The sequence below is a fragment of the Lepidochelys kempii genome, chromosome 7 (assembly GCF_965140285.1).
Source record: "Lepidochelys kempii isolate rLepKem1 chromosome 7, rLepKem1.hap1, whole genome shotgun sequence".
NCBI lineage: Eukaryota > Metazoa > Chordata > Testudines > Cheloniidae > Lepidochelys > Lepidochelys kempii.
Window position 1 is genome coordinate 105,994,478 of NC_136386.1, and position 60,948 is coordinate 106,055,425.

Sequence of the window (60,948 nt, forward strand, 5' to 3'; positions counted from 1 at the left end):
ATCTAAGGCACAGGTAGGTTAGAATGGTGGACAACACAATAAACTCAGAGGAAAGGTCTCCTCTACCTCTTAAAGAAGCAGCAGAAAAAAAGAAAGATTACTTTGCTCTTAAAGAGGCAGAGCTTCACCTTAATAAATTGACAATTTGAATTGTTGTTCAAACCGCCCACCAAGTTTTGCCAATATTTACAATCTTCATGTAGTCACAATGCAATTTTAAAGCAGTAGTAAATTACAATGGTGCAAGCCACAGCTTGTAGTGTTTTTTGCCTGTCCACATTAGGGGTGTGCTCTCAGGCAACTATACCAGTGGCTGAAATCCCCAGAGTAGATAAGGCTTTAGAAGCCTACCTTTCATGCACATACACTGAACCTGATCCTGGAAGGTACTAAGTGCCCTTTAACTCCCAGTGACTTGAATAGGAGTTGAAAAGCTGAATACCTTGCGGGATCAGTCCCATAGAGGGAGAATAGCTGTGCATGTCCCTTCATTTGGATGCATACAGAAAGTGCTGTAATGCAGATTGTGAAAAATAAAATTTTTGCTGCAGCCACCTACTGTTGTCATTGTAACTCTTGTGAAAAACCTAGATTTGTGAATGGAAAATCTATTACTGTTCATTGTCTGTGATAAAGTTCAGAATCTTTTCTCTTGTTCTCCATCTTATACATAATATTTTGCTAATTTACATTGTATAATATGATCTCCTAGTGTAAGAGACCGATCAGATTTTTCTCAGGTGCAGGGTTACAGATGAGCTAGACTAGGTATTACAGGACAGAGTACAGAGTATTGTTGACATACATCAACAGTGCACTAAAACATACTATAGATCAGAAGGGCAGGATACTTATATGCAATGAGTGGGAACAGAGAAAAATTAATAATTTTTGTGGTGGTTTCTCTGCCCTGTCTTAGTGCACTAAAAAAACCTCCTAAATGTCATTATGTATAAAACAATCCCATAAAATTGCATTTTGCTATCTGAGGCCTCTGTATATTTTTAAATGTCTTTAATATCTTTAAAAAAAGAAAAGGAGGACTTGTGGCACCTTAGAGACTAACCAATTTATTTGAGCATAAGCTTTCGTGAGCTACAGCTCACTTCATGCATCCGATGAAGTGAGCTGTAGCTCACGAAAGCTTATGCTCAAATAAATTGGTTAGTCTCTAAGGTACCACAAGTACTCCTTTTCTTTTTGTGGATACAGACTAACATGGCTGCTACTCTGAAACCTTTAATATCTTTAATAACCTTATCATAAAGCACAGGTTTGACACTTCTTGTTCCAGTGCTGGGTGAGGCTCAGCTCCCGAACCACATAAGAGAAGCTCACAGCCTTGTTTTTTTTTTTTTTTTTTTTTATCCTTTAGCCTTGTAACAAATCTATGGCTTTTTGAGAACTTCACAGATGCCGTGGCCACTTAGGACTGTATAGTGACAGTGGGGACATAATTCAAATTGTCATCTTCCAAAAGCACAAGCCTTTACCACTTGAACCAAACAAAAATCTCTTTCAGCTGCTAACAGTAAGAGGGGGCCCCGTCAGCACACAGCTGAAGAGTTCTGATTCTATACCATAGAGGGCAGTGGTAAACATATACAGCCCATCAATCCACTGACTACAACATATGGGGCTGAGCTGGCAAACCAATTCTCAGAAGACTAGGTTTTACTCAGGTCAGTAGTCCGATTGACTGAGGGATCATCCCTGGGACTGTACACAGGAGTAAGGATGCACAGGGTTGGGTTAGTTATGGAACTTGCTTCTTGACACTATGCAATGTCTGCCTAATGATTTTACCTGAAAAATACTGCAAAATAAGATCAGTCTATCTGTCTGTTGTCATATTCACATTGTAAGATCTTTTGGGGAAGGAACAGTCTTTTTGTTCTGTTTTTGTACAGCACCTAGTACAATAGGGTCACGGCCCATGACTGCCAGCAGGGCCGCCGACAGTGCAGATGGGGGGTGACAAAAGGGGCAGCTGACATGGAGCCCAGTGATTTAAAAGGGCCCGGGTCTTCCAGCCGCTGCCACTACCGCAGCAGCAGCTGGAGCCCCAGGCACTTTTAAATCACCACCGGAGCCCCAGGAGGTGCGGGCCAGGCAGCGCGGACGGGCTGGCTGGAGGAGGCTGACTCCCAGCCCCGCCCCTTGTGCCCAAGACCCCGCCCCTTCTGGGGGCCCGGAGCCAGGCCCCCATACCGGTAAGTCTTCTATGTTACTTTCACCCTGGTCCAGGAGTAGGGCTCCTAGGTGGCACAGTTATACAAATGTCATGTTTTAAAGGATGACATTTAATAGTTTAATGAAATAATTCAGTTAATACACTCAATATTCTATTGATGAATATATGCTGGTTCCAAAACTTGACTTTACTGGCTTTCAATGTCTGGTTCATGGAATAAATTCTGATTTTGACTGGGTTAGTATCTATTAATGGAATGTTTTTTGTCTGAAATAATTAATTACATTAATTTTGGAAATGGTCTTCTTTAGAAAAATAAGAGCATACTAGAAATAGTCATGAAAACATATCAGTCCTGAGAAGCCAGAAGAACGTTAGGTTAGGAAGCATGATCATCATACTCAGATGTTTATGTGGAGAATATATATTTTAGAATACACTGACAAAATAATTGAATTATGCATGCACAATTCAGACTTTCAGATAGCAAGGTGCTTTCTGGCTCCTGATTTCTACAGAAAAGTCAGATTTTTTTGTTCATTATTCCTTAAGAGCGTGTACTACTTATTTACATATGAAAAGATAAGTTTATAAAAGAGCTTTCCTATTTTACTACATCTAATAGTTAATAATTTAAATCTGTAGCCATTATCATATAGATTGACACAAATGGCATATGGATCATTCAGGAGATGAGGGTTAGAGTCTTTTAAGAGAGAATTGTTTTAGTTTTTGCAGGAAATTAATCAGGGGAATGGGTTTTGTGGAGCATGTAGCAAATCTAATCTGTTCTTTGTTCAAATTTGCCTTGCTCCAATTCCTAGCAATTGTAGACAACATGCTCTTTTGTTCAGGAGCCACTTGTTACATGCATAATTAGAGACTGCAGTAGTGTGTTTAAAGAAAAACTGTTTTCCAATGTAATGTGTGATCTTGATAATAGTATTTTCATCAAAGGTAGCAATTACATTCATTAAGCTGAGACTGGCATGGCAGCAAGGAAATTAAGTGGAAGGTGAATAAAAAGCTCCCCATTTCTTTTAAAAATCTCTCTCTCTAAGTTGAAATGCACCATGTTGAGCTGTAACTGGAAAATACATACTGCATATAAAAAAATTAAGTCCTTCTTAACCTTTCTGAATAATGATCCAGAAGATATCCTAGGGACAGCTACTATAGATGCACTTTTCAAATTAAAAGGCTTTATTCTACATTAATTTCTTATGCAAGTTTTAAACGAGCCTAACATATGATTCAGGGCTTTAAAGGCTCCAGGGCTCTCTAGGATTAATTCATTGTTCTTTTCACACATTAATTAAATTGTTTTGTATTCTCAAAAACGGCAAACAGCCATAAATCAACCTGTTTAGAAGAGAGACAAGACCAATACCTTCTTTAAAAAAGTTACTCCTTAAGTTATCTACTTATACTTTATTATAATGTAATTTATTGTAAGGAACAGATATAAAAGTAGGCCAGATAATTTATTAATTATAAACAGACTTCTTGAGTATATAAGTAGACATGAGAAATTTAGTTCTGTGAAAGGTAAATTCTGGAGCTCTGAAAAATCTCTCTCCCAGTACTCTTCATTAGATTATACCCAGTTAATAGTTAGATTAAATGACAAACATTTTCAAACAAGTTGGTTTGTAAACCATGAAAAATAGTATTTTTTTTTTTTAAAAAAAAGAAATTATTGAAAGAATGTGAATGGCAGATGGAAAAATTACAAAAATATTTAGATTTTGTACACTGTTGAATGTGCAGTTAAGTATAGGTGGATTGTTATTAATGTCCATAATACTTCAGTATCTGGATCCAGAGTTTAGGAGCCTGATTCTTAGGTGTTACACTTTCAATAATGCTCTTAAGGGTTTCCTACTAGGTGGTAAATTTCATAGGCTTATCATAATCTGACAAAAAATGCTGGAAATAGGATTGAAATTGAAAATTAACTTTTAAAAATTGTAAAAAATGCAGTTTTGGGAACATACTTAGCTGTCTACAGCAAATCCCTTCCTCTACCCCACCCATCACCTTACTCCCAAAGGAAAAAAAAACTGCAGATCCACAGTAAAGTAGAAAACACATGCTGAATGAACCTTGCAAGTTTGAAAAGTCACTCTAATCATCTAAACCAATCTAAGCCAAAGAAAAATTATTGTGAAACTTAAATGCCAACTCAGACATGGAATTCATTTGTGTGTATATTGGTAAAAGAAAGGTTTCCTGAAATTTTTAAAATTAGTATTTGTGTGATTTCTTGTGAGCATAATTTACTTTGTAGGCTTATATGAATGTGTACCTCTGCCCTCTACTGTACAGAATCAGATGTGCTCAGTTTGGGAATGGCTTGCCCTCTAGTGGCTGGCTTGGAATGGGAATAAAAATCCTATTGGAAAGTAAAACTGTGTGAACTGTAACTAATTAACTAACTAGATCTGAATTGCTTGACTTTTCAAATTAATTTGCTTTGGCCATGTTTATGCCTCTTTTGTATTTGCTTTTCACAAATATTCAAGCAAGTTTTACCAGCAAAAATGTTTAGCCACGCATGTCTTCCCATATTTGCAGAAAGTGAATTTCAAAAGGTGGAAAGTGAGTATTCATGCCAGAAGTGCTTAGGTTCATCACACTGAAGAGAGAGAGAAAAAAAATAACCTACCTAAGTAACATAGCTTGAATTCAGAATATTGAGGATTGAATATATGCAGCAAATTATTAAAGGTTCCAAAGGAGAAGGAGGAGAGAAGTATCACAAAAGTCGTCTAAATTCACCGACAAATAAATTTAAGGAAATTGTGAAATTGCCATGGATATTCCATGAAAAGAAAGGATACATTCATCCAATAAATTGTTCATTACAAATCATTTGCTCAACTCTGACAACTAACAGAGATTTTGTTAGTTTATTTAGTAGAGGCTTATGATTTTTAAATCAAAGATTGTGAATTGTTTTCTCAGGATGCATGAATTGTATTTCCATCCCATATGTTTATCTGGGAAGAATGTCATCTGTATGCACGTGACTGTATAGTCAGATGGCATCCCAGTTACTGGGCTGAACTCCTTTAAATCCAAAAGCTCAGCCTTAATTTCCGGATGAGGACAGAGAACATCTAAAGCTAGCCTGTTGTAGGTGTATTATGGCACTTTGGTCTTCAACTATGAAAGAAAGAGTAGTCTTCAACCCATGTACAATGTATACTGTAATAATAATCTGATCTATGAGTGATGAAAGCAAGATCAAGGAATGGTCACCCACTCTAAACCTCTGGGTCACCTCAGAGAGAACAGAATGGAGCCAATCAAGAGAAATTCCTGCCCAAGTCTGCAGATGTTCACATCTCTCCATCTGACATCTCTCTCGAAAGCAGTTGACACTTGTTTGGGCAGGTTTTATTTTTAATGGTTTTATAACAGAGAATGTTCCCTCCACTCCATTAATAAATAGGGATGGAAGGGCCTAGGATTCTGATTTGCAAGAGTAAAAAAAAATACTGATATAAGATGCCACATTGACTTGGCATCAGTGGCCAGTATGACATTTCAAAGCAATTAATGTTAACAGACCCTCAATTTTGTTGGGTGGAGAAGCACGGCATTCACTTTTCCGCCCATAAATACCAATTTCCTGGGCAGATGGCCCCGCTTATTTGCCAACATGGATAAGGATTTTTATTGTCATATTGCAGGTTTTCCTATTGATGAGTTTTATCTTTTTCTTGTCTCATAGCACTAAGGAAAACCAATAATTGTTCTTTCTTCAGTGTGATCCAAGCCCCTTTTAGATGTTCTTGGCCTGTTGTTCAAGTGCTCAGCAGGCAGCAACTCCCCTTCTTTCAATGGGAGAGTGAACCTTCATGGTTTTCACTGGGAGCTGCTGGTGCTAAGAACTTGATAATTGGATCCCTATTTAGTTACTGTAACAGGGTGGCTTTTCCTTCCGGGCTGAAGAGCCTAGAGCTAGCCAACACTGATTATACGAAAGCCACACCAAGGTAGGATCCGGTGGTTCCACTCTAAGAAGAGGAAGCTGCAGCGAACAGGGCTGGGCTGGGCTGTGTTGGGTTGGGTCGGGTCAGGTGAAGTGAAGTGTGGTGCTGAAACCGCCAGAGGCAGGAGGCCTTGTAGTAGGCTGTGGAAGAGTTACCTTGAGGACAGAGCTCAGGACCACCATAGTAATTGCTCTGTTTTCACTTTTGGCTTGCTGTACTGGGAAAATTAAAAAGAAGAGCCTGTGAGATTGTTAGTTTGGTGTGCATGCAGTAAGGGAGCCCTGAAGAGGGAACGAATTGTCAGCAGGGCACTGAAGAGGCAACCCTTGCCATGAGGGGGTGCAGATGATCCCACTGGGGGTACTTACACTTTTTGAAAAAAATGATTCATTGGCTATTGAGGGTTTATTTATTGGGCAGACCTAACTCAATATTTTCTGAAGTCACTTTGAGATTAGATACCTGTTTAGCTAGTAGAGCACTCACATGAGGGCCAGTTTCAGAGACCCAACAAGTCTACAACTAATCCATGTACAGATTTTAAATTCAAAACCTTTAAGATTTTATATTTTTTTTTTAAATCTTCATGTAATAATGGAATGTTAGACTTACGATGTTCCATTAAACTCTTATATTTTAACAAAAAAAGTTGAGTCATTAGATTGGTTGGACGTTCGTAATTTTTTTTTATATCATCTGCTATATATTAAGTAGAGTAGATCAAGTAACATGACAGGTTCCCTATCCCTGAATCTTTTATTTGCCACTGGGTTGCACTGACTCAGTGGCAATTTGGCTGGTATTCGTGACATACTTGTTACTACAGAGTTAATGTATGTGGTCAGAATAGTGTTTAGCTTAGAGAAATGCTGCTTCTCATTGCTAAGGCTAATATAATGCCAAGATTTTAAAGCAGCCTAATATTACATCTATTATCAAATAGCGAAGTCCTGAGTCAGACATATAGTCACATTAAGCATTTTTATACTGGATAATTTTAGAATTGGCACATTTCTATTGAAATAGATATTCCAATTCCTTTTTGCTATCTATGTTAGAATGAGACTTCATGTTAGCTTGGCACTGAGCTTCAAAATGTTGTGTGCAGTGTTGTTTTAGCCACGTTGGTCCATGGATATTAGTGAGACAGGGTGGATGAGGTAATGTCTTCTATTGAGCCAACTTCTGCTGGGGAAAGAGACAAGCTTTCAACTACATACAAGATGCAACAGATTGTTTAGCATAAATAGTTAACACATATTCTAAGTGGCCAATTAGTACCTCTGTAGTCCTCGGACAAAAAAAGGGGGCTAACGGGTTATAGATTGTTGTAATAAGCCATAAATCTAGTGTCTCTATTCAGTCCATGATTTTTAGAGTCTGGCAAAGTTATGAATTTAAGCTCCCAGGCTTGTCTTTTGAACTCATTGTGCAGGCTTCCTTTCAGAATGAGGACTGATAATTTTGTAAAAATGGTTCACCCAGGGGTGATATAGTGTTTATGTCCTATTTTTGTGTGTGAATTCATCTGAGAGTGTACTGATTGTCTGGTTTCCCTCACATAGTTGTTACTGGGGCATTTAGTGCACTGGATGAGGAATGACACATATTGGGATGTGTACGACCCGTGGATCTTGAAAGGTGTGTTGGGCTGGGGGGGGGGGGGGGTGGAGAAGAATGATTATCATAGCAGTGGAGATATGTCTGCAGTTTTTGCATCTGCTGTTGTGGCAGGTCTGGTGCTGCTTCAAGTTGGTGTCCTGGTCTGCGAGGAGCTTGCTGCTGATAAGCTTGGTGAGATTGCGGTGTTTTTGACAGGCAGAAGAGAGGGTTTGGGAAAGATTTCTTTTAGGATGTGGTCCCCATCAAATATGGGTTGTAATTTCTTAGTTATACCCCATATGGGTTCTAGTGTGGGGTGGTAGGTGACAAATAGGTGGGTGCGGTCAGAAGGGTGTGGTATTGAAACAGGTTCCCTCAGGGTATTTGGGTGGCCCTTTTCATGTGATCTACTTCTGTGCTGGAGTGTCTTTGTTTTAAGTATGTTAAGGTGTGTATCCCTGACACTCTCCTCAGAGCATATTCTATGGTATTTGAGGGCCTGGTTGTAGTTAGTGTGTTTGGAGTGATTACTGGATCTTGGACAGTAACTGTGGTGATCGGGGGTTCTTGTTTATAGTTGACTATGGGTTTTCATTGTTGAAGCTGATCATGATGTCCCAGGAAGTTGATGCTGGTTTGGGAGTGTTCTAGAGAAAGTTTAATGGATGGGTAGTGGTTGTTGAAGTTTTGGTGGAGATCTGAGGGAGTTTAGGTAGTCTGTCCAAAGGATGAAAATATCATTGATGTATCTCAGGTATATCATCGGGGGTTTTGAAGTGCATTTGTCCAGAAATTCTTCCTCAAGGTGGCCCATCAAGAGGCTTGCATATTGGGGAGCCATCCTGAGGGATGCTGTTGTATAGGGAAGAGACATCCATTGTGGCAAACATGGTGTTCTGAGGGAGGCTGTTAATGCTGTGGAGTTTCTGGAGGAAGTCGACTTTGTCCTGGAAGAAGCTGGCCCCTTGTGCTGTGAGTGGTTTTAGGATGATTTCTGTGTCCAGATATTCCTTCAGTAAGAATGCCATGGCCAGATATATGTCTGGCTGGTTTCCCTTGTTTGTGTATCTTGGGAAGCATACAAAAGTGTCCCTGGGGTGGGTTCATGGGAGATAAGGTTGTACAGTTTCTCTTGGAATTGTTTGGGGAAGGATTTGATATTCTTAAATTCCTGAGTGTATTGTGGTGTGGGGTCATCTTTGAGTTCTTTATAATAGGTGGTGTCAGAGAGTAGTCAATTGGTCTCATTGACATAGTCGTCATGGTTGAGAACAATGATGGCACTCCCTTTGTATGCTGGTTTGATCACTATCTGGTGGTTGGATTACAGCGACTATATAGCTGTCCTATATAGCTGTCCTCTCGCAGTGGAGAGATTGTGATGTTTGTTTTGCTTTTTTTTTGAAAAGCAATCAATGTAATGATCAAGTGCGTGGTTTCGTCCACTGTGCGGTGGCCATTCAGATAATTCTTTTTTTCTTATGACTGTCGATAGTGAGATGATAATTGTGGGTGGTTCAATGACAGAATTCTCCTAGTTCTCCACATTAATATATCAGGTTCTGTAATGAGGCAGAAGTTCAGGCCCCTGGAGGCACATGGAGCCTACACATGAATATCCCAACATGTGGTGTACATCATCTAGTGCAATAAATGCCCCAATAACAAATACGTAGGTGAAACCGGACAATCGCTACACTCTCATATAAATTTATACAGAAGAATAAGACAAAAACACCATATTATCCCTGGGTGAACACTTTTCACAAAACAATCACTCCATATACGATCTCTGAGGCCTCCTCCTCAAAGGAAACCTTCACAACACATTCAAAAAATGAACCTGGGAGCTTTGCTAAAAATCATGGTCTAAATAAAGCCACCATTGTAAATCTAATCTGTAACTCACTAACCACCCTTTGTAACTTGCCACTTCACTTTGAATGGTTTGTTCCTCTCTGCAACAAAAGTAAACAGGACTTAGTTATTTAAATAAGATTCAGGCATAAACTTGTGAAAAACTAAACATTCATAAATTTGTATATAATGTTTGAACCAACTATTAGAGTTAGCACTATGTTTATCTCAATATAATCTGGATAGTTCATGAATAGGCTTTACAGTATTGGAAACAAGGTCTGTGGTTAGTCACTTACCTTTTGTAAATCCCTCACCCCGACATGCAGACAACTTGCAAACTAGTCACACAATATTAATATTTCATGAAATCTTAGACAAACTCAATATAGTCATGGACCTCTGCCATGCCACATCACCTTACTAAATCCAATACAAGGAATTAGTCCTACGAGGGAACTGCCTAACTCCATCTCTGTAAAATGCTCTGCAGCTACTGTACTTAATCTGATAGATGGGGGAAATGTTACATAATACTTAAGTTATAGAACACTTGAGACTTCTCATAAGCATCTTAAAAAAATACACACTTGTCCCCTTCAATTCTTACTCTTACTGACACTTGATGTGCATCTACTTCAGTTATTCATATCTGACAACTGAAGAAAAGGGATCACAGTGGAGAACTTTTAGGTATTTGTGCTGGTTGTTAAATTCAGCTTTTTTCGTGAAAAGAATACCAGATTAATATTGCAAATATGCCCTGGATTTGAGTAAATACGTACAAACTGAAGAAACATTTTAACAGATAAAGTCAAAAAGCCATAGTTAGCTGCTGTAAAACCAGATATTCCATATCTGGAACATTATCATGAGGTGACAGGTTTAATAGCTTTGATGTCAGTTGAAACAAGACTTTTACCAAAGGACTGTAATATGGAAATTTCATGTGTATTTTACATTGTAACTATAAAAACTATAACAGTCAATATCCTACCACTGAACAATGAGCTCTTCTGTACGAACAATTTTCTAGAAAATACATACATCAGAAAATTAAATTTCAGCTTTGCACTTCTATTGTATCTTCCAACTGAGGATATCAAATCCACACTTTCTCAATGCACAGTTGATTACTACAGTACATTCTCAAGCCCTTTATTCATTTAAATGTAATATTATTCAAATAATGGGGCTTCTACTTTAACTAGGAGATTATTCCACAATCTAATAGAACTTACTGGTGAAAATTTCCATCATATCAAACCAATTTTTCCTTTTCTTAATTTCATTCCAATACTCTCTTGCTGCACCTCTTGGACAGAATTAAAAGCTATCTAGGTATTTCAAACACATCCAAATCAGATAGCTGAATGCCAGTTCCTCTCTCTATTTGGTGATCAAACTCTACAAATACTTGTAAATTGTTCAGTAATTATTTGGTCAAGTTAAAGATTCCATCTATTTTCAAGAGCAAGTTTCTTTTTAAAATTAATTACTTTGTATTTCACACCAGATTCCTTTAAGACAGTGGATCAAATATTTATTTTTGTTCCTTTTTGTGAAGTTCAAGAGGTCATTTTGCAGAAGCAGTACAGAGTCTTGACATTTGAAGAAAAATATGACTGAGAACAAGAGCACAGAACACATCACATAAAATAGCATATTTTAATATTTTTCCATGCAGAAACCATGCCCTAAACTTGATATCTGCCTCAGAGCTTTAACAAGAATGAGTAATTAGTGCACAAAAATCTGACCAAAATTTTTCTGCTCAGTCTCAATAAATTACAAAATTCATAGTTCCAATGCCTTATTAAAAATGAGATTGTTAGAGACTCTACAACAGATACAAAATATAGGTATTATATTTAAAAAAATACAGGCACTTTTTAAGAACAACCCCAATATTTTTAATCTAGGAAAGCACAGGTGCAACATTCCTGTTACTGAAGATGTGATTTCAGTGCAGTTGTTCAGCTGGGTTGACTGAAGACACAAGGGGGAATTCATAGGAGCACTGAAGCCACTTTACAACAACATAACAAAGCTAAAAAGCAGCTGTAAGTCCCATCCTCAGCATGGCAGACTTTCTTGAAGAGGTACAAAGGCAGCGCTGCAACCCATCAAAAGATCCCTGTTGCGGGAGACAGGAGGGCCAATCCTATGCCCAGGTTATTTTGCAGTGCTAACAGCAGAGGTGCAACTTAGGGAAGTCCTGATGGGTTGCCCTAACCCTGCACCGGGGGTCAACTCAGTTCCCTGAAGACTCAGGCAAGAAGGCACAACCCACTCAGTTGCCAAACCAGAGTCTGCACTGGTGCAGCAATGGAATCTAACTCAAGGAGATTAAATAATTTGGCCCAACATGACACTGTCCGTTTCTTGGGAGACTAGTGTTTAGGACAGTGGTATGTCATTTTTTGCCACAGCAAAGGCTTTAATGGCATCTTGCCAGAAACTCAATAACTGCAATTAATTTGCACACAAATTTGTTTAGGTGTTTATAGATAAATACACATTTATGTAGTGTTTCTCTTGGAAAGTGCTCTGTACTTACTTATATAACTGCACACAGCACTGTAGACAAACATGTTCTGTGTCTCAGTGTTAATGGAAAGACTGGCACTAATTCTCTAAAATCAACTATCTGATGGCTAGCTGAATTTTCAAGATGACCACATGGATAACAGAATGCAGATTTGAGGCTGTTAGGCACATTGCAATATTCTGATTTTTCCAAATCACTTTAAGCGGATCTTTACCAATATGACATACTTCCAGGGAGGTCATACAAAGAGTAGCCCTCTTATACAACCCTTGATATCTGTTCCACAGCAGGTCTTAATAGAAATTCAATATTTTTCCTCACAAAATTTGGATCAAGGCACTTAGGGGCTTGCCTTCACCGCAGTGTTAGCTTCAGGTACTCCTGTCAACATACAAATCTCTAGCTTAAGTTCAGTGGTGCTTTAAACTTCAACTAGCTGGCCCATCAGGGAGTGCAGGTTGAAGCTCAAACACTGCTGATGCTCAAGCTAGTAATAAAGTGGGGATGCAGCTATAGGGTATAGTTCACCATGTTAGCACAACTCATCAGTTGCTAAGCCAATCAATCTGTGTAGCTCAAGTGTTTCACAGTGTGGCTGCTCTCACTCAAGCTAGGCTAGCTGGAGTGGGGTACTTGAGCTAACTGTTGCTGTGAAGACAAGCCCTAAAATAATCAATTCTAATTGAACTGTACCCTCAGCTTCTTTTAGTTTAGCTGGAAGTATGTCTGCAAACAATTTGAAATTTTTTCTCTTGAAAGTCACCAAGGCATTGATCAAATGAATCTTGAAACTTGTTCTCTTCAGCAAAGGGACAACTGTCACCCTAATCTAAGCATTTGTTGGAAGAGTCACTCTACTAAAGCAGTCACATTAAAACTGAAGCTTCAACCAAGGGAGGAATGGTGCAGGGTTGAAGCACAAGCGTTGCAATAATGAAGCCCCAAATTCTAATCCCTACACTGATTCCCTTGGTGGCCTTGGGCAAGTCACAATAGTGACCTACAAATAACTTTTATAAAAATGGCACTATGCTTTTCGCTTCTTTCTGATCATGCACAAGTCTGCTTGTTTTACCTCATAAATATCAAGAATGTTAAGTCTGGGGGGTGGGGGAGGGTAATAAACATGGGGAAATAGTTTTACTTTGTGTAATGACCCAGCCACTCCCAGTCTCTATTCAAGCCTAAGTTAATTGTATCCAGTTTGCAAATTAATTCCAATTCAGCAGTCTCTTGTTGGAGTCTGTTTTTGATGTTTTTTTGTTGAAGAATTGCCACTTTTAGGTCTGTAATCGAGTGACCAAAGAGATTCAAGTGTTCTCCAACTGGTTTTTGAATGTTATCATTCTTGAGATCTGATTTGTGTCCATTTATTTTTTTACGTAGAGACTGTCCAGTTTGACCAATGCACCTTTCAAGATCCCCAATCCAGGGACTGCCAAGGGCCAAGCTGCCAGATATAATTTAGAATAGGCTAAGACTGCTCTAAGTAACCTCAACTGTAGCGGCCCCAAAGGAATCGCTCACCGGAGAAAGGTAGCAAGGATGGCTGAACTATCCAAGTCTACCCATTCTCACCACACCAGACGGCATATAGCTGGCTTTACACCAGCCAATGATACCTCTGCCCTGGGGGAAATCAGCTGTCCCTTCAGGTGTCTTTGTGCCCTTTTGTGCCAGTAGAGCAGGTTGAGGATTTATCTCCTGTTTCTTTGTTTACTTTTGTCGATCTGTACAGTCTGAAACAACCCAATCACTTAAATCATTGCACTGTTTTAGAAGTGTTTTAGGGATAAAATTCCACCATTAGGGTTTTTTTTTTTTAAAAACAAACACACAATTTGGAATAAATATGTAACCCTTGATTTCACCAATGAGGCATGCTGATTCTAAATTTCAGTGTGAACAGTCACAACGTCCTTGCCGTTTTCAGTATTCTTGAGCTATGCATTTTGCAATTGTATTCAGCTGGATATTTGAAGTTCCTTCATATATTGTACCTGAAACAAACCAAAGGAAATAAAACTAAACTAAGCATATTAACAGTAATTTAAATCCTTGTTCTAAAGATCCAATTAAAGCTCTAAGACAATAAAGCAAAGATTCATATTAACAACCAGAAGCAGAGCTGATATTCACATAAAATATTACAGTATTTTACTGTTGACTATAGTGAAGCAAACTTTCTTGTTGGTATATAATATCAATAGTTGACTTATTTTGGGGGGTAAGAAATTTCCATGAACAGCAATTCCCACATTTCAAGTCAAATTTTAAAGTATTTACAGCTGACATCAGCCATTAAAGCCAGAAGTCAGACTAAAACTGTCAAAACTATCAAAGTGACTTAGTACAGGACTTAGAAGCGTAAATAGCCAAGTAACTTTTGAAAGTGAGACTTGTACTCCTAAGTCACTTTGACACTTTTTAACCCAAACTCTCTCCTCCCTCTTGTGGTTTCAATTTAATTTTTAAGTACCTTTGATAGTAATTTGAACTGAAATTTGGATTGAACAGTAACATTCACACTAAAGCAATACACACACACACACACTATTTTTTTAACTCTGAATTAAATACAATAGACAGACTGACTCATATATCTAGATATTTATGACCCTTATCAGTGTCATATCTCAGTGTTTATTTGTTGAAAGGAAAATACCTCTGACAAATTGGTATCCAAGTAATTGAAACACAAGGGAGGATACAATAGAGGTATATAAAATCAGGAGTGGTGTGGAGAAAGTAAATAAGGAAAAGTTATTTACTTGTTCCCATAATATAAGAACTAGGGGCCACCAAATGAAATTAATGGGTAGCAGGTTTAAAACAAATAAAAGGAAGTTCTTCTTCACTCAGCGCACAGTCACCCTGTGGAACTCCTTGCCTGAGGAGGTTGTGAAGGCTACGACTATAACAGGGTTTAAAAGAGAACTGATAAATTCATGGAGGTTAAGTCTATTAATGGCTATTAGCCAGGATCGGTAAGGAATGGTGTCCCTAGAACTCTGTTTGTCAGAGGGTGGAGATGGATGGCAGGAGAGAGATCACTTGATCATTACCTGTTAGGTTCACTCCCTCTGGGGCACCTGGCATTGGCCACTGTCAGTAGACAGGATACTGGGCTGGATGGACCTTTGGTCTGACCAAGTAAGGCCGTTCTTATGTTAACCTTGAAACAATACCAAACCCACGTCTATATTATATATTCGTAAGTAATTGCTGCTTACCAATTTTGCAGTCTCGATAGTATTTTTCAATTGGATAATCTTTTGTGAATCCAACTCCACCCATCCATTCAATACATTTACTAGTCGTCTGTGTTGCAACCTAAGGAAAATTAGATTCACAATTACCATCCCAGGACACATCTTTGCCAAGAAGTCAGTCAATGTCATTTGTTCCATCTAATTTCAGAAAAGCAAAGCAATAATTAAAGCAGCAATTGGACGGAAAGGGAAAGAATGGAGATTTGAGTCACCTATTCTATGCAAACTTTATAAGAATGTTGTTTGTGCACCAATTTAAGGTTCATTCCCACTTCACCCACCTGATGACATGAAGAAGTCAGAATAGTTATTTGCAATAGTCCCTTCCCTACCAAGAAAGAAACTTTAATTGCTGTTTTGGCTACCATTGCAAGTGAAAAGGAAGTGATTCTATGCCCATAGACATTTCTGGATTTTATATCCAGAATTATCATCATGACTGGGAGAGGCGTTCTTGACCACAGATTAATTCCCCCCTATCTTACCATAGCAGTGAATTCTGAGGTGATGGAATCTTTCAGAGCATCTCCTTGAGGGTGAATGCTAGTATTTGAGGTTTTATTGAGTGCATAAATAATACTACACTTCCTTTCTTTAATTCTGCTGTTTGAGGGTTTTTTGTCCTCTATTTAAGAGGGTTATTCTGTTTATCCCTCAGTTGTCCTACTTTCATCCTGTCTGAAAACTATGCTTAATTTACAAAGAAAACAAGGAACATATTTAGCAAAAATAAGGCTTTAAAACAAAAAGCAAGTGAACTAAGAGTACCAAATAAGGCAAATATTGGTTACCTCGGCAGCATAATACTTGGCCATGCTTGCTTCTTTTCTGAATGGCCTTCCTGCTTCTACGAGTCTGGCTGCATTATAGGTCAGCAACCGTGCAGCTTCCAGCTGGGTGGCCACTTGAGCTATCTGATGTTGCATTCCCTGTAATAAGCAGGCCTGATGTTAGACAGAACTTACAACACATCTAATATTCTTTAAAGTATTATCCAGCTGCCTAACTTCAATATGCAGCAAAATGTGTATTGCTTTTCAAAGATTTAAACCTGCATTCTGAAATAAAATATGATCGTGGATTATTAAAATGTTTTCCCCCGCTCCTTTCTGCACTTTCAGAGGTGGTAAGACTTCATCTGGGCCAGCAGGAGAAAGAAAATCTGAGCCACCTGAAAAATTGCACCTGTCTTTTTTCTTCCCTTCCTCCTGGATACTCAGCTTCATGTAATTGAGGAGGGAGAGCTCCTTGGCTGATTGGTTAGACAGAAGGTTGCACTATAAGGCTGTTGGCTTCTGAGTATTCACGACTGGGCTGATAAGCTTTTTTCCTCATTCTGCATCCTGATCAAAACTTCCCTCCCCTCACAATTGGAGCAGAACTGGATTTTGGGGCCCTGCTGTGGGTATCACACTAACAGACTTCTGGGAGCAAGGAATGAATATTTCCCTCGCTGCCTGATTGATCTGAACATTCGCTTCCTCCCCTCCCCACCCCCAGCCAATCTTCCGCACAGCAACACAGGGACCCAATGGGCACATTAGGTTGTAAAATTTGTTACAACTTGGTAAGTTGAAGTCTAAATATTAAGATGAATGAACTTGAGTGCGTAGTATTAAATGAGGATTTGATACAATAAGCATCACAGAAACTTGGTGTACCAATGATAATCATTGTGACACAGTAATATCAGGATACAAACTAAAGAGGAATAAGAGTAGGTTACGCTGGCGGGAAAGTGGCACTATATATACAAGAAAGCATAAAGTCAAATATAATCAAACTGTACTACAGAATCTGTATGGATAAAAATTCCATGCTTGAATAGTAAGAGTATAGCAGTAAGAATATACTACTGACCATCTGATCCAGATAGTGATGGTGATTGTGAAATGCTCAGGGAGATTAGAGGGGTTACAAAAATAGAAAACCCAACAACAATAGGAGATTTCAACTATTGCCCTATTGACTGGGTACTTATTGCCTCAGGACAGGATGCAAACATAAAATTTCTAGGTACCATTAATGACTGCTTGTTGGAGCAGCTAGTCCTGGAACCCACAAGGGGAGGCAATTCTTGATTTACTCCTACGTAGAGCAAAGGATCTGGTCCAGGAGGTGAATATGGCTGAACCATTCAGTAATAGTGACTCCAACTCCATTCCCCACCTTAAGAAGATGACGTCTTCTAATGTACTTCCAATTCGAGAATAGCAGTGAATCATGCCCCCGCCGAATGAGTACTTGAACTATGCACTTAAGAACATAAGAATGACTACACTGGGTCAGACCAATGGTCCATCTAGTCCAGTGTCCTGTCAGGTTTTAATTATTGTATGAAATAGATGCACAAACAGATGCACAAAAACCATTAGATCTGCAGATCATATATGCCAAATTCAGGTTTATCTGAATTTCTTTTCAATTTGCCATTTACAGACATTGAGAAGGGGAGACATTAAATAACACAACAGCACTATAGTTATTCAATCAAATGACTCATTCCTGACATTTTCTATTATGTTTACGACTCTTTTAAGTAGACAGCTTTTAATATATACACTGATGAATACCTGAAAATCAAATATGCTTTTCCCAAACTGGACTCTCTCCTTTACATATGGAATTGTGTGGTCAAAACATCCCTGTGCCAATCCCAACATCTGTGAATGAACAGAGAAACAAAGATTACACTGAGTAAACAATTTGTACATTTAATGTACCCAACGGAGGTAATAATTACAGTAATTCTTTTTCTGGGCAGATGGTGTGCCTTTTTAATTTTTCAGCATTCAAGGAGATGAGCTTAGTTTTTCTCTGTAAAAAGAAATATGCTGTGTGTAGTATCAGGAATAATGAAACCAAAGATGATGTAAATACAAAATATAATAAAACAATTCTAACCAGAACCTTAGCTGAGGTTTTACTACTGTTAGAATTCTTGTCCAGGTGAGTCATGATAAAGAGTCTGCATGAAGAACAAGCCTATTCCATAACCATCTGGATACACAGTGAAGCCCTATAAATCAAGGCAAGACATTAGCGAAAATGATGTGGTGAACTTTTCTGTAAAATTCAGAGGAATCAAAAGATGGCCCAAGCAGTCTTTTCTAATCTCAGTGTACGATCCTGTGAAAAGCCCTAATTGGTATACAGTGATTTTCCTGTCTAAAGCAAACAGTGAATAAATATAAATATATATAGTACCTATAGAAACTCAATTATAATCAAATTATTTTGCTGTTATGAAGGTGCCAGATTGACAGCATAAAAAATTAGAGTAATTTATCTACAGAACTGGTACAAAGGAGGTGGCAGTAGCACAGTTCCCCCATAATGTTCTGGAGAGACTACCTTTAGAGGACAGTTTTAAGGGACTGATGCCTATTCAACCTTTAGCAGCTCTACCGAAGCTACCAAAAGGGCAGCTAGTTGTGATCTGGACACCTGCTTATTAACAACTGGAGTAATAGTAACAATTAACTTCATATAGGCCGCCAAAGAGACATCAGACAGCAAAACTTTGACTCATCACCAATCTAGCTGAGATGGATGAAAATAAGTGACCTAGAAATTGAAAGTATTGCAATACAAATCCCCTGAGCCTTTGACTCCCTGAACATGCTGTCTCAGATATCCAACATGTTAGATGAACCCATTTAAACTCTTACTCCTACCTAATGACTCAAAACTGACGTCATAGGAAACAAGTACAAGTTTTTCTTTAACACCAGCTCGGACCACAAATTGAATATAAGCTAACAATGTGACAAAGCTGCAAAAAAGGAGAAGGAAAAAAAAGCTAATATTCTGGGGTGTGTTAACAGGAGTGTTTTACATAAGATGTGGAAAGTAATTTTTCTGCTCTACTCAGCACTGGTGAGGCTTTAGCTGGAGTATTGTGTCCAGTTTTGGGCACCACATTTCAAGAAGGATGTGGATAAAGTCCAAAGGAGAGATATAAAAATGATAAAAGATTTAGAAAACCTGACCTATGAGGAAAGGTTAAAAAACGGCCTTTAGTCTTGAGAAAAAAAGACAACTGGGGGGGGGGGGGGAGGGGGGTGACCTGAGAAGTCTTCAAATACATCAATGGCTTTTATAAACATGATGGTGATCAGTTGTTCTCCATGTCCACTGAAAGCCGGACAAGTAGTAATCAGCTTAATCTACAGCAAGGGAGATTTATGTTAGACATTAGGAAAAAAGATAGTTAAGTATTGGAATAGGTTACCAAGAGAGGTTGTGGAATCAGTCATTGGACGTTTTTAAGAACTGGTTAGACAAACACCTATCAAGGATGGTCTAGGTATACCTTTGTCACGCCTCAGCATGGAGGGAATTGATCTCTTGAGGTTCCTTCCAGCCCTACATTTCTGTCATTCCACAGCCTTCTATTAATGCTAACGGGAGTTAAACAAGCATCAGAAATAGAATATACTTGTAATTGGCGAATGTGACGTATTGAGCTCTGGGGCCAGTTGTGTCTGACATACCACAAGGCTGCCACATATCATGACCCCTATTTACTATTTGGGGGGGAAATTAAAATCTCCTATAAAAAAAACACACTTTTAAAAACAGCATTTATGCCAGCTTCTGACAGACTGGTCTGAGCAAAGATGATCAAGCAAAGATTTTCAGATCTGGATAGAAGATTAATACTCATGAAGAATACTTTACTGCAAAGAAAATCATGAAGAAAAGATCCCACAAGCTCTCATAACTCTTCTTACAAGAGAGGGACTATTAGAGAATCCATTAATAATAGTGAGACAATATGGGTGAAATAATATCTTTCACTGGACCAACTTCTGTTGGTGGGAGAAACAAGCTTTTGAGCTACACAGAGCTCTTCTTCTGCTATGTGAAAGGTACTCAGAGCATCACAGTTAAATACAAGGTCAAACAGTTAGTTTAGCATAAGTAGTTAGCACATATTCTAAGGGGACATTCAAGGTGAAGTGGCCCATTAACATCACTGTAGTCATAGGACAAAAATGGAAGTTAGTGAGGTATAGATTGTTGTAAAAGCCATAAATTCAGTGTCTTTATTAAGGCCATGATTTTTAACGTCTAGCAAAGTTATGAATTTACTAGTAAGAGTCAGATGCTCAATTAAACCAATTAGGATCCTAGCTGGTTTCATTCTGTATTCAGCTACACATATAGAAGTTTCCTAACAGGAGCAAAGAAAAAGACAGAAAATGAAACAAACAAGAGGCACGTGCAACAAAAAATAGAGATGGAAAGGGAGACAGACAAGGGACATGAACAGCTGGTAAGAAAGCAGAATTAACAGTGATGATCCTGAAACTGGAATCTCACAAAAATAAAACAACCCCCCCAAAAAAACAACCAAACAAAAAACAATACCTTTTCCACTGAGAATGATCTGGGCCACTAGAGTATAAAGATGGGCTACTAACATTTGGTAACCAACTATTTGATCAGTTGAACTACGTTACTTTATTTTTATATGGTGCCCCAACGTGTGTTATTTTACAGATCCTTAGGAAGACAGGTCTTTGACTGAAAGCCAAGTGTCCCAATCAGAGAAGACAAGCGCCTTTCCAGTAATTAAAGTGGGGGGGAGGGGAGAGGTGCAGAGTTTTTATTTTTCAAACATGAATTCAAGGGGGCGGGGAAAGATTGTACACATAGGCCAGAGCTACATAGGAGAAATTACAAGGGTTATGTTATCCCAGATTCCATAGATGCTTCCTCCAGAGCCACTGGAACTCAAACAGTATTTATCCTCTACTCGCTCTTAAAATTCTGGAGGAACACAGTACAAAATAAAATAAAAATAGATAAAGGGAAGAAGAAAATATAGTTGTAGTACATTCTTAATTAGCTATACTATATGCTACTCTTTTCCACTGCACTGAAGACAAACAAATGAGCACATGTAACATCACAAATAACTCTTTTACATTAAAATTATTTGAAACTGTTTTCATAGAAACAATCACATTTATAAGAAATTCATTTCCTTCTAAACTATTACTGCTGCAAAACTAAACTCAATTCTACAGGGTTTTTAGAATTGCTGTTCTTCATTCAGGCACATATCTCTTCATTTGAAGGTGCCAAAAACAAGTATTAGCTAAGATATAACAAATACCTACCTTAACTTTTAATTAGGTTACAAGGGTAACTCGCAGTAATTAGATTAAGACCTTGACAGTGTACTTTACTGCCAGAAGAGCTATGTTATTTATATCTCTGAGAACAATCCGAGCCAGTGATCTAGATTTTTTTTAAGGCCATACCTGACAAAGTCTAATCACAGATAATCTTCAGAAATGATGGAAAAGCCAACCCTATTTAGTGTCATGCTACATTACCATGTGGAAAGCATGCATTTAAGCACGACCTATTACTCCTGGTCTGTCTGCCAGCAGCTGGAAAAGGAATAAGGAAGAATAACAGCCTTCAAAATGATAGGGACAGACACACCACCTCTACTGCATAACAAAAATAATATTTTTTGCATTAATTATATTTCCCTTTAAAAGCAAAGGTTGAATGATAAAAACAGCCACAAAACCAAATCAACTTTTATAGGGCTGGACTCTGTTCCCAGTTAAAACAATTAGAATTTATGGATCTGAATCTGACTCTCAACTAAATAGCACATATTTTAAATAATCCAGAAACTTAATTGACATTTTGGTCTAAGGTGCCCTAATGTACATTTTTTAAAGTACAACACCACAAACTTAGCAGACTTCCATTATAACATATCAATTTTGTTCTGGGACCTTTTCATGATTAAGATAAAAAGCTAATATCAAATGTCATTTGCTAAGTATGCAACCAATTTTGTAAGCACTAAATATTATACTTTATTCTTACACCATTAATATCAACTGCAGTATCTGTCAAATAGTTGAATTTGTTTTTTGAAAAATTAACACACATGATGGAAGATATGCACTGTTATTGTAGCCATGTCGGTCCCAGGATATTAGAAAAACAAGGCAGGTAAGGTAATATCTTTTATTGGACCAACTTCTGTTGGTGAGAGAGAGGCCTGGTCTACACTAAGAGTTAGGTCAACGCCAGGCAGCTTATGTCAACCTAACTATGTAAGTACTTACACTAAAAGGCCTAATCAACGCGGAGTGCAGCAAAAGAATTACCTCTTGTGTCTTGCTTACAACACTCCTGCTAATATACCCCAGAATGCTTGGGGTATATGTTTGCTTTTTTTGCAACAGTGTTACATTGTTGACTCATATTTAGCTTGTGGTCCACAATGACCCCCAGATCCCTTTCGGCAGTACTCCTTCCTTCACAGTCATTTCACATTTTGTGTGTGTGCAACTGCTTGTTCCTTCCTAAATGGAATACTCTGCATTTTTCCTTATTGAATTTCATCCTATTTACTTCAGACCATTTCTCCAGTTTGTCCAGATCATTTTGAATTTAAATCCTATCCTCCAAAGCACTTGCAACCCCTCCCTGCTTGATATCGTCCTCAAACTTTACAAGTGTACTCTCTATGCCATTACCTAAACCAGACCCAGAACTGATCCCTGCAGTACCCCATTCATTATGCCCTTCCAGCATGACTGTGAACCACTGAAACTGCTCTCTGGGAAGGTTTTCCAACCAGTTTTGCACCCAGCTTATAGTAGCTCCATCTAGCTTGCATTTCTTTTTTTATGAGAAGGTCATGCGAGACAGTATCAAAAGCTTTACTAAAGTCAAGATATACCAGGTCTACAGCTTCTCCTCTATCCACAAGGCTTGTTACCCTGTCAAAGAAAGCTATCAGGTTGGTTTGACACAATTTGTTCTTTAAAAATCCATGCTGTTACTTATCACCTTATTATCTTCTAGATGTTTGAAACTGATTGCTTAATTATTTGCTCCATTATCTTTCCGGGTACAGAAGTTAAGCTGACTGGTCTGTAATTCCCCAGGTTGTCCTTATTTCCCTTGTTATAGATGGGCAAATATAGTGCCATTTTCCAGTCTTCTGGAATCTCTCCAGTCTTCCATGACTTTTCAAAGATAATTGCTAATGGCTCAGATATCTCCTCAGTCAGCTCCTGGAGTATTCTAGGATGCACTTCATCAGGCCCTGATGACTTGAAGACATCTAATTTGTCTAAGTAATTTTTAACTTGTTCTTTTCCTATTTTAGCCTCTGATCCTACCTTATTTTCACTGACATTCACTGTGTTAGACGTCCAATCACCTCCAACCTTCTTGATGAAAATGAAACAAAGAAGTCATTAAGCACCTCTGCCATTTCTGTTATTATTTCCCCCCCTCATTGAGTAACGGGCCTACCCTGTCCTTGGCCTTCCGCTTGCTTCTAATGTATTTGTAGAATGTTTTCTTTTTACCCTTTATGTCTCTAGCTAGTTTGATCTCGTTTTGTGCCTTGGCCTTTCAAATTTTGTACCTACCTACTTATTTGTTTATATTCATCCTTTGCAATTTGACCTAATTTCCACTTTTTCTAGAACTCTTTTTTGATTTTTAGATCATTGAAGATCTCCTGGTTAAGCCAGGGTGGTCTCTTGTCATACCTCCTATCTTTCCTACGCAGTGGGGTAGTTTGCTCTTGTGCCCCTTAATAATGTCTCTTTGAAAAACGGCCAACTGTCTTCAGTTGTTTTTCACCTTAGATTTGCTTCCCATGGGATCTTACCTACCAACTCCCTAAGTTTGCTAAATTCTGTCTTCTTGAAATCTATTGTCTTTATTTTGCTGTTCTCCCTCCTACCATTCCTTAGAATCATGAACTCTACCATTTCATGATCACTTTCACCCAAGCTACCTTCCACTTCCAAATTCTCAACCAGTTCCTCCCTATTTGTGAAAATCAAATCTAGAGCAGCCTTTCCCTTAGTAGCTGTCTCCACCTTCTGAAATAAAAGATTGTCTCCAATACATTCCAAGAAATTGTTGGATAATCTGTGTCCTGCTGTACTATTTTCCCCAACAGATGTCTGAGTAGTTGAAGTCCCCGATCACCACCAAGTCCTGTGCTTTGGATGATTTTGTTAGTTGTTTAAAAAAAAAAAAAAAAAGCCTTATCCACCTCTTCTTCCCAGTTAGGTGGTCTGTAGTAGACCCCCTACCATGACATCACCCTTGTTTTTTACCCCTTTTATCTTTATCCACAGACTTTCAACAAGTCAGTCTCCTATTTCCATCTCAACCTCAGTTCAAGTGCATACATTTTTAATGTACAAGGCAACACCTCCTTGATTTTTTTTCCCTGCCTGTGTTTCCTAAGCAAGCTGTACCCTTCTATATAAATATTCCAGTCATGCGTATTATCCCACCAAGTCTCTGTGATGCCAACTATGTCATAGTTGTGTTTATTTACTAGCATTTTGAGTTCTTCCTGCTTATTCCCCATACTTCTCGTATTAGTATACAGACATCTAAGATACTGATTTGATTTCCCCCCTGGTTCTGTCTTCTCTCTCCTTTATTCCTGCTATAACAGACCATACTCTCCCCAAATTCTGACCCTTCTCCCAGGTGTCCATGTTTTTGACTTACCTGTGGGTTCCCCCTTCAAACTAGCTTAAAGCCCTCCTCACTAGATTAGCCAGTCTGTATCCAAATATGCTTTTCCCCTTCCTCGATAGGTGGGCCCCATCTCTGTTTAGCAGTCCTTCTTCCTGGAACAGCATCCCGTGGTCAAGGAAGCCCTCCTGGCGACACCATCTTCGCAGCCAGGTGTGCACCTCTAGGATGCATCTGTCTCTGCCTGGGCCCCTACCCTTGACCAGAAGGATCTAAGAGACTACCACATGTGCTCCCAACTCCTTCACCCTTACTCCCAGAGCCCTGTAGTCACTTCTGATCTGCTGAGGGTCACACCTCACAGTATCATTAGTGCCCACATGGATGAGTAGCATAGGGTAGCAGTCAGAGGGCCGGATGATCCTCGACAATCCCTCCATAACATCTCAGATATTGTCCCCTGGCACGTAGCATACCTCCCAGGATGCCATGTCAGGGCGACAGATGGGTGCCTCCATCCCCCTCAGAAGAGAGTCATCAACCACCACTACCTTACGTTTCCTCCTGGGAGTGGTGACTGCAAACCTCCCAGCCTTGGGGGTACATGGTTTCTCCTCCTCCCCCTTTGGGGGTGATTCCTCATCAGTTATTGCCCATCGGTTTTCCATCACCGTGGTAGATGGGTTCAGAGCAGGGTTGAAGCACTGCCTGCTGCCAGAAGCAACCAGCAGCCAGTGTCCTCCCTGTGACAGAACCATATCCTCCTCCCCTGGCGTGACAGCAGTCCTCTCTAGCTGGATAGCTTCCTCGGCCTTGCATGTCTCCATATGAATACTTTCGAGGAATTCCTCATGGGCATGGATGCGCCTCAGCCTAGCCACCTCCTCCTGTAGCTCTCCCACCTGCTTCCTGAGAGTTTCCACCAGCAGGCATCTTTCACACTGGATATGCTAACTACTTACGCTAAACTATCTGTTTGATCTTGTATTTAGCTGTGACACTCTGAGTACCTTTCCCAGACCTGAAGAAGAGCTCTGTGTAGCTTGAAAGCTTGTCTCACTCAGCAACAGAACTTGGTCCTATAAAAGATATTATCTCACCCACCTTGTCTCTCTAATGATGATGACATTTTAGATATATTTGAAAATTAATAAATTAAGCATTGGAGATTAACTGCTGTTTGTTCTCAACATAGACTATTACAATGGAAACAGAATTTTGCATTATTAAAAGCAATACTATGTACAATAATCAGTGTAATGTATAGTCCTATACCAAACATTATTTCATCTTACAAAAAAGAAGAGTGACATCTAGTGGCAACACGGATTCTTTTCATAAGGTATTTTCTTAATTTTCCCTTACCAACCTCTTTCTTTAATATTTTAAATGTTTCAATCCAAATTCAAACTACAGAATTATCACATTCAATATTAAACAATGTTACTCACCTGTGCAGCAATACCTATTCTGCCCACATTTAGCATTCCAATTGCATACTTATAGCCTTGTCCAAGCTGTCCCAGGATATTGGTCTTAGGAACCTAAAGAATAAAACCACTCAATTATTTTTTCTTTTCTGTTCTGTAACTGCTAGTACCGCTCACAGCTGAATCAGCGTGAATGTTTTATTTAACATGTCTCATAACTGAAGGCAGCAATATAAAATGGGCACCCGATTCCCATAATACTTTTGTTGAACCCTCCCCAACACACACAGGATTATAAGAAGGATGACAGAGAAAATTACTCAGAATTGGACCACTAATGAAAACCTGTATCACTGAGGTGCCAAGTGAGTAATCTAAGTCCCTTAAGTCCTGATTTTCAGGGATGCCGGGCAGCCACAGCTACCCCCAAAAATTTAGCATCTGTGAAAATCAAGTGCTTACCAAGTCTTCTTTCCTAATCCTGTATCATACTCAAGATGTATGCAAGTTACACTTAACAAGGTTACTAAATTTCCGCCTAAACCTCCAGAACACTTACTGTACCTTAACATTTTCAAACGTTACGGGGCACGTAGAAGTTGCTCTGATTCCCAATTTATCTTCCTTTTTCTCTACATGTAGGCCCTCTGTGCCACGATCTACTATGAAGCATGTAATTCCCTTGTATCCCTAAGCAATGAATAAAAAACAAAGAACTGACTTTTAAGATAAAACCAAATGGGCTTTGAATATTTGATTTCTATATTGCAGTATAAACCTATTAAATACTATATTAATGTACAAAATGTGGAACCATCATCTATTTTATTTTCCCCAGCTATATCTTTTGCAATTGCAAAAATTTAACAAAGGCTAAGTCATCTCTTTCTGTAGAAAAATAATAGAGAAAAAAGCACATTTAGAACAGTCTGAGTGGCTCTCTTGGCCATATCAACCATATGGTGAGGAGAGAGAGCTTCAAATAAAGGGGGAAGGATAGGGTCTGTAATACCTATATAGAATGCAAAGCAGTTAGAAATTCTGGCTCAATCCTGCAGGCCTCATGCAACTGAAGTTCCTGCTCTGCGCTCCTTTGAGCTCACTTTACCCGACAGCAAATCCCGTTTTTGCGCTGTGCTCCCATTGGCTCTCCTACTAAAACCGCCTACTTCTACTCGGAGGTGGAAGAATTAGCATTGCTCTCTGAAGCATCACACCATCTTACCAGAGAAATCCTGAGGCCTTTCCCATGAAATCAGGATTTTCAGAGTGGCTGTGTCCTGCGCTTCACCCCATTTCCAGCAACCAGAACCCAATTTCAGCAGAGCCCCAAAGGCCTGATCCTTTGAAGTACCATCAATTCCCATTGATATTAGAGGGACCAGGGGAGTTTAGCACCTTCACAAGCCTTAATAGGAGGCATTCATGTGGTGAGGCTGCAGACAGCGATTATGTATATGACCGTTGGGGATGTACATGGTGTTAGGCACCATTCTTTTGCCCATTTTCACGTACAATTTTCTCCTTCTATGCTGTAAAATAGAGTCTTACTCCTGGGAGAATTCTGTGCCACTGCGCACATGAAGAATTCATGTCCAGCACAGAAATTTTTTTCCTGCCCAAGAAGTGCTGCGGTTCTGCATTTTGCCCACCAGAGACTGCTGTGATGCCAGAACATACAGCAGCAGCTGGCCAGCAGTAACACCCTGCAGCCTGCTGCGTTAGAATCATAGAATACCAGGGTTGGAAGGGACCTCAGGAGGTCATCTAGTCCAACCCCCTGCTCAAAGCAGGACCAACCCCCAATTTTCGCCCCAGATCCCAAATGGCCCCCTCAAGGATTGAACTCACAACTCTGGGTTTAGCAGGCCAATGCTCAAACCACTGAGCTATCCCTCCCCCCGTTCATCACAGCATCCGGCCTGTAGAGCCAGGTTAGGAGGCATGGGATCTGGGCAGAGGACAGACAGAGTGGGGCACACAGGGAACTTGCTGGGGGGTCATGGACTGGGGTCCAGAAGGGCTAGTTGGGGGGGGGCAGACTAGGGCAGGACTCAGGAACTAGTGGGGTGACAGCATTGAGCCAGGTGCTGAATGGGAAGGGGTGCAGGGCCACACGGGCATGGGAGCAAATGTGCCTGACTGAATGGGAGAGGCTAGGGGTCAGTCAGGGCCTGCATGGTGGAGGCTCCCCAACTCCCTATCCCTCCCCCCAAAAACTGTTCCATACTTCTGCCACTCACATGCAACAATCCTCCAGGTTCACTCCCAGGCTCCTTCCCTCTCCCTCAGCTTCTCCGTTAGCCAGGACTCCCCCAAGCCTTTGCATTGCTTCTGAGAGATGCGGGAAATACGTTTCTGTATTGTAGTTTAAATGAATTACTCAAAGTTCTGTATTAATTTGCCTAGTAAGGAATCAATTTGTCAAAAAAAAAAATTCTGAATTTTTGTCGTCTATATTATTACAGACATACTTGCTGACAGGTATTTTGAAATAAATTAACAAAATAATTGAAACTGATGTGATTATACTGTGTTATTTTGACATAAAATATGCAGAATTTTAAAATATCATGCACAGAATTTTTAATTTTTTTGTGCAGAATTCCCCTAAGACTAAATAGAGGGGAGCATCTAGTTGAATATTAACATGAAGTCTAAGTTAATAACTATATCCTTCCATAATGGTTTAATTTTTACTTCTCTATGTTAATTTTAAAATGTAAATAATTTAAAGGTTTCTTTCACAGAAACAGGATTAAAAAATAGATGTCTATTGTCACATAATGCTTATTTAATATTAATCACAATGATCAAAAATTAATATTAATCAAGACTGTAAAAGAGAAAAAAATATGTAACTAGGTTCTTGAGTCTTTTCAGTGTTCATTTGTAAATAGCGTTCCTGCAACATCATTGAAAGATATTTCCCAATTTCTGTAATGTTATTTTCTATTTCATATTATGTAACATTGTTTAATTTATGTCATTCTCCAATCCCCGGGTCCACTGATTTGTTTACATTTTCTTCATACTGATAAAATCCACTAGAAAAAGTCTGAAGTATTGAATTTGATAATTTATCAATTTATTATTACTGATAGCTCTTACTAGTATGTCTGGTATTTTATGCCATTTCTAAATCTGGTTAAACATGTATTTCCTAACACAGAAGTTACCTTAAATACTTGAACCCAACATATGCAGAGTTTTCTAGAAAACAAAAAAAAGTTAGTATGCCTTTTTTAGTATTACATCTAAAGCATCTAGGTGAGTCACGAGACTTATTATATGTGGAGATGGTAGTGGTGCTAATAATTAAGGTTTTCGGACACATCCCTTTAGAAGACCCTCTTTTCAATTGTTTATAACAGCTTTGCCAAACTTTAACTGTTCAGGCTAAAATTTTCCATGCTGGCTGTTAACCTCATGGGGGTAGAGGGAAGCAGCGGAATTTCAGCAAACATGTTTCAGCCATTTTCAAGATTAGAGAAAATACATTTCCCCCCGGTAAAATACTTCTTAGCACCACTTCATTGAGACTCCCTAAGCCTCCAGGCTTTGGTGCAGGGATTTCAAATTTAGCATGGCAGTAGCTTTTCTTGTTCCCATGAAAAACTGCCCAAATTATAAGCCTTTGAAAGATCTCAGTTCACACATGTTCAGTACAGATTTGTTAGTTTGGCACCTAAATTCTCTAAAGATTCCACCCCCACTGAGGATGCTTCATTCCCAGATTGCACTTGCTCCTCCCATCTGCCAGGTGCTGCTGTGACAGTGGACACAGGGAAGGAGAGCAGGAAAAACATCTCTTTTGTGCTCCCAGTGCTTGTCCTGCTGCAGCCCAGGCAGTGTGGAGATGGAGGAATCAGCCTGGCTGGAATGCAGTAGAATGAGGAATCAGGCCTGAAGGGCGGGGCGGAAGCGACAGAGAGGAAGACTGGGACTGAAAAATAATGGGACTGTCTAGCAAAGAGAGTGGGATCGGTGGGATACAGACTGAGATTGCATTAAGAGCCTGGGGAGACTGGAGCAGAGAGGCATTGTGGGGACTGAGATGGTAAGGAGCCTGGGAGAGAGTGTGACGGGAGAGATTGGATGGTGGAGGGAAGACTTGGACTTAGACAAGGAGACCAGAGGGAAAGATTTAGATTTCTTTTCTCTTTATCCGCCACACATCCTCAGGTGCATAGGGCATCCACCCAGTTTCCACCATTTATTTAGGTCTTGTGCTCTGTGCAGGCTTCTGAGTCCTGTTGACGGATTTAGCTTCTTTCTTTATTGCTCTGCATCATGTTTCCTTAGGTCACCCTTTTTTTTCCTCTTCCCAGGTGGTGTCCATGTTATCTCTTGACGTGGAAGTCATGTTGGTGGCATCATTAATAGCGTGCCCTAAATATGTCCATCATTGTCTTCTTATCATGTTTGATGCTTTAGGTTGGTTTGCTCTACATAGAATTTCTGATGTTGCAAGAAACTTTTTTCCAATGGACTTTGAAGACATTCCACAGGCATTTACTTTGGAATGAGTTGATCTTCTTACAATTTCTGTTGTAGATTTCCATGACTCTGCTCCATAAAGGAGGACAGACATGATGCTGGTGTTAAAAATTCATATTTTCATGAGTGGCAATCATACTACTATTTCAAATCTTTTCAAGCTTATGAAAGCTGTTTGCTGTTTTTTATATTTATTGCTTGACATGTAGCATGGTGTCACCATCACTGCACGCCTGACTCCTTAAACAGGTAAAATTATTTCTTCCTAGTGTTTCTGAGTCTACGCTAATGGTTGCTTTTGGGACACCAATAGCCATATATTGTCCTCCCCTTGTTTATCAACAAACCAACGTGTTTTGCTGTGTCTGCCAAAAGCTGGATTTTTTTTCTATTAAATAATGTGTCAAACTAAGCAGGAAAATGCCATCAGCAAAAACAAGGTCACCCAATTGTGCTTTATCCACTTAGACTGGCTAGGCAAAAAGACTGGAATTGGATTAGAAGCCTGGGTAAGGGAGTGGAGACTGTGATTGATTAGGCAAGGAAACAGACTGGGACAAGGAGCCAGAGAAAAGGCAGAGACTGGTATATAGAGTTGGAAGTGGCGAGAAGCAAGACTATCATAGAGACAGTCTGTCTGAGGGGACAAAGGCAGAATGGGTCAGGTCTTGTGGATGCAGAAAGAGGGACAGAAGAGTATGACCACTTAGAGCACACCCCCAGGAGAACCTAGAAACGAACCTAAGATTCCTCTGCTGTCAGCGACTATTTGTGAAACCCAATGACAAAGTGTTTCTCTCATCCACCTCTAATGGCTAGTCCCCATAAAGGATGACAAGCTACGACTGTTATCAGTTACCAAGTTAGCTCAAGAAGGTCTATGAAGAGGATCTAAAGGTTCCAACACTGTGGATGATGCACACAGAGGTCAGTATAATTCCATATGAGGGAATTCCTATTTTTCAGTTTGCAACCTTGACATTTATAATTTCCTAGTTTTTTTTAAAGAAAGCAATCAAAAGTTAGGATAAACTCAAATTAGGATTGCCCGTTAATACTATTTTTTCAACAGCACACACCTAACTTTTTCAGTATGCAGAATGGACTTGGCATGGGATAAATCAGGACTGTGCAGTGAAAGAGAGTGGTCTGTAGGATAAGTGCTTCGTTTGCTGCAGAAGCTGAAAGGTGTGTACTGAATGCAGGGGGTTGGAAGAAGAGAAAGTGTGGTCTCATGGTTAAGGCAGCTGAGCACTATCCTGGAGAATTGGTTTCTAACCCTACCTCTATCACAGAGTTTCTATGTGATGCAAGGCAAATCACAAACTAAACTTTGCACAGACGTCCACTAAATTGTGTATTCCTCATTTTATGAATGTCAAAATAAGACCCCCGGAGCTGAGCACTCACATCTGCAACTGAAGTTACTAGAAACTGTGTTTTGAACATTTAAAGGGCTATATAAAATACCAAGTATTCTGAAAAAATCAGGTCCTAGGTGACTCAAATTGGGGCACCCAAAATTAGTGGACACTTTTGACCTTAGTCACTCTGTGCTTCAGTTCCCCATCTATAAAATGGTGGTAATACTACTACCTCACAGCACAGTGGAATTGGGAAAATAAATTAGTTAACATTAGTGAAGCACTCAATTGCTACAGTATCATAGAAAAGTCCAAGAGGAAATTAATTTTGTATTCAGATCACAGTTTTAATAGTGTGCAGTAAATAAGGCATGGGACAATATACATGGATTGCATAAGCAACCTTAATTCTGGAATTTACTAATTTTTGGCTACTTCACTTTGCAACCTTAATATTCTCTTAGCATAATTACTGGCTGCAATATTTATAAGCTTTGTGTAAAATACAGGCTACATGATATTTCAGTATATAATCCTATATTGATCTATTCTCACATAGCACATATGTAATTCCCATTTACACTAATGGCAGCTGCACACAAATGGCATTTAACTGAAATTATATTTTGTGTTCATGTGAGAGTTATCCCATTCATTAACTACTGCACTTCAATTTATAGTTTGAAATTGTCTGTTTGTTGACAAAGAAACACATTGCTTCCTTGAATTAATAACTTGCCTCTAAATTTCAGTGTTCATGGAGGAGATTAAAAATAGACTTAGTTGAACTTCAGTGTATCTAATATTGTGGAACTTTTTCTTAATTTAGGTTGCCTACCTATTTACGATTGAAGAAATTAAATAAATAAATAAACAGAATCAATCAATAAATACAGACCTGGATTGGAAATGACATGATTTTCAACTAAAAAGTCAGCTCTTCACTGATGGAACTAAAAGACCCTTTTGATCAGTTGAAACATAAACTTCAATAACTACGTTTTATAAATATTTTCAAGTTAGGCTTTTTTTTTTTTTTTAAATGGGTCACTCCAAAACAATGCTAATAAATAAACAAAACACTTTTTCTTATAATTTAGTTTTGCAGCTCCTCAGTTTTCACCTTTCAATTGCACCATCTTTTTCAGTTAACTAGTGGAAATGTTTTTACATTTTAAACTATGCAGTTTAGGATTTTTTATCTTTACCTTACTTATACCTAAACTGATAAATGAAAAAACATGGCATGTCTCTTTTCAAATGTGCTTTGTCACATGGGCATGTTTTAATATTGTACTAACTTTTCCTTTCCACTGCATATAGGCCTAGTTCTATTGCACTTTTAATCACAGTATCCTGCCAATACCAAACCATTAAAAGATAAGACAACAGAAGTGCCATTAAGATTCAGAATGTCTATTCTTTGATGACACATGATATGTCAATATTTGCTGGTCCCTCATTTGAGCAGTTACTGTTTTGACATTTTTATTTTCCCAGGTGTGTGAAGAAATTTTTTAAAATACTCACCAGGTTCTCCATTTTTTTCATATAGATGATTCAGGGAAAATATGACTAATTTTTAAAAATCAGTTTTTAGTGGGAGCAAGATGCAAAGAATTTACACCACATTACATCAGTATCATATTATCAACAGCCACAACTGTTCCTTAGCAACTTACCAAAGAAGTATTTGCATTTGCCAACACGAAAAACACTCCTGCCTGTTCTGCAAAGCTTATCCACATCTTTGAGCCATTGATAATATAGTAGTCTCCCTTCTTATCAGCATGAGTCTTCAAAGAAAATGCATCACTGCCAGATCCAACCTCAGAAAGGCAGAAACTGCCTGTCTATCAATTGAAGGGAAAACTACATTATAGGTTTTATTTAAAATATATGCATAGCATGCAACATTAATATAAGACTTGAAAGGAAAAAAAGTATAAAGTTGTTAAATATTTCAACCATCTTAACCTACATATTGCGGGTAGTATCAGTTAGGTTTATAGGTGTGAAGACATGGTTGTCTAGAGGTTAGAGCTAGGGAGAACGAAGTCATGACTTTTGCAACATCTTCCCTGCTCTCCCAGACTTACTTACTACCTTATAAGGTTTTGTGAGGATTAATATTGGTATAGTACTGATCCTTGGATAAAAGCATGTCCTCTGGTATGGTGGCTGAAGCATGAAGGGGCATATGAATGTCTAGCATATCTGGCACGTAAATACCTTGCAACGCTGGCGACAAAAGTGCCATGCGAATTCCCATTCTCACTTTCAGGTGACACTGTAAATAAGAAGCAGTCAGCAGTATCTCCCATAAATTTAAACAAACTTGTCTGTCTTAGCAATTGGCTGAACAAGGAATAGGACTGAGTAGACTTGTAGACTCTAAAGTTTTAGACGGTTGTGTTTTTGAGTGCAGTTATATAACAAAAAAAGGTTTACACTTTCACGATAAAGAGAGACTGCACTACAGCACTTGTATGAGGTGAATTGAAAAATACTATTTTTAAAATCATTCTTACAGTGCAAATATTTGTAATAAAAAATAATAATATAAAGTGAGCACTGTTTAATAAATTTCAATTGGTATTCTACTGTTTACCAAAGCTATTAATCACAATTAATTTTTTTTAATCGCAGTTAATTTTTTTGAGCTAATCGCGTGAGTTAACTGCAATTAATCAACAGCCCTAGTACTAACTAGCTAACTGTATTTCAGGGTTTGACCTACCAAGTAAGCTGTCTTAGTGGTTCTGCTGGAATGATGTGTTCTGCCAAAAAGAAAAAAAAACCCAGAGTATGGCAACTGTTCTGGGACCTCAGTTAAGGAGACAGGGCAGATTACAGACTGATACCAATTTCTGTAACTCATGCTGAGTAGTTCCTTACAATTTGTCCCACTGAAATCTATGGGTAACAGAGTAGATACTAAATACAAGTACAGGTTATAGAATCTAGGTCCTAAGCACTAGAACATTTATGCAATACTGTAAATAACATGATTTACATACTTGAAAAAGTCTAATATTCTAAATACCTTTTTCTAACAAACAAGCAGAAAAATCTCACATTTCTGCCTGACGTCTTGATGTTAGAATACTGTCAAACTGACCTCGATGTGTTGTCACAACCCAATCTTACATGAGCTGCATTCAGATTTAATTTTGGTACTCCCGAGTTGCAAGAACAGCATGAGTATGCACCACAACTCACTACATTCACAGAGACACTTATCTGGGCTTCCTACTATTCTACAGCACCACAGTATTGCTTTCTGCATATTACAGTGTATTACTGAGTGATTACATGGATACATATCCCTCAAGTCCACTGCTTTTAAGTTCTTCTCCACAGCAAGTCAAGATTCTTATCAAACTCTATTTAGGATTCCTAATAAAAATATATATATATTTAAGAGTATTCATGATGATTCCATATAGAACAACCTTTTTTGCTTTGCTGATGTTAATGTACACATAATAATCATTCCTTTCCCCCACCCAATTCACTAGTGATAAACACTGTGCCTCTTTTTTTTTTAAAAATAAAAACCTTGTTTATTGTTAAATTCACATCAAAGAACAGTACAAATTGCTGTAAGACAGACAGAATAGGGTAAAAATCTCCTGGAAAAGTTTGGTTCAGGAGAAACTACTAAAAATGCAATCCTCTATTTTTTACATATATGTAACTCCAATTGAAGCCCATGGGAGTTGTGTGCAAAAGGACTGCAGAATCAGCCCCAAATTTCTGAAAAACGTGCAACAGACTTTTCGATTTTCCCCTTCACCCTCCAGATGAAGGGGATATATCTGTGTACATGGAATGACAGATTTCAGGTCTCAAATAGAATTCCAATGTTTGCATATGACGATATTGCCTTAAAATGTAATGCATCATTTAATTCTCTAAATGGACACTAACATTATGAAATCATATAAAATTTTATGTTATTTCATAAAGGACATACTTAACTCACCAAATCTTTAGCCAATCTGGGCAAATAAGTTCTCTTTTGTTCTTCTGTTCCATATGTAATAAACAATTTATTCGTAACTGTGTTCTGGAGTTCACACAGAAGAGCTACAGCTGGGTCAACCTTGGCCAATTCCTCTACCACCAGTATGGTAGAAAAAAATGAAGATCCAGTTCCTCCATACTCTGGTCCAAGCTCAATACTCATTAGCTAAAAGGGAGAGAATGAAATACAACTGTTCTGGGGAGATCATCACAGACAGTAATTTAGGCTGACAAGATTTTCAAATATTTTCACTACTGGAAAAAAAATTACTTCAGAGGTAAGAAGCAATTAAAATACTTTTGTGCAAGTCAGAGAATATAAAATCTCTTCAGATCCCTCTGCAATGCCTGCAATAAATTAACCAGCTAATAGTCACTGCAGAGGGGTCAAGATAGGGTTATTTACTCATACAAAAAACAAAATACAGAGCTATCAACACATATGCGATTCATCACCATGACTACTCTGATATAGTTATGTCAGAATTTAAATGTCAGAATGAAACACAACATTTTAACTTTTCTAACTGTAATTTCTCACTAAACATCGATTTAGGGTTGAAAACAGAAAAGGTAACATTCATTCAAACGACTTAATCTAAAACAAAAAAAAAGTTGCACAACTGGCAGTAACATTTAATAACAATGTAACCCTTGAATTAAAATAATAAAATATGCAGACCCCTTGTTCAAATAGTCCTTGCAGTACAGATTCATCCATTTCTGCATTTGCATCCATTGCTTTTACCAAAGGTGCAATTTGGTCTTGAGCAAATTTTTTCACTATAATGAAGAAAAAGAAAGGATGTAAGTATTCTAGCCAATTCTTTAAATAATATCTGAGTCAGCAATTTAGTATTTGTAGCAAGGCATATGTACCATTCAGTGCCTAATGCAGGGAGATCCCAAAGATATCCAACACCCTAACCCAGTGGTGTCCCAGGAAGGAAGATCAAGTGCTCCAGAGAGCAATATGGGTGTTTTGGGTTAAGAGGTTTAACAGTTTCAGCTAGATGCAAGTCCCTGTGCTGACATAAGTGGGCACTACCAATTTACAGCTCAGACCCTTTTTAAATTTCTGAGAGTTCTCATATGAGAGCACTTTGCTGACCAAAAGTCAGGTCAGAAACCCTGGAGACATAAGAGCTCTCCTGTTTAGTTTGTTTGATATTTATATTAGGGGTTTTTTTTTGTTTTTTAAGAGGTTACAGACTTAAAAATGCTTTCAGCGAATGTGGCCAGACACCTTGCTGGAGTGTATTATTTTGGTCGAACAAGAACCCTGTAAATGGTAAACTGGAAAAAGGTTTTTTGCTTAATCTATTTCTTCTGTTTACTCTCTCTAGCTGATCAGGCCATGGCCCAGTTACAACTATTTTGATCCAATTCCTAGTGGATAGGTCTCCATATCACAACTTGGGGGAGGCTTTCGCTCTGCCCTCAAGCCCCCATCAACCATTGCCCCCATTTCTGTCCCTCTTTGAAAACAAGCCCCAGTGACTCCACAGTGATCCCTGCACTCTTCCTGCACGCTCTGCCTAGTCCTCAGTGTGTGGCGTCACTGCTTAGCCCTGCCGTTCCACAGGAAGGAGGGCTGTCAAGAAAGAGTCAGGCTGTTTTGGACAGAGAGATGGGGGGTGAGATGATCACGGACAGTTAAAGGACTAACATGCATCCAGTGGCTCCATGTTAAGAGTTTGAACAGCAAGTTACCCATTTCTTTCATCATCATCTCTTCTTCTGTAAGTGTGTCAAGGGGAGCACACACTACCCGCTCATTGGCTAGGTTTAACATAGCTTCTGATTTGGATGATTTACAGACACTAGGAGGAGCCTTCCAAGAAGCCAAGTAGATTGGCATGTTTCTTCTTAGCTGTTGACAAATAATAATAAAGAAAGTTATAAAAACTGATTTTGATGCACAGAAAACATTGTTCAAGTATTTATAAACAGGAATATAAATTTTCACCCAATGTTTTTATTCTCTATTCAGTAACTGAAAAAGAAATACAATTACACATAATTATTTTCAATTATACTAATTTCAAGTTTTTGAGCACTTGCAACAAAGGGGCTCGACCAATTTAATTTCCTTTCAACCTGTGTCTTTCAGTCCTACAAACTATTTTCTTCCTGTCAGTTTTCTATACCTTGGTAAACATATTGTTATTTTGACAAGGATTCAAAAATATTAATGTTTTTAAAATGTGAATAGTTTTGAGAATTGCAGCTACCAGCTAGAATCTGTTTTCAGTACTGCTAATATTAGAAGCTTTCTGGAATGTTCACGTTAATAGCTGTACATTTTAACAAATTTTATCTCCAATCAAAACATAATTGTATTAAATTCTAAAAGTTTCTTTACAATAATAGTCCTATTCACTGTTTTCAGTGGGTCTGCCTTGAGACCAATCAACTAGTAATGCTAGCAACTACATGGACTGTTGTACAAATACTCTATTTTTATTAAAGCTTGAATGCGTTTTTATTTTTGTTCTTGTTCCTAACTGTTATGCAGCCCCAGCATCCAAATCATTCAGCTACAATGCATATTATTAAACATGTGGCTAAAATAATTTTACAACTTACGGCACAACTGTGATAGAACTTGTCAAAATACACTGTAATCTAACATTTTATAACTTTAAGAGTGAGTACGCACTTCAGAAAAGATGCAATTATATAAAAACATGTTTTTACTTAATTACTTTAAATCCCAGAGTTGGTGTAATGAAAATGACGATAAGCAGCAGACTGCCAACTGGTAATAAGCCTTAACGGACTGATTATTTTTAAATGTCAAAAAGTGATACAGCACAAAGAGCTGAAATTAGGAAATTCGCTGTAAAGGTTCTGCAAATATTCTTATCTCTGACTCCACACTCACTTGCCAACCACATACACTGCACTCAAGTCACATCAGGGGCCAATGGTGATCTAGCTGAAGCAAAGAATGGGTTGTGCATACAGCCTATATCATGGTTGTGAGGTAGTTTGTAGGCTTACATTTACAGTATGGTAGTTAAAGGATTGTAGTCCATATAGAAAGTGTGCATAAGATATGGTATTTTGACAGCATCGTAGATGGATGCAAAATTGTTGGCGGGTAAGTAGAGCATGGGAGATAATTACAGCATAAATTAGTTAAGGTTATTTGGAGAAATATGAATTCTTTAGCATTCAAAGATTTTTTTTTTTTTAAATAGCTGCAACATTCTAACAACATTTCTTTTGGATAACAACAGATTTCAGTTTCAAATTTTGATGGATTTATTAAAATCTGAAGAATGTTTGAGGATGCCCATAACATATAAATATTTATTTACTTATTAATGTTGCTATGGAACACTAGATTAATGATAGCATGCTATGTGTGTTTCAGGCTCACTTTATTAGCAGGACTGAAAGTTAAACGCTTTAACCATTAATAAAGCTGCATGAAAAAATGAAGCAAAAAAAATAATTTAAATGTCTTCTTCAAAATATTTGTTCCAAATTGAGAAACTTAAGTTCAACACATATCAAAAAGTCCAATAATTTTATAACATTAACTAGAGAAGGGGCAGACAATAGAAAGGACGGAAAGAATGGGATGACAAGATAAGAAAATGACCTTTGCAGTCACATTCTGAATGGATATGAGCGAGGCAAGACTGCAATTGTCAAAGCCAGTGAGAAGATTATTGAAGTAATTGAGATACAAGATGATAATAGTTTGGATGAGAGTTTTAGGTCTGTGGATGGGTAGAAAAAGCCAAATTATAGTAATGTTATGCAGAAAGAATCAGCAAGATTTAGATGCAGCCTGGAGGTGAGGACCTACAGAGGTCTGAGTGGAAGATATTTAGTTTAACAAGTTCACAGAACAATAGGTGCTCCAAAGGTTTGCTTTTGCCTTCGAAAATGGCCATTTTTGGAATCTTTATCTTTTGAAAATGGCCTGGGTCTGGAGGAGGGAGGCAGACAGGCTCAGAACCAGGAGGGGGGGGGCGTGTGTGTGGGTGTGTGTGTCAGGCTCGGGGCAGGGGAGGGGTAAGGGGGGCCGGGAGCAGATGTATTTGGGCAGGGGGGCATGAGGGGCTCCAGGCTAGGGTGACCAGTTGTCTGATTTTCGACTGGAACACCCGGTGGAAAAGCGACCCTGGTGGCTCCGGTCAGCACCGCCAACCGGTCGTTAAAAGTCTAGTCGGCAGTGCTGCGGAGCCAAGGCAGGCTAGTCCCTACCTGTCCTGGGGCAACGCGCTGTGATGCTAGGTGGAAGGGCCACAAGGCTCCATGCACTGGCCCCGCCCCAAGCACCGGCTCTGCACTACTATTGGCCGGTTCTCGGCAAATGGGAGCTGGGGAGGGGGCGGTGCCTGCGGGTGAGAACAGCGTGCCTCACAGAGCCTCCTGCCCCCACCTAGGAGCTGGACCTTCTGGGGCACAGCATGGTGCCCCAGGATAGACAGGCAACCTGCCTTAGCCCCACTGATTGGGAGCCTCCCAAAGTAAGTCCACGCCCCAACCCCTGCCTCAACCCTGAGGCCCCCGCAAAACCTGGAGGCCCCTCTTACAGCCCAAACACCTCACCCCCAGCCCCACCCCAGAGCCTGCACCTCCTCCTGCATCCCAACCTCCAACCCTGAGCACCCCCAGACCCCCCTCCTGCACTGCCAGCCCAGAGTCCCCACCTCCTGCCCCAGCCCAGAGCCCCCTCCCGCACCCTGAACCCCTCATCCCCAGCCCCACCCCAGAGCCCTCACCCCCTCCTGCACCCCAACCCCCTCTCGCACTCCGAATCCCTTGATCCCATCCCCCAGCCTGGAGCCCCCTCTGACATCCCAAACCCCTCATCCCTGACCCCACCCCAGAGCCCACACCTCACCCCAGAGACAATACCACCTGCCACACCCCAACCCCCTGCCTCAACCCGCAGGCCCCTCCCGCACTCCAAATTCCTCAGCCCCACCCCCCAGTTTAGAGCCCCCTCCAGCACCCTTAACCCCTCACCCCCTCCCACACCTCAACCCCGTGCCTCAAGCCACAGCCCCCTCCCGCACTGCGAATCCCTCAGCCCCACCCCCCAGTTTGGAGTCCCCTCCAGTGCCCCAAACCCCTCATCCCCAGTCCCAGCCCAGAGCCCGCACCCCCAGCCGGAGCCCTCACTCCCCTCCCCCCGCGCCCCAACCCCCTGCCCTAGCCCGGAGTCCCCTCCCACCCCCCGAACCCCTCATTTCTGGCCCCACCCCAGAGCCCGCACCCCCACTTAGAGCCCTCAGCCTCTCCTGCACCCCAGCCCCCGAGCCAGTGAAAGTGAGAGGGGCCCCCCCACAGGAAGGGGCGTGGTCTCAGGGAAGGGGCGGGGCCAGAGCGTTCGGGTTTTGTGCCTGTAGAAAGCTGACAACCCCGCTCCGGGCGCGGCCAGGCTCGGGGCAGAGGGGCGGGGCCTCCGCTCTCCGGGCGGACCCGGCACCCCGCAGCGCCTCCTTGGAGAAGGGGGCTCCCGGCCCGCGAGTAGAGCGGGGCAGAGGCAGCCCGACCCCTGCAGGTTCACGAGTCACCTTCGCGCAGCTCCGCCACAGCGCCGCTGCCGCCATGTTCGCTGCTGCTGCCGCCGCCCCGGCTCCCGACTCCCCTTCGCCGGCGGCGAACCCAGCGAGCCCCTCCGCCGCTCGGGCTCGCAGCAGCGGCCGTCCAGCGCCACGGCCACCGCGCGCGGACTGCGCCTGCGCGGGGCTCGCCAGTCTCGCGAGGTGGGAGGAACGGGGCGGGCGGGGCGACTACTACGGGAGACACTCACAACAAACATGGCGGCTGCGGTGGGTGTTGGGAGCGGTGGGGTGCAGGGGAGGTGAGTGATGCTCTCGCCCCGTAGCTCAGGAGCCGGGCTATGGGGGCGGGTGAGAGCCGCCCAGTGCCCTCATCCCCCAGGGGCCGCCGCCGTCGCCGCCTGTGACTAGCCCCCTTGTCTTCTCCACCCGGGGCCGCGGCCCTGTCCTCGGGGAGCAGGAGGCTGCAGTGGGGCTGGGGCCGAGGGCGGAAGCAGTGACAGCTCCCCGCCCTGCAGAGGCGGACCCCTGGGGGGCAGTGGGTCTTCTCTTCTGCCTCCAGGTGAGTGGGGGGGGGCTTTCCTTGCTCTCTGTCTGGCTCCCAGGTGAGTGGGTGGGATGTGTGTGTGGCCCCCGGCGGGATAGGGTGCCCCTGCTCTTTGCCACTCGCTCCCGGAGTTAAGGGAGGAGGCCCACGGGGGTTTTTCCCTTCTCCAGAAATGGGGTGGCCGTTTCTTTCTCTTGCACCGCTCCGCCGGGGAGACAGATGGCGAGGGCGGATGGCCGACAGATGCACCTGGCGCGGTTCCAAAGGTGGTCTAATTTTTAACAAAACTTAAACCGACACAAACGAGGGGTATTGAATGTGGGATGGGTGTGAGAGATCCGTCTTCGGGAAGTGTTTTCTCTGGCCTGGAGTTCATAGCACCCCCTTGGGAATGGATATGAATCTGCTATAAACCCTCTTTTCTTTCAATCGAGTTTGCTTAACAGAATTCTGCAGTGGTAGTGTTGTTTTCCTCCCATGTTTGGCTCCTACCAGGCAACTGGTGTGGGAAGCAGTGCTCTGAATGGGGTGTGGAGAATCTGGTTCTTGGCCTTTGTATGAAGACTTATTTGTGTCACAGACTTTGAAGAGTGCCAGGTGGGAGCTCTTTGAAAAGTTGTTAGTAACTTTTTGTGAGGAATTAATTCTCAGGTCATGAAACTGTGTTTAAAACCTTGAGCATTATGTGGGACTGTTTTAGATCCTGATTTTCCCCTCCTCCTCCTGGTACTCCTTGGGAAGAAAGTAATAGAATAAGTCACATGACAGTTACTGGGGTTCACAGGTGTTTGATTCTTCGCTTTATGAAAGAATCCCTTCATTCTGAGATACTCAGCTAGTGGTTTCATAGCAGGCTGAGATGGTATCAGAGAGACTTCCTTGAAGGAAAATGTGACACTTCATATGTATGTTTGCTTGCTGTCAAAGGTTTTCAAACTGCTTGTTTGTGTCACAGCTATTTCAGAGCCATGGTATCTGAAGTGTAGGAGCAAACCAGAAGGCTCCACAGTGCATGTGTGTGAATTTTTACTTTAAGAGACCTGTAGAAGACTTCAGTAATATTTTACGTAAGGCTTTCATATTAAAGCATTCTATAGCATTTTCTAGAATATATGCATACAGCACTGCTGAAATGCAGCTAGCTTTAGGGTGAATGGGGGTATCCAGGCAGACAACCAGTGCCCACCCAGTACTCTATACAACAGTGAAGTATAGGATGGAAAATGTTGCCCAAGAACAATTAATTAAACAAACCCCCTATTCTTAAAGAATGTGCTATAAAAAACTCTGTGACGCTTGTAGTAGGTAGAATCTCGGATTACTATATACGGCCTGTCAAAATTATCATGAAAACTTACCAGTTAAGGTACAAAATCTATTACCCTTCCATTTTCCATGATGCTTGGTGGTGCATTAAAAAAAATTATATTCTCCACATGAGTAGAATTTCATAAGAGTAGTTTGAGATGTCATCTAAAAATTACATATATAGCTTAATTTATTCTGTTCAGGTACCCATAGCCATGTCATGAGCAACTTTAGTATGTAATATGATTAGTATCTGTCAGCTGTGGTTTTTTTCTCTCTCTCCTCTCTCTTGGGGAAAAATTGTGTGCATTTTTTTTTAAATGCATGATATGCTATTTGTTCATTTAAGCAAGGTCACAGAAGTGTTCCTTGCATGCGAAACAGAAAATGGTGAGGTTTGAGTTAGTTTTTAAATCCTGTTGGGAATTTACGAACATCAGAAGGATGAGGGGCGTCTGAGGTTCAGTGGAGTTGAATGGAGGGAATGGAGTTAATTTAAACATGATGGTCAGACCACTAAATCATATCTTTTGTCTTTCCCCAGTTGCACTTTTCAGTATTCATTCATCTGTTAGAGTTTTTCAGACTGAAATGTTACTGTGTAAATTACCACATGAATCAATTTTCCCCTTGAAGCAAAGAGTATCACAATAGACTCTTTGGTGAAAATATAGTTTTTAAATGTTGATTCCTGTTGAGCCATCCCAAAACTCAATTTTCTAATCTTCATTGTTGAATGGTTTAGTCCAGTGGTGCGCAAACTTTTCCATTCGCAGGCCCCCACCCTCCCCCCCACCATTAATAGAATTTGTCATACCCCTTCTCCATTACTTGTGAGCTGAAACTATTTTTCATGCCAGAAGGTGGAGGGGGAAAAACAGAGATGACTGTTCGTTCATTTAGTTTAGTGTTATAGTGTCTAACTCACTTGAAAGGTCCCAGGCTCTCAACTATTCTTTTATATGTTACCAGTTTGTCTTTTAATATAAATTATTAATCATTAAATGAGTTTTAAAATTAGAGAATCAAAATTAATTTTAAAGGCATAGTAGGCCTGCAGTAGTTAAGAAACTTAAATTGTTGAAAATAAGCCAGCCTGTGCTTTTATTAATATGTTGTTGGTTTGTTTTTTTTAAAGGGTGAAAGGCTAAAGTTTCTTCACACCACCCGGCCCCCAACTCTTCCCCTCCCGAACCTTTGGCACCCCCCTGTTTGTGCACCACTGGTTTAATCCCTATATTTGACATGCCTTAAAGTTATAACTTGGTGAGACATGGCCTCTGGAATCTAAATTGCTTTCTCCCATCCCCCTCCCCCTTTTTAATGCATGAGCTGGTATCTTTGTTTTACTGCAGGAGTCACCAACAAATGGAACACAAGTTAACTTAAACCTAGAGGAAGCTGATATCTGAAAGAGGGTAGGCAAAATTGATGTGTAAAGGTGTGCCCAGAGTTAACTTACAGTGATCAGAAGAGAGAATAGTGGACCATATTCAGTCCTGCCATAAAAGGGCACGACTCTTTGGAAGCCAATAGAGTGGCATGCTTGTATTAATTTAGATGGAATAAATGAGCTAAAGGTGGTGACAAAACCCAGTCATTGTCTAATGTTAAACAGAGTTATACAAGGCCTGTAGCTTGGTATACAGAGATCTCAGCCTGCTTAGCATCATGGCAAACACACCATTAAAAATCTTTTTAACCTTGTATTAAAGGTACAGAAAAGAATGAAATTATTAAAACCTTTGAAATGCAAAGTATTAAATAAGGCTTTCATTGTAACAGTATTTTTTGTTCCCTTTCCCTTTAGGAGCATGTTTTTAAAAGGAGAAACCCCCTGTTGTTAGTGTCTTAGATGGTATCAAAAGATGGTAATAACTGTCCTTTTGGGGAAAAGAGAAGAAGTTAGTTGAGATGGGCTGGAGATGTTGCTGCTGCTGTTGTTTTTCAGTTCATCTTAGAAGGAAAAGCCCCCTTGTTTGACAGTCTCTTACATGGCATTAAAGATGGTAATAACTATCATCCTAGGTGATGTTTGGGATTCAGCTGGAGATGGTAGGGGGGGCAATGTCATCTGGGCTTCTCTCTTTGGCTCGTTCTGGTTAGGACACCTCTCAGGATCAAGATGATGAAGACCTAGGGACCCAGGAAGCTGGGGGTTGGCAACGGTGATACTGACACTCACTCCAGTAGCCTCTCTCTGTTCTCTCCATATGTCCTCACAAAATCTTTCTTTTAAGGACCCCAAAAAGGGAGTGAGGGTGGAATAGCCTATCCCCTCATTATTTTGTCCACCAGTTGGGCCTAATATTTGATATACCAATCTTAGCTTATTAACTTCTGGCTCCACATATCCTGTTTTTATCAAGTGTAATTTTAACAGTCCCTGAGTCATATCAACTAGGCCTTTTTATTTAGACTAATTCAGTTATTCTGTCTTCCATTTGGACTTCTATCCATCAACCTTTGTTGTTACAGAGTACTGTAACATTTTATGAATTTATACATACTTATTACCATTGAGCTCACATTTTGGGTAAATTTGTAGGCCCAATTGTCACAACAGCACCCACTTACTCCAGGGCTGAATTTTAGCCGCTGTATCAGATTCCAAAAATAGCAGATAAAGCCTATCTTAGGAAACCTCCACTGGTTAACCCCATTCCAATAATTTTTTAGACACAATTGATACCAGTAATCAATGTTGATAAACAAGGACATAAATAACCCATTGGAATGTTGGCTAGTGTTGAGCAAGAAAGAAAGGAAAATGGAAAAATCATGTTTAACAAATGAAAAAAGATGTCAAGTAGGGAAACCCCTTTGACTTATTTTCAAACCAAGGGTACCTGGGGATCTTTCTCACCTATCAATTTAGTTTTGTTGTGGTTTTACCTTCAGGTGGTTTTAGTGTGACAGTTGTTAGAAAGGTTTCAGAGTAACAGCCGTGTTAGTCTGTATTCGCAAAAAGAAAAGGAGTACTTGTGGCACCTTAGAGACTAACCAATTTATTTGAGCATGAGCTTTCGTGAGCTACAGCTCACTTCATCGGATGCATACCGTGGAAACTGCAGAAGACATTATATACACACAGAGACCATGAAACAATACCTCCTCCCACCCCACTGTCCTGCTGGTAATAGCTTATCTAAAGTGATCATCAAGTTGGGCCATTTCCAGCACAAATCCAGGTTTTCTCACCCTCCGCCCCCCCACACACAAACTCACTTTCCTGCTGGTAATAGCCCATCCAAAGTGACCACTCTCCCTACAATGTGCATGGTAATCAAGGTGGGCCATTTCCAGCACAAATCCAGGCTTTCTCTCTCTCTCACACACACACACACACACACACACACAGAAACTCACTCTCCCGCTGGCAATAGCTCATCCAAACTGACCATTCTTCAAGTTTAAATCCAAGTTTAACCAGAATGTCTTGGGGGGGGGGGGGGAATGGGGCGGGTTAGGAAAAAACAAGGGGAAATAGGCTACCTTGCATAATGACTTAGCCACTCCCAGTCTCTATTTAAGCCTAAATTAATAGTATCCAATTTGCAAATGAATTCCAATTCAGCAGTTTCTCGCTGGAGTCTGGATTTGAAGTTTTTTTGTTGTAAGATAGCGACCTTCATGTCTGTGATTGCGTGACCAGAGAGATTGAAGTGTTCTCCAACTGGTTTATGAATGTTATAATTCTTGACATCTGATTTGTGTCCATTTGTTCTTTTACGTAGAGACTGTCCAGTTTGACCAATGTAAATGGCAGAGGGGTATTGCTGGCACATGATGGCATATATCACATTGGTGGATGTGCAGGTGAACGAGCCTCTGATAGTGTGGCTGATGTTGTTAGGCCCTGTGATGGTGTCCCCTGAACAGATATGTGGGCACAGTTGGCAACGGGCTTTGTTGCAAGAATAGGTTCCTGGGTTAGTGGTTCTGTTGTATGGTATGTGGTTGTTGGTGAGTATTTGCTTCAGGTTGCGGGGCTGTCTGTAGGCAAGGACTGGCCTTCTCCCAAGATTTGTGAGAGTGTTGGGTCATCCTTCAGGATAGGTTGTAGATTCTTAATAATGCGTTGGAGGGGTTTTAGTTGGGGGCTGAAGGTGATGGCTAGTGGCGTTCTGTTATTTTCTTTGTTAGGCCTGTCCTGTAGTAGGTGACTTCTGGGAACTCTTCTGGCTCTATCAATCTGTTTCTTCACTTCCTGCAGGTGGGTATTTTAGTTGTAAGAAAGCTTGACAGAGATCTTGTAGGTGTTCGTCTCTGTCTGAGGGGTTGGAGCAAATGCGGTTGTATCGCAGAGCTTGGCTGTAGACGATGGATCGTGTGGTGTGGTCAGGGTGAAAGCTGGAGGCATGTAGGTAGGAATAGCGATCAGTAGGTTTCCGGTATAGGGTGGTATTTATGTGACCATTGTTTATTAGCACTGTAGTGTCCAGGAAGTGGATCTCTTGTGTGGACTGGACCAGGCTGAGGTTGATGGTGGGATGGAAATTGTTGAAATCATGGTGGAATTCCTCAAGGGCTTCTTTTCCATGGGTCCAGATGATGATGATGTCATCAATATAGCGCAAGTAGAGTAGGGGCTTTAGGGGACGAGAGCTGAGGAAGCGTTGTTCTAAATCAGCCATAAAAATGTTGGCATACTGTGGGGCCATGCGGGTACCCATAGCAGTGCCGCTGATCTGAAGGTATACATTGTCCCCAAATGTAAAATAGTTATGGGTAAGGACAAAGTCACAAAGTTCAGCCACCAGGTTAGCCGTGACATTATCGGGGATAGTGTTCTTGACGGCTTGTAGTCCATCTTTGTGTGGAATGTTGGTGTAGAGGGCTTCTACATCCATAGTGGCCAGGATGGTGTTATCAGGAAGATCACCGATGGATTGAAGTTTCCTCAGGAAGTCAGTGGTGTCTCAAAGGTAGCTGGGAGTGCTGGTAGCGTAGGGCCTGAGGAGGGAGTCTACATAGCCAGACAATCCTGCTGTCAGGGTGTCAATGCCTGAGATGATGGGGCGCCCAGGATTTCCAGGTTTATGGATCTTGGGTAGTAGATAGAATATCCCAGGTCGGGGTTCCAGGGGTGTGTCTGTGCAGATTGATCTTGTGCTTTTTCAGGAAGTTTCTTGAGCAAATGCTGTAGTTGCTTTTGGTAACTCTCAGTGGGATCATAGGGTAATGGCTTGTAGAAAGTGGTGGTGGAGAGCTGCCGAGCAGCCTCTTGTTCATATTCCGACCTATTCATGATGACAACAGCACCTCCTTTGTCAGCCTTTTTGATTATGATGTCAAGTTGTTTCTGAGGCTGTGGATGGCATTGTGTTCCGCATGGCTGAGGTTATGGGGCAAGTGATGCTGCTTTTCCACAATTTCAGCCCGTGCACGTCGGCGGAAGCACTCTATGTAGAAGTCCAGTCTGCTGTTTCGACCTTCAGGAGGAGTCCACCTAGAATCCTTCTTTTTGTAGTGTTGGTAGGGAGGCCTCTGTGGATTAATATGTTGTTCAGAGGTATTTTGGAAATATTCCTTGAGTCGGAGATGTCGAAAATAGGATTCTAGGTCACCACAGAACTGTATCATGTTCGTAGTGGTGGAGGGGCAGAAGGAGAGGCCCCGAGATAGGACAGCTGCTTCTGCTGGGCTGAGAGTATAGTTGGATATGTTAACAATATTGCTGGGTGGGTTGAAGGAACCATTCCTGTGGCCCCTTGTAGCATGTAGTAGTTCAGAAAGTTTAGTGTCCTTTTTCTTTTGTAGAGAAGCAAAGTGTGCATTGTAAATGGCTTGTCTAGTTTTAGTAAAATCCAGCCACGAGGAAGTTTGTGTGGAAGGTTGTTTTTTTATGAGAGTATCCATTTTTGAGAGCTCATTCTTAATCTTTCCCTGTTTGCTGTAGAGGATGTTGATCAGGTGATTCCGCAGTTTCTTTGAGAGCGTGTGGCACAAGCTGTCAGCATAGTCTGTGTGGTATGTAGATTGTAATGGATTTTTTTACTTTCAGTCCTTTTGGTACGATGTCCATCTGTTTGCATTTGGAAAGGAAGATGATGTCTGTCTGTATCTGTACAAGTTTTTTCATGCAGTTGATAGATTTCCACTCCATACGGCTAAATGCAGTGCCTTGCATAATGACAGGTTTCAGAGTAACAGCCGTGTTAGTCTGTATTCGCAAAAAGAAAAGGAGTACTTGTGGCACCTTAGAGACTAACCAATTTATTTGAGCATGAGCTTTCGTGAGCTACAGCTCACTTCATCGGATGCATACCGTGGAAACTGCAGAAGACATTATATACACACAGAGACCATGAAACAATACCTCCTCCCACCCCACTGTCCTGCTGGTAATAGCTTATCTAAAGTGATCATCAAGTTGGGCCATTTCCAGCACAAATCCAGGTTTTCTCACCCTCCGCCCCCCCACACACAAACTCACTTTCCTGCTGGTAATAGCTTATCCAAAGTGACCACTCTCCCTACAATGTGCATGATAATCAAGGTGGGCCATTTCCTGCACAAATCCAGGCTTTCTCCCCCCCCCCCCCCCCCCGGAAACACACACACAGAAACTCACTCTCCTGCTGGCAATAGCTCATCCAAACTGACCACTCTCCAAGTTTAAATCCAAGTTTAACCAGAACGTCTTGGGGGGGGGGGGGAATGGGGCGGGTTAGGAAAAAACAAGGGGAAATAGGCTACCTTGCATAATGACTTAGCCACTCCCAGTCTCTATTTAAGCCTAAATTAATAGTATCCAATTTGCAAATGAATTCCAATTCAGCAGTTTCTTGCTGGAGTCTGGATTTGAAGTTTTTTTGTTGTAAGATAGCGACCTTCATGTCTGTGATTGCGTGACCAGAGAGATTGAAATGTTCTCCGACTGGTTTATGAATGTTATAATTCTTGACATCTGATTTGTGTCCATTTATTCTTTTATGTAGAGACTGTCCAGTTTGACCAATGTAAATGGCAGAGGGGCATTGCTGGCACATGATGGCATATATCACATTGGTGGATGTGCAGGTGAATGAGCCTCTGATAGTGTGGCTGATGTTATTAGGCCCTGTGATGGTGTCCCCTGAATAGATATGTGGGCACAGTTGGCAACGGGCTTTGTTGCAAGGATAGGTTCCTGGGTTAGTGGTTCTGTTGTGTGGTATGTGGTTGTTGGTGAGTTGTTAGAAAGTATAATTGTTATACAGTTTTGAGTACTAGGAATGTCTTGATTTTGTTTCTCACTGTAGACTTGTGGGACTTTACATATTTTATTAAAGTTATCTCTATATGTATGGGATATATACTTCCAGAGTGGTTTTCTGCCTCTGTATTTCTTCAATATTGGAGTGAAAAGGACAAGGTGGAACTGATTTGAATTGATAAGGTAGCACTCCTATTTCACTCCTTTGATGTTTCCAAGGTCCTCTCCTTTATTCTCTCAAACCACCAAAAGTACGTCTTGTTGACTATCCTTCCAAATAAGAACCGAATACTGCTTCTGAAGCTCATTAGTGCTGTTCCTGAATCAGGCAATTGGAACAGCAGTGGTATCCAACACTTTCAGCCTGAACATGTTATTTCAAAAAAGTCAAGACACCACGCTCACTTTTTTGAGGCAGATTTTCTCAGGAGGGCACCATCCACATATACCTAGCTAGCTTTTATGCTTCCATCCTGATGCGCCCTGCTGGGGTCAAGTTGTATAGGGGAAGCCACTGAAGCATGTTGCATTCTGGCAATCCTCAGCTGGTTTATGGTTTAGTGGTCCCTTAGGGACCACTTACAACTGGTGCAAGGTAGAACAACCCCAAGGCTCTAAACTGACCTCTGGCAGAGAATCAGGGAGCCATAACTGGTGGTTCGTTTTCAGCTTCTCTTTTTTCTCCTCTGCCTGACTGCCCTGTGTGAGGGTGAGGAGACATCCTTCACTAGGCATTTCTATAGGTTAAGGCAGAGCTGATTGAGCTCCCATCCTGCTCTCCCAGAGACTCCGGCAACTTGGCAGGTAAGCAGAGAATAGTGTAACCTGATCTGCTTCTCTTATGTCATTCCTGACATGCAGCAGATGAGTAGTGGGGAAGCTGCGAACAGCTGCAGCAGGAAAAGGACAGCAACTTCTCAGTGCTCTCACCTCACATCAGAAGTTTCAGGAGAAGCTGTTGGGGGTTGAGCCTAATACTGTATTCCTGAAGTGGTGGGTTTTGTTCAAATACTTATGTTCTCTAGGAAACACTTCCAGAACAGATTTTCAATTTGTATTTTAATAGAAATTTTCTTAGTACAGTTGCCCTCAAGGACTACAGGTTGCATACCACTGTAGTAAATTGGTATAGGAGACACTCCCTATTCTGGGGGCTTAGCATGTTGACATTGAAAAGTTTCCAGCTATTACTAGACAAGTAGCAAGTGACTTAACTGGTGTATCAAACTGGGATCAACAATACAGTAGAATGTTGCACTAATACTATATTGTTTAATACAAAGCATTATTGTGAAAGAAAGGTTCATATAGACATCTCTCTAAAGAGTCTGCAGAAAACCAGTATTCTAGTGGTATGTGCTGAATTAGGCCTCATAAGTGACTTTTACAAGTTATTTAATTCGGTGTTAGTGAAGAACTTTGAAAATGCAAAGCACTGTGTGACTAGTAGTGATCTGGAGTTTGGTACTGGACATTTGCAGATCATCTAATGAAACTCTGGTCATTACTGTAAAATGAAAGGATTTGCCAATTGAAATGTAGATAATGATTTCTGTGATAATTTGCAGCAATTGAAACGTCTGATTGAAACTGTCCCTTTTCAGACTGAAACTTATCTTCCATCTTAAACTTGCTGCAAGTCAAAGTCCTATGAAAGTCTGGTAATTTACAATGGTGATATTGAAAAAGAGTGACAAATGGTGAATTTTTTTATTATTGAAAGATAATGCAGTCTAACGAAACCCCACGTCCTATACAAAATATTAAACTCAAATTCTTTGGCTGGGAACACAGAATTATGCAGCACTGCCACTGTAAGCCCTCTTCCCATCACTAAAATCAACACTATTACAGTGTGTGTTTTCCAGTTGCCTGTCCTACAGAAAAGTGGTTCCCCCAAAATTTGTTTTGTGGATCACTACTAGTTGTCTGCAGAATGAAGTATTTGAGAGCTCCATACAGCTTGGTGGTTTCAAGATGGCAGGCAGTTTGGAGGCAGAGGTGATAGGCACGGCTGGCAAGATGGTAATAGATCTGATCAGTGGCCAGGAAGAAGCTGGGGTAACAGCTACCAACAGCACAGACAAGGACAGTCTTACTACCCCCAGTATGAATATGGCTACAACTCCTACAATCCAAGGCCTCATTACAGCCGCTATTAATATGGTTTTTGCTGTTAAGTATCCACTAAAACCAATTAACTTGAATGCCAGATTTTGGGTTTTGTTTTGCTCAATTTTCTCATATTTTCTATGTATGAGGAGTGGCTGGGGTCAATGAAAGGATCTCCTTCTGGAAATGTAGTTCATGTAATGAAATAATTGAACTACTGCTATGAATTTTATTTGTTGCAGGGGAGCCTCTCTTTTGAAAGTTAAGCAAGAAGCTAAAAAATATTTGATTAAGAAATCAGAAAACATAAGTTTGACAGACTAATTTTTTTATTTATTTTTTGTTCTAGGGAAAGTGGGGCAGCTGTGCTCCCTTGCTTTCTGTCTGACCTACTGGGAGTACAGGTTGGAGTATGTTTGCTACCTAGGAGGAAACTGAAATTCAGGTACAATTCATGTAGACCTTTAAAAAACAAACACAGGGAAAAACTAAAGAACTTAGCTAAAAATAGCTGGAGAAATCTCCTGCTGTGTTCTTGTCTCTGGCTGCAGCTCTGATTTTCCTGTCATGATATGCGTCATTCAGCTCTGTTTCCTACTGGAATAATCAATAAAATGGTAGCCTCAGGCATTGCTGAGCTGCTCAGTTCATGTCAGTGAAGATTTTTCAAGTCTCCAAGTATTTTTACGTATAGACTTTTAATTTCTTTAATATACATTAAATGAATTTTTTTAGTCATCTAATGCAGTAAAATAATCAGTTCTCTTTAGTCTCACAAAACCACTAATGTAGGTAGGGTTTTTATGTCCAATTTACAGATGAGTAGAGTGCTAGACTCACTACTTCAATTCATATTGTTGGTAAGAGGCGTAAGCTTTACTATTGGATGTGAAATGGGTTTCTTTACCAAAAAAAGTAAAATGTATCCAAGTTACTTGAAACTTTGAGAAAGTGATGGTACTGTAATAATATCAGTACTGCTTTGAAATCTCAGTGACTTTAAGATTAAACGTTGTTTTGTAATTTAGCTCTTCTTAATGAATGAGTTCCCTCTAATTTATACGATTTTTATAACACTAACAGAAAATATGCGTTGAACACCAAATTTGACGCTTGAAAACTTGGAATTTCTCATCCTCTGAAATCTGTTCCCCTCAGTTGCTGATTTGAAACTTGAATAAATCAAAATATAATTTTCCTTGCCAGATGATGATGAACATTCTTGACAGTCTTGAATGCACTGTGATGCATAGTTATGGTTCATTATTTCATGAACCATAACTGTGCATGTGCCTAACTTTAAGTCCGTGAGAAATATTATTTCTGAACATAAAATTCTAAGTTATAGAACAATTACAGTATAAAATTGTCAATGCAAGAAGTCTCTTCTTTACAATAAATTTCCTTCCATGCTAAGATGTCAAATCTCGGCATTTAAGAAAAAAATTGTCTGGAATGTCAAAAAATGTTCTATTTGAATCTAAACCTTTGTAAAGATTATTTAATATTTCTGAACTGAATGGTAAAGTTAGATTGAAATTTGTTCTCGTGTCCACATAGTCAACTAAACTTTGACTTTTATTACATCATTTTATTAAATTTAAAGTATTTATAATACTGTTGCTGAGAACCATCTTCCCAACTGTGACTATCTGAGATCTTTAAATAGCATTGAGCTGCTGTGAAGATTTCAACAATACTCTTATGATTGTCTGTTCATGTGTATTTTACTTTTGACCATATGCATTTTAGTTAACAAGACTATAGAGATGTCATCCTTGATTTACAGTGGTTTCGGTAAATGTGAATTCTTTTGTTTCAAATTCAGTAAAATGTTCTCTGATTGATTTTTTTCTAGGCACAAGTTATTGTAAACTCAAAGTGTGAATATGGGTGAAAAGAAACCGGAGCCTCTGGACTTTGTAAAAGATTTTCAGGAATATCTTACTCAACAGACACACCATGTAAATATGATTTCTGGATCTGTTAGTGGGGACAATGAAGCAGATGCCCTTCAGGGAGGTAGGCTCTCTTCAGTGCTGTCAAGTATTCTAGTTTTTTTGGGGGGGTGATTGTGCTGATGTTTGCATTTGAACATGCTTATTATGAAGGCTACTATACTAGTCTGTAAAGCTGTAGAATCTTTGGGGGAAGTCTTTTGTAAAAAAACATTTTTCATCAAAACTTATTTCTCATTAGTTTATTTTTGTGTGGGGGTTAGGGGAATAAGGAGCTAAGAAGTTTGGACTAGTGTCACTGTAACAAAAAGCAACAACCCAGTGATTCTCAGTCAGAATCTCTACTGCATTTACTGTTTATAGCTGGAGCAGATGGTGATCAGAATGGACTAGATCATCCTTCTGTTGAAGTTTCACTGGATGAAAACTCAGGAATGTTAGTGGATGGGTTTGAAAGGACATTTGATGGAAAACTGAAGTGTCGATATTGCAACTATGCCAGCAAAGGAACAGCACGGCTTATAGAGCATATCAGAATTCACACAGGTATGAAGGATTCTACAGTACTTTGCTGTGGGGCAGTGTTTCAGTGCCTCTGTATTCTATGCTCCGTGTATATGGAACTAACTCACTCATAGGCTTTGCAGACGTGTGTATGTATCTTCCAACAGTGTCATAGTGATGACAACTTTCCTCAACTGTACGCAAAGTCTGTGGGATTTCTTAAAGATTTTTCCCTTTTTAAAAGATTAGGTGCTGTATTTTCATAATGCTTGTTTAGGCCCCAATCCTATAAGCATTTATGTGTGTGGTTAGCTTTACTAGCATAAATTGTTGCATTGATTTCAATGGGACTAGTCCTTCTGGTAAAGTTTTAGCACATGCGTAAATGTTGGCAGGATTTTGGGTCTCAGAGAATAGCTCTTGTTGTTGCGATGGTCTCAATCAAACACTAATTATAAACCAAGAAACTGAGTAAATATTTTGCTTACACTAGTACATGAAATTATATTTTATTACTAGAAGATAATGTTGAAATATCTGCCTGTAGGCCAATTTTACAAGAAAAGCACAGTGTCTAAAATTAATGAAGGCATTTTTGAGTACTAAAGATCAGTTAGTAAACTGAAAATTTCCATTCTCCAAAAAGTATAAGTTACAATAGAGCCCTACTCCCTTCCACCATGCTTCCATTTCATAGTGGAACCTCCCATAACTCTTATTTTAAAGCTGTTAAATTATCTTTCAGGGGTGGCATTCCAGTGCTCAGTGTCCCCTCCTGTCTTTATGTGATTGTTTGCTTAATCTTGGTATAAATTGTATGCTTATTACAGAGATATCCAGTCCCAGTTGGTGAACACGTGCCAACCTCTGAAAAGATAGTACAAAAGTACCTTACACCAAGGGCTGCCGCTGCTTTTTCTTGCGCTTCTCTTCTGAAGCTGGTGGTAAAGCAGGTCTGGCTAGAAGAAAGAATCACAGTTGAGTGTCCCAAGCTGTGATACTAAGCAATAAGATGCCTGTCACTGGAAAGTTTCCCAATTTTTCTATATCGGGATTACCAGTCCTGCTTGAGAAAATACTGGTTTGAATTCTGGCAGAAAACCAACTAAATATCCCCTGGGAGAAATATAAACATAAAAATTCTCATCTGGGAGCAGCAGATGCACGCATCCTACAATCTTGTATGAATGCGAGATCAATGGTAGATGCCTGCAGACACATAACTCCTTTTTGGAAGTCAGTTTGTGGAAACTTCTTTAGAGAGAAAGTTAAGGCTATTCTCCCTAGTGCCAAGGAGAGAAAGGTCACACCTGTTATACCCTGGAGTCTTTGTAGAAGAATTAATGGAACAGCACCTTCCTGGAAGCTGGTCTATAATTCTAGTTATGAAGTTAACGATATCAGTACCATCAGCAGGGCATTAAGCCTCTTTACTAGCATAAATCTGGAGTTTTAATTCCCAGAACACAAAGCACTAAAACCTTTGGGCTTTTGAAACATTCTGGATCAAATGAAAAGGTTTCATCTAAACAACTCTGAAGGATCTCTCTATCTTAAAGGAAGATCATAGGCGCCGACTGTACTGTTACGAATGTGTTTCCTGTAATCATGTTTGAAAATGGTTTTTCAAACACTTTAAATGCATTAGTGAGGATAGAGCCTACATGATATCTGGTATTCTACTAGAGCTCAGCTGGCATCATTAAAAAGCCAAAATCTAGCTCCAGCCTCCTGAATACAGAACCTCCCCAGACAGTGTAACCAGTGCAGTTCTACTCCATGATGGTGGGGGCTGGATGTTAGGGGTGTCTCGAGAATTGCATCTCCGTGACACAGCACTTAACTCTACAGGGGCATAGTTTACTTTTTTTTTAATTTAACCACAGGGTCCTAAAAACTTGTCCTTATATTTTTCTTAAATTTGAAAGCCACGTGGGTGCTTGTAAAAAGGCAGACTGATAACACTGCAAATCTCAATTTGAAGCGTAGTTATTCATAAAACAAATAAAGCTATGGCAGGTAACTGAACAAGCTTTGCCATGCTGTCTTGCCTACATGCCTCAAACCCATTTTGGACAAAGCACTTCTAGAGGTGTGAGTATTATTCAGACTACATACCATTCATATTTTCGCACCATTCCAACAAGGGTCTCAATTAGTGTCAATTGTAGTAATAGTGGTGGCTTTTCTAAAGTTTAAACTTGCCTACTGAAAGCAGGAGGAGACCTCCAAACTCATTTCACTTATGACACCCTGCAACCTTCCATTAGCAGTGAGTTGGACTGGATTTGAACTGTTGATTAAAAAATGAAATGCTCTATTCAGTTAGTAGCCCCCACATACATTCACTCTCTTCCATGTTCTGTTAGGCTGCTTTGTACAAGTATACATAAATTGTTACACTGTAATTTTCTCTTTCAGGTGAAAAGCCACACAGATGCCATCTATGTCCATTTGCATCAGCCTATGAACGTCATCTGGAAGCGCACATGCGATCACATACTGGTGAAAAACCATATAAATGTGAATTGTGTTCCTTCCGCTGCAGTGACAGAAGTAACCTGTCTCATCATCGTAGACGCAAGCATAAAATGGTACCTATAAAAGGTACTAGGTCTTCCCTGAGCAGCAAGAAAATGTGGGGGGTTTTGCAGAAGAAGACCAGCAATCTGGGATACAGCAGAAGATCATTAATTAATTTGAGCCCACCTTCCATGGTGGTTCAGAAGCCAGACTACCTTAATGATTTCACCCATGAAATCCCAAATATTCAGACTGAAGCATATGAAAGCATGACAAAAACAACACAGACTGGTGGCCTGGCGAGAGATCCACAAGACCTTAAGATAGACAATCCATTAAATCAGCTATCAACATTAGCAGGACAGTTGTCTAGCTTGCCACCTGAAAACCAAAACCCAGCATCTCCTGATGTTGTACCATGCCAAGATGAAAAGCCTTTTATAATACAGCAACCTACTGCACCAGCAGTAGTTTCATCTGTGTCAACAAATATTCCTCAAAGTTCATCTCCTACTAGCCCAGATCCTCGGCCCCCACACAGTCAAAGAAACTACAGTCCAGTGGCAGGTCCAAGTAGTGATCGCAGCGTCCATACTAGTACTCCTAGCATAAGTAACAGTCAGCCAAGTACTCCAGCTCCAACCCTTCCAGTTCAGGATCCTCAGCTTCTGCATCACTGCCAGCACTGTGACATGTATTTTGCAGACAATATCCTTTATACTATTCACATGGGATGTCATGGGTTTGAAAATCCTTTTCAGTGCAACATATGTGGGTGCAAATGTAAAAATAAATATGACTTTGCTTGCCATTTTGCAAGAGGTCAACATAACCAACATTGACTGAAAACATGCTTTCATTTAGTTTTTTTAACATATGTTTCATACTTGCTGAAGGAGACCTTGCTCATCCCCAACAAGAAATCTAATAAACAACTTGACAATGGAGGCAAAATTCTTTTCATGTTGTCATAAAATATGCCAGGGATATTTGAGTCATGGAGGTGGTAGTTTTATGTCATTGTTTAAAATAAAGTTATGAGGATTCGCGTGCAGTAACATGTTTTATGTTTGTTACATTTAAGTTATGTGCACTTAAGATCCAGACAAACATTCTACAAATGCCAATCCAGATTGCATCCTTAAACATAAATTGCAACCTATCAGACTAGATATTAAACAAGATAAGAAGTCTTGGTACCTAAAATATAGTAAAAGTTGTTAATACAGTGAAATGTATGGTTAATATGAAAACCATATTAATGCTTATAAACTAACTGTTTACCAAACTGGATAAAATCTTTAACTCACAGCAAAGAATACACTTTCATGGACACATACAATTTAAAATTTGTCAGTTTCATCTGAGTTTTAGTGAATTCTAAAGTTTTTTTTATGCTAGGCCTTTTCTTTTTTTCTTAAAAAAAAAAAAAAAAAAAAAAAAAAAAGAGAGCAGTTTCATAGATATGAAGAAAACTTGAAGGTACCTTTAAAATATACACACACTATGAATGAGGCTTTGGTAAAAGAGGTTAAATGAGAAATAGACAATAGACAGCTTTGCATGAGGACAGTTTTCATTTTAAAAACTGTCAAGACATTCCCACTTAAAGGTTATTAAATACATAAATAGAGGCCATATTTTAATTTTTTTAAAAGAAAAACAATGTATTTTAACTGTCTTGCTAGGTTGCCTATATGTTTGAAAGTTACACACTCTAGTCTATATAAACTGCAGCTAACATGGAATTCTCTTTGTCTGTGGTCTACCAGAGCCCCTACCAGAGGTTTTTTAACCTTCTGGACCTGCTCAAATGGCCATCTTTTTTTCCTCCACTGTTTGTGGGGGAAGGTAGGCAGAGGAATATTGGTGGCTACAGTGTGAAGCTGTGATTAATACTGTGACTGGCAAATACTGTCTGAAGATGTACATGCCGTCCACTGTATGGGGTAACTATTTTTATATTGTAAATCTTGATCATTGTAAAAGCACTAGGTATTACAACACCTGAATTTGTCATGTTTCAGAAAAGTGAATAACGTAACTTTCTCTGTATTTTGCAATTCACTTTGACTTTATTTCATTTTGTACTACTTGTTGCAAGACAAGTGTGGGTTATTTTGCTTTGTTTTTTACTACACAAGTGAACATAGACATACAAGATAAGAGTGAATGTTTTGTGGGCAGTAGGTACAAGATTTACTTCCTTAACATTTTGGGGGATTTTTCCCCACGGGACATCTGAATGTCAGATGTAGGGGGTCTATCCAAAAACTTCTGTTGTCCTGGAGCAAGATCCAAAATCTAATGAAGTCAACTGAAAGACTCTTGTTTACTTCAGTGGGCTTTGGATCAGGCCCTTGGAGAAAGAAGAGTTGTGGTATTGGGAGCTTTTCTTTCACTTCATTATTTAATTATAAATTTGGGTCTTGAGTGCACGGCTCTACAGGTTTGTCTAGCATGAGACTATTTTTATCCTTACAATAGCCAGTGAGTTGTGTAGGTATGTAATTTGTGGTGGCTGATTGAGTGTAGAAAATGTCTATTAGGCCATATAATTCACCCCATGCCACTAGTTAATATCAGAGATGAAACTTCCTGGCTATGGGCTTGATCCAAATCCATTGACTTCAGTGGGATTTTAATAAATGGAAGGCTCTTAATTAATTTCTGCATAAATAAACTCAAGAATATTTGGAGAATGCATTTGTTTAGCGACTATAAATTTTAATGTAATAAAATTAACTAACCTTTTATTAGAATTGCTTTTTTTAAACTTACACTTCACAAACAGAACAATTCTACAGTTACACCATACTTGTGCATAAACTGAGACCTAGACATCTGAAATCATACACTTGAATATCTATTGTCATTTTGAGGGTTGCACTACAGTTCATTCAACATTTAATCTAGTTGACTGTTGCTCTTGTACAGGTTCTGTAAACTGAGCTTTTTATACA

General features: G+C 40.0%; 2 protein-coding genes across 6 annotated transcripts; one reads left to right on the plus strand and one right to left on the minus strand.

Moving 5' to 3' along the window:
* Window positions 1-13,974: 13,974 nt before the first annotated feature.
* ACADSB (acyl-CoA dehydrogenase short/branched chain) lies at window positions 13,975-42,023 on the minus strand. Of its 2 annotated transcripts, none has more exons than XM_073354142.2 (11): window positions 41,845-42,023; window positions 38,015-38,174; window positions 36,984-37,084; window positions 36,261-36,467; window positions 33,955-34,125; window positions 26,973-27,098; window positions 26,430-26,522; window positions 18,051-18,140; window positions 16,269-16,406; window positions 15,439-15,538; window positions 13,975-14,205 (listed from the first exon to the last, which is right to left on the minus strand). In XM_073354142.2, exons 1-11 carry the CDS (start codon window positions 41,878-41,880, stop codon window positions 14,135-14,137), a joined length of 1,293 nt encoding a protein of 430 aa, XP_073210243.2. In that variant the 5' UTR covers window positions 41,881-42,023; the 3' UTR covers window positions 13,975-14,134. The 2 variants fall into 2 exon arrangements, with proteins under 2 accessions (XP_073210243.2, XP_073210242.2); XM_073354141.2 differs by lacking the exon at window positions 41,845-42,023 and adding an exon at window positions 40,526-40,544.
* Window positions 41,702-60,739, plus strand: IKZF5 (IKAROS family zinc finger 5). 4 transcript variants are annotated; one of them, XM_073354139.2, is made up of 6 exons: window positions 42,109-42,394; window positions 52,493-52,588; window positions 53,350-53,445; window positions 54,859-55,022; window positions 55,322-55,504; window positions 57,884-60,739. In XM_073354139.2, the coding sequence occupies exons 4-6, from the start codon at window positions 54,890-54,892 to the stop codon at window positions 58,825-58,827; spliced, it is 1,260 nt and encodes a 419-aa protein (XP_073210240.1). In that variant the 5' UTR covers window positions 42,109-42,394; window positions 52,493-52,588; window positions 53,350-53,445; window positions 54,859-54,889; the 3' UTR covers window positions 58,828-60,739. The 4 variants fall into 4 exon arrangements, with proteins under 4 accessions (XP_073210239.1, XP_073210241.1, XP_073210240.1 ...); XM_073354138.2 differs by lacking the exons at window positions 42,109-42,394; window positions 52,493-52,588 and adding an exon at window positions 41,702-42,036; XM_073354140.2 differs by lacking the exons at window positions 42,109-42,394; window positions 52,493-52,588 and adding an exon at window positions 42,063-42,102.
* Window positions 60,740-60,948: the final 209 nt, after the last annotated feature.

What these genes read in the sequence shown, in the direction of transcription:
- ACADSB (XM_073354142.2), bottom strand. Translation starts at nt 41,880, where the DNA reads ATGGCGGCAGCGGCGCTGTGGCGGAGCTGCGCGAAG. An exon ending in TGTGGCGGAGCTGCGCGAAG is followed by an intron (nt 38,175 to 41,844) that starts GTGACTCGTGAA and finishes ATTTGTCAACAG; the next exon opens with CTAAGAAGAAACATGCCAAT. An exon ending in GAATAGGTATTGCTGCACAG is followed by an intron (nt 18,141 to 26,429) that starts GTGAGTAACATT and finishes GTTCATTCACAG; the next exon opens with ATGTTGGGATTGGCACAGGG.
- IKZF5 (XM_073354138.2), top strand. Translation starts at nt 54,890, where the DNA reads ATGGGTGAAAAGAAACCGGAGCCTCTGGACTTTGTAAAAGATTTTCAG. An exon ending in AGCAGATGCCCTTCAGGGAG is followed by an intron (nt 55,023 to 55,321) that starts GTAGGCTCTCTT and finishes TACTGTTTATAG; the next exon opens with CTGGAGCAGATGGTGATCAG. An exon ending in GCATATCAGAATTCACACAG is followed by an intron (nt 55,505 to 57,883) that starts GTATGAAGGATT and finishes TTTCTCTTTCAG; the next exon opens with GTGAAAAGCCACACAGATGC.